At 42.0% G+C, this 72,089-nt stretch overlaps 2 protein-coding genes and 2 long non-coding RNA genes across 4 annotated transcripts; 2 read left to right on the plus strand and 2 right to left on the minus strand.

Annotated features, from left to right (window-relative positions):
* Positions 1 to 16,617: 16,617 nt before the first annotated feature.
* Positions 16,618 to 19,321, plus strand: LOC120441929 (eotaxin-like). The gene is made up of 4 exons (XM_039617487.1): positions 16,618 to 16,806; positions 18,610 to 18,742; positions 18,813 to 18,874; positions 18,968 to 19,321. Exons 1-4 carry the CDS (start codon positions 16,737 to 16,739, stop codon positions 18,991 to 18,993), a joined length of 291 nt encoding a protein of 96 aa, XP_039473421.1. The 5' UTR covers positions 16,618 to 16,736; the 3' UTR covers positions 18,994 to 19,321.
* Positions 19,322 to 22,734: 3,413 nt separating this feature from the next.
* Positions 22,735 to 26,273, minus strand: LOC120441834. Its single transcript, XM_039617284.1, has 5 exons — positions 25,869 to 26,273; positions 25,395 to 25,574; positions 24,565 to 24,619; positions 24,250 to 24,403; positions 22,735 to 23,163 (listed from the first exon to the last, which is right to left on the minus strand). The coding sequence occupies exons 1-5, from the start codon at positions 26,271 to 26,273 to the stop codon at positions 23,016 to 23,018; spliced, it is 942 nt and encodes a 313-aa protein (XP_039473218.1). The 3' UTR covers positions 22,735 to 23,015.
* Positions 26,274 to 26,343: 70 nt separating this feature from the next.
* LOC120442077 lies at positions 26,344 to 27,373 on the minus strand. The gene is made up of 3 exons (XR_005614497.1): positions 27,232 to 27,373; positions 26,699 to 26,765; positions 26,344 to 26,453 (listed from the first exon to the last, which is right to left on the minus strand). It is a non-coding gene; the product is annotated as an uncharacterized LOC120442077 (long non-coding RNA).
* Positions 27,374 to 50,512: 23,139 nt separating this feature from the next.
* LOC120441701 lies at positions 50,513 to 53,403 on the plus strand. Its single transcript, XR_005614211.1, has 3 exons — positions 50,513 to 50,803; positions 51,563 to 51,724; positions 53,369 to 53,403. It is a non-coding gene; the product is annotated as an uncharacterized LOC120441701 (long non-coding RNA).
* Positions 53,404 to 72,089: the final 18,686 nt, after the last annotated feature.

A 72,089-nucleotide genomic window follows, 5' to 3' on the forward strand; every position in this document is an offset into this window, starting at 1 on the left:
CGCCGCGACCGATGCTAGGGCAATGCTTGATGGGCTGCCTCCGTCGGCCGACACACCGGGCCCCCGACAGCGAGCAGTGACGCCTGCAACGCCAGCTAAGGTACCGAAATATAACGGGCTAACCCGCTAGAGCCCTACCTCTCACAAAGCGGCGGCTAGCTGCGAGACATAATGGCTGGAGGACGGCGAGGCTGCTACACACCTAGCGCTAGCATTGGAAGGAGACGCACTACAGGTACTCCTTGACCTAGCCGCGTCAGAGCAGCGTGAGCTCCAGGCCCTCACCATAGCACTCGAGAGGCGATTCGGGCAGCGGCACTCCACTGATCAGAGCAGGGAGCAGCTGACCAACCGGAGCCAGAGGGCGGGGAGAGCCTGGGCACTTTTGCAGCGGATGTGTTGCTGTATGCTCGTCGTGGCTACCCAGAGTTCCCAGCAGCAGCCCGTGAGGAGCTTAGCCTGCATGCTTTCCTGCGAGGACTTTTCCCAGAGCGACTACGCCAACACGTCCGCCTAGCCATGCCTCAAACTCTCCGTGAGGCGCTCCTTGAGGCTGAGAGGGCCGAGCTGGTGCTCACCTCGCCACCTAACCAGCATGTGCGCCCCCCAAACTACCCTCAAATCAGAGTCGCAGACTACGACAGGGAGGGAGAGGTCCCGGAGGTATGCCAGCTGCAGCCCTCGGTGCCCTGGAGGCGTCCCCGTCAACCGACCGACCGCTGCTACCGGTGCGATGAGCCTGGCCACGTGGCGCGCGACTGCCTGGCGCCCGCCCCAAAGGCCAGAACTATATGGCCTCAGGGGGATATGAGAGAGAGCGGTACAACGAAGGGACCACCGCTCCAGCTTCCTGCCCCCCTCCAAGAACGATGCACGGTGGCGGGCCTAGTCGGGCACCTCAAGGGACTCTACCTAAGCTGCTGTGTTGAGGACCAGCCCTGCCAAGCCCTGGTGGACACGGGGTCCACCATTTCCCTAATACGGCCTGGTGTGTTTCCTGGAACATCCGGGCCGCTTGTGATGGGTTGGTCACCCACCGACACCCAGCTGATGACAGTGACGGGGGAGAGAACTGACATGCGGGGGAAGAAACCGTTGCGGATCCGAGTGAAGGATCTGGAGCTGGTGCACGACTTCTGGCTTGCTGACATCCAAGAACAGTGCATCATCGGCCTTGATCTGCTGACCCGCTGGGGGGCCTGCGTTGACACCGCGAAGCTGGCTATCACTCTTGGTACAGAGACTCTGGCCCTCCAGTGCGGTCAGAAGCAGGGAACCGGAGACTGCAGGCAGACTCGGCTGGTTCAGCACACCACTGACACCGGCTCTGCTCAACCCATCTGTCTGCGCCCACGCCAGCTGCCCCTCTCGAAATGGCAGGGAGAGCGGGCCCAGGAGGCACGGGGCGTGGCTACTGCTCGGGCCACAGCCGGCGGAAGGGGGTGGCTCTCGTTGACCATGCAGCAGCTGAAGCAGGAGCAGGAGGCTGATGCGACGTTGGTTCAGGTGGGGGCCTGGCTGGAGGCAGCACGACGCCCAGGCTGGACAGGGGTGTCAGGACAGGGGCCCGAAGTGAAGGCCTACTACTCCCAGTACAACACCCTGGAGACCCACGACGGCCTCCTGTACCGGAGATGGCGGGCCACCGGGCAGGGCAGAGATCTCTTGCAGCTGTTGGTGCCTCGGGGCGCTGCGGTCGCAGGTGCTCGAGCTCGTCCACGGCTCGGTGGGGGCCAGCCACTATGGAAATGCTAAAACTCTCCGCCGTCTCAGGGGACGGTTCTACTGGCCTGGCTGTCGACGGGATGTGGAACTTCATGTGCACTGCTGTGACACCTGTACGGCGCGGAAGGGCTCCACTCAATGCTTCACTGCCCCCGACAGCAGCATCGGGTGGGGCCCCGATGGAGAGGCGGGAGGAGGCGTCCTAGGCCCTTTCCCCGTCCCCGAGGCAGAGAACAGGCGCGTGTTGGTGGCCAGAGGACTGCTACAGGAGGCTGAGGGAGCAGCGCCTGGCCCAGGTCAGTGCCGAGTACGACAGAAAAGAGCCTGCGACACCAGGTGCGGAGGGGAGCTTTCGTGCCTGGCGACAAGGTTTGGGTGTACTGCCCGGCTCGCAAGAGAGGGTGTCCCCAGGCTGTGCGGTCACTGGCAAGGGCGGCGAAAGTCGTGGGGCGGCTAACAGAAGCGGTGTACCAGATCCACATGCCGGGCCCAGGGCGTGTGGCGGTGTGGCACCAGGACAGGCTCTCGCCGTACCGCCCGCCCACTCCAGCAGCCGCGGGTCAGGGGATGCTGGTGGCACCCCAGGTTCTCATCCAAGTGACTCTTCCCTGCTGGTCGAAATCAGCCTGCGCGCTACCGAAGGAAGACACATGGACAGTTGCAGGACTTTGTGTGGGGTAACGGGGTTGTCGGGGACGACTGACCCCTTAGGTGGGGGCTATGTAGCGGCCCAGGGCTGTTCGGGGGATGTTATGGACATTTATGTTCTGTTACAGTTCTGTTTGTTGTTATGTTGTCATGGTAACAGGTGACGCTCCCTCTGTGTGTGTTTTCCGGTGAGAGGGCGCCATTTTGTGTGTGTTGTTGTGTCGTTGCCGCGCTGAGCAGAGGGCTCGCGCCAGTGTTCCTCCACAAAAGCTAAATAAACGGCTGTGCTCCCGGGCTAACACGGCGGGTAGCAAGTCCAAACGAAACCTCTGTCTCCTCCGTTTCCTGAGCTCGCCACAATATTAATCAGGCTGAACTTTAATCATACTTTAGATCAGCCTGTTTTACTTATTGTTTTGTTTGTGCTTTGGTTTGGGGAAGTTGTTTCTTTACTGATCTTTTCCTGTCTTCTGTTATTAGACTTGAGATATGACTGCACTGTGCTGTTGCTGGTGACTCCAGTTAATTCTACAAGACATGCTGTGTAAGTAAACAAACAACAACAGTTTGGTCTGCATTTCTTGAAAGATCACATCCCCCAAACTTAGTTTAGAGGGTCTACACTGTATATAGTGAAGTCTGCAAGTTTTCTAACAGCAAAATCTGTTTTGTGCCCAAAATCATTTTGCACATCATTAGAATGAAAGTTATTGGCCATGTTTGCATAGCCCTTTTTAAAATGATGCTTTCATGACATTATTGTATGTTGGGTGGTGGTCAGGGCTATGCAGACTGACAATTTGGGATATTGAATGTCACCTCTCCGGTGGGGAGGGAGCCTGAGATTGTCTAAATTGGAGTCTGTTCTATACCAAATGCAGAAAAAAATGTTTTAAGAAAGCAATTAAGTTCATGTTCCAAAAAATATGATTGTTTGCTTGCAGGACAACAGGAGAGATGAGTCCTCCGTCATAGATGGTGTGGTCAGTGAAGATGGTCGCCTGCAGGTTCAAGCTCATTGCATCTCCAACCCACATCCACTGCCACTGTACTTAAGGGAAGTTAAAGACTTTCTTCTGCACTTACATTTGGATCACCTCGATCCATGACAGTCATTCAGGCAGTAATGCCTGGACTGGAAACAAGCCATCCTTAAAATAATACAACATTCCAGCTCATGTGTTGGAATGGAAAACAAATGTGTTGTTTAAATTAGAGACTGCACTTGTGACAGAACAATAAATATTTTATTTTGATTATACAAGTAATGTAAGTACAAAACAAACTGTGGTAGGCCTAAACTTATTTTCAGAATAATTACATCTGAGACTTTGTTTCATTGTAAAATTATAACAGTGATGGCAATATAATTGTTTGTTGTTCAGCAGAACAGTGTCCAGTATGTTGGCTGTTATACTTTGTTGTGTTTGAAAATAAAAGTTGGGCTCATTTTAACATCATTACAAAAATTGTTGTTAATTATTTTTAATCATATTCAGGTTACCACAAATTGTTTTTTCATTTAGTTGAACTTAACATGTTTGTCAGTAGGTAAACAATTAGTATTGTACAGTCAGAAATATCAAGTTATTCTTAATACTGCAGACTTGCAATGTATAAGTTGTCCTAACAGTCATCTTAAGTAAGCTTTACTTAGTTTTTTTGAGGCAACGAGTTTCCATAATTTTTTTGAGTTCTGGGAACTAACAAGGCTGTACAGTGTACTCAAAATGAGTAAGTTGCCCTAACTTGGTCGTCTTACGTAAACTTGATCCAATTTTTTTGAGTTCTGGGAACAAATGAGCTTATACAGAGTACTCAAAGTAAATAAGTTGTCCTAACTTAGTCATTTTTAGCTAAGCTTTACTCAATTTTTTTGAGGCAACGAGTTTCCATAATTTTTTTGAGTTCTGGGAACTAATTAGACTTTACAGTGTTTCTTATTCTCATTTAAAATGTCTAGCTTTTAATAAATAATTATCTGAATCTTACACCCAAAGTTTTAATCTGATGTAAAATGTATAGAAGTCCATTACTGTATATAGTAACTATTACGTCTAATATACCCTAGTAAGCTATACTACTTTTTCCTTTGGGAAGATACCATTTGTGAATTCTGCAATTCTGTTGAAGAAAGATGTTGAATCTATTTAATTATTCTTGAAAAATAATTGATTTCTGTGCTTTTTTTTCACACTGCATCAAATTAAAGTTGATTACGTCAATTAAGCATCACGAGGTGGAGGGTGGGGGGTGGTTCCCTTTTTTTTTTTTTTTTGCTGGGAGTTTTAGAACCCTATTAGTTAGGTTGCTTAATATTTCTGCTAAGTACTCTTTAAAATACCAGAATAGGGAGGATGGAGTAGGTTTAAGTTTATTAGATTGATCAGTATTGCTGAACTATGAAATATTTTGGGTGCAGTGTATGTTTTGCATACAGGTATAACAGAATAGCTTTAGTGTTTTGTTTTTTTTAACTTGAGTATGAACTTATACAAAAAGCAGCAAGATATTAACAAAACAGTTTTACTGATTAAAAAACACACTATATCGGATTCATATCGGTATCGGCAGATATCCAAATTTATGATATCAGTATCGGTATCGGACATAAAAAAGTGGTATCGTGCCATCTCTAGTTCTTAGTGGACTTTCTTAATCTTCAAGAATATTTTAGAAGCACACATGAAGTTCCTTCTGACATATTCCTGATTCTGTGGTGGAAAATTTTGGAGAAATGTTTGATAGAAATCTGACTGTAACTGATAACTGTGTGCTGCATCGTGCCATTCAGGGTTTAAAGATATTGGAAAAAGTGGATCCTCTTTATATTAGACAAGACAGCACTGTTAAATCTCCTCCTTTGATCAATGAATCCATCCACAGTTTTTAGCAGCCTGCCTAGCAGTACTGTGTGTCTCGTGTTTGAGATGTTCAGTTTGTTTCCACTCGTCTCATTCTGTTTAGCTGTGTGTTCCTGCCCTCATCTCTTCTCATGTATTTGAACCCTTTTCTCTGTTGTATTGTCAGTAGTATTATACCTGTAGCTTTTTTTGCCACCCCCACCCACCCCCACACCCCCACCCACCCCCACACCCCCACCCGCATCCCCCCTCCCCTATCCCCCTCCGCGTTCATGTGTGCGCGTGAACGGACTTTCCACGTGCATGTGCGTGTGAACGGACTTGTGAGTTCAGAGGTCATATGTGTTTACATGTGTTTAAAAGCGTTTTATTTAATGAAACCATTATGTGTTTTAATTAAACTCTTTTTTAAAGGATTGTATAGGTCTCAGAGTTCTGTTATTTAGACATAGATGATTTAATTTAACTAGTTTAGGGGTATTTTGCTTTTTTCTTTAGTGCTCTGAAACACACAGAGGCTAATAGTTTTAAACAGAAAGTTTTTCACCTTCTAAAAACACATATTCACACATAGATGATTTAACTGTTTTAGGAGCATTTTGCTTTTTCTTTAGTGCTCTGAAACACCCAGAGGCTAATAGTTTCAAACAGAATACCACAAACAGCAGGTATTCCTTTAGAAATAAACTCTGATACTTCAGATTCTTAACTCTGCAACAGTTAGACAGAGGGGGGTTACAGTTAGACCCCCTACAGTCAGCAGAAGAGGTCATCCTTATCAAGAGCATCTCAACTGTACATCCATAGTTTTCAATACAAACAGTCTCCTTTATCTTATGTCAGAGGTCCAGCGGAGCCACCAAAGGTTTTTCACCTTTCTACTGACCATCCTCCAAACAGGTTTCACCTTTTGTTTACACCTTTATCTCTGCATCTCAGAGGTCACCTGAAACCAAGCCCAACCCCAAGGGGCGGTAACGACACCTCCTAGAGGACTGGTCCAATACATATAAAAACGGTCTCTTTCACCATTTGGAACATCAACAGCGCAACCTAAAGAACACCTCTAACTAACTAACTAAGGAGTGCAGGATGACATCTGTATCAACCATGACGAGCAGCCTGGACATCGCCCAAGCAACAGAAGCTCTAGGTACGTCTACAGGCGTATGCCGGGGCCCTCACCGCAAAAAAGCAACGCTGTGGCGTCGTAGATGGGACTGAATTTAAGTTAGAATATCGAGGCAGTAACGGGTATGTGTATACCGTTAAATATACCAATGGAGCAGTTATACTTCGTGTAGATTGTGGTGAGGGAGTCTTTTGGGGGGAGTCACAACACATGTCTACTAGAAACTGGAAACTCTTTCGCACTGTTGTTTGTGCGGACTTGGACAATGTGGGCTTCCCAGAGATGCTGTATGTTTCCCAGTGGAACAGTCCAACAGGCCCAGAGCTTTACAGGGTCGAGGCTGATCGTTTTAACCGTAGCCCCGATGACTTTATTTTTCTCAGTGTATGTGATGACAGGGAAAGTTTTATAGCTGCCAGAGGGGTTGAAAACTGGAGGTTAAATCCTTACCCTCTGAGCATAGAAGAGGGCACTACTTGGTTTAAGGATATGTTTTTTATACAGTGGTGCGACTGGAGAGCTATGCTGCATATGTTTAGCAAGGTTGACGATGCCATCAAGAGAGATAGACTCAACACTGCGTACGAGGGTATTAGAAAACGCATTGTTTTTGATGATTTTGCGACTTGCTCGAAGACTGGCCTGCCTTCTACCCTGTGCAAACCTAAAATCATAAGGCCGTCCGACAACTAAATAAACCAAATGGTAGGTTAAATATGTGTGCGTGTGTGTGTGTGTGTGTGTGTCTATGCAACAAAATATAACATTTTTATTGTTCCCATTTTCAGAGCGAGACACGCAACCGTGGGACCTCACAGACACACCAGACTCCCCACCCCCATCGCTGTTAATCCAGACCCCACCACCTCCTCCCCCCTCTCCACAGCTGCTGCAGGATCCTACAGGATCGGGGCTGTTTGAGGAAACCATTATCGACATCAAGCTTGCAACCCACCATCTGCTGATGTTGGCGCTAAACGAGTTTCTACAGGATACATGCTACGGATGTCAAACAGCTCATCCCAGTTAGGTGCAACACAGCTGCTTGCTCGAATTGCCCGAATATTTCTTTGACACCTACTATGACGATGTGATGATAAGGCTCCAGACAGACCGTTTCATCCCCGCCATACGCCTGTTTGTGCGCTCGTACACAGTCGATGGGACGGGAACACAATTCCGCAGGATTGCAGAACATACCATGACCGAACTGAGATCATCAGAACATATAGTATGCACAATTAATGACAACATTGTGCAGTTGCTAGAAGCAAGTCGTTATGACCGACGTGCTAAACCAGCCATGCTTCATATGATTGGTAACTACTGGGCTGGGAGACACCTGGTTTAATGTATGCTGTTCAGTATTCATTGTCTGTGTGAATGAAATAAAAACACGTGTTAACACCAACAGCTTTATCATTTGTGTCTTGCATGCATCATGGAAAACACCTTGTATAAAATTTATCATGATCCGGCCCATCCGGCTGGCTTGGCCAGTTTAAATAAGCTCCGTATAGCTACCGCTGAGGCAATAGGTGTAAAACCCTCATTATCACAGGTTAAACATTATTTAGAACGAGACGACACTTACACACTCCATAAACCAGCTAGGATCCACTTTCCCAGAAATAGAGTATTGGTTAATGGAATCGACAAACAGTTTCAAGCCGATCTGGTTGATATGTCTGAATACATGACAGATAACGATAATGTTAGATACCTGCTAACATGTATAGATGTATTCTCAAAATATGCGTGTGTTAGATGTCTCACAACCAAGACGGGCCCAGCCGTAGCAGCCGCATTTGAGGATATACTTGCTGAGGGAAGGATCCCTATGAAACTACAAACAGATGAAGGCAAAGAGTTTTATAATACAACCTTTAAACAGCTAATGAAGCGATATAATATCAAACATTTCTCAACAGCTAGTGAGGTTAAATCTAGTATTGTTGAAAGATTCAACCGCAGCTTCAAGGGTAGAATGTGGAAGTACTTAACATCTGTCAACTCAAGGAGATATGTACACGTCATCCCCGAGCTCACACAGGCATATAACAATGCTTATCACAGATCTATCCAAATGGCTCCGGCTGAGGTAAATAAGGATAATGAGAAGCAGGTCTTTAACACCCTGTACAAAACCAAGCCTCAGAGGAAAGTGTGTTTTAAATTTAATGTTGGCGACACAGTACGAATATCAAAACTGAGAGGAGTGTTTCGAAAAGGATACGAACAAACCTACACCGATGAGATTTTCACAGTCAAAGAACGTATAGGGAGACAGCCCCCAGTGTACAGACTAGCCGATCTAGCAGGAGAGGTGTTGAAAGGCACATTTTATGAGCCTGAAATACAACGTGTGATTGTTGATAAAAACAAAACATTTAAAATTGAAAGCATATTGGCTAGAAAAAAGGTGGGCCGAAAAAAGATGGCTCTAGTAAAATGGTTAGGATGGCCAACAAGTTTTAATTCATGGATTCCAGAAAAAGACATCATCGAGGTGTGATTAACCCTGATGACACAGCTCTGCAGTCATTCATTCACCACCGTGCAGAGACAGAGTAAAGAAGGATGGATAAAAAGAACAACAAGGCCGGCTTTTATGTGACCCTCTTCTTGAATGCGTCAGCTCATGTTTACCCAGGCAATAAGATATCTAATTTTAGAACAAAGTTAGCAAAACCTATTGTTTTGAATCATCAGTATGAGGTAGCTGTTATAGAGATACAGTACCCGCGCACTTGGCTGTCTTTTCCACAAGCAGATTCGCTAGTAGAAATTTATAACCCTGTCAAAGATGACGCCCTATCCGTAACGATGATTGAGCTGTCTGTGGGTCATTATACCATTGTGGAGCAGATAATGGGGCGATCGTGGCTCAAGAGTTGGGAGTTCGCCTTGTAATCGGAAGGTTGCCGGTTCGAGCCCCAGCTTGGACAGTCTCGGTCGTTGTGTCCTTGGGCAAGACACTTCACCCGTTACCTACTGGTGGTGGTCAGAGGGCCCGGTGGCACCAGTGTTCGGCAGCCTCGCCTCTGTCAGTGCGCCCCAGGGTGGCTGTGGCTACTATGTAGCTTGCCATCACCAGTGTGTGAATGTGTGTGTGAATGGGTGGATGTCTGGATATGTAAAATCTTTGGGGTCCTTAGGGACTAGTAAAGCGCTATATAAATACAGACCATTTACCATAATAAAAGAATTTAATTTGAAATGCCAACAGCAGCCAGGCACGGCGGACATTAAAACACAATACAACACCGTTAGTAACTATGTCAGCGTTATGGGGCCTAGAGGCAGCGTTCTCACATTTAGAGGGAGACTGGCAGAAATCCTAGGATTCAAAACAGAAGAACCATTTGTACTTCATTATAAAAACACATACGCACCGCATCCTGCTGACATATACGGGGGAAAATACAACATGTTTATTTATGCAGATATTGCCGATTATCAACTTGTGGGTGACGCCCACGCGTGGCTATTAAGGGCTATAAATATCACAGACGATGTCCGGCGCGTAGCCATTTTGCAATTTGACAGTCCACACTACACACCTGTGTCAAAGACGTTAATCGACGACATAGAAATTGATTTGAAAGATGATCAGAATCAACATATACCCTTTTTATACAGTAAGGTGTTTGTCAAGCTACACTTCCGTCTGATAAGACAGCAATTTTAAAAAAGAAAGGATGGCTGTCTACAACACAGACGAGACAAAATATCTAAAATATTACATCGGGCAAGCTGGGGGTGATTTGGGAGGGTATATAGGGACCAGCACGCAATATGGCGCAGGTCTGGGCGGATTGTTCCGCAGCTTATTTAGATTTGCAGTACCGTTGTTTAAAAAAGGAGTCAGTATACTCAAACCCCACCTTAAAACCGCAAAAAAAAAGCTACAGGTATAATACTACTATTGTCCCCATTAGCTGTATCTCTCCTTGTTGTGAACACCATCCCTGGACTTGTTGCTTCCTTTGTGATTATTTTGTAAAATATGGTCAGATTCATACAATAAATGATTTAACTCTCATTGAACTGCCTTCCACCGTGTAAATTGTTTCTCCCCTTTCCCTACAGCAGGAATGTCAAACTCATTTTACATTGTGGGCCACATACAGTGCGCTTCAATCTCATGTGGGTCAGACCTAGTGATGGTAAATTCGATTCTTTTTACTGAATCGAGTTTTAATGAGTCACTCACCAAAGTGAATTGGGTTTCTTGAGTCATTTGAGTCACTGAGTCAGTTGACCAGAGTGCGCAAAAATGTATATTTTCACTCAAACTTAATTTGTTTCTCTTTTAATGTAAATCCTACTGCTAAGATGAATGATTGTAAAAGAAAACAACTATTTTATAGAGCAAAAAAGAGCAAAAAAATTCTAAAGGGAACATTTATTCATTTTTATTTTATTTTATTAGTAATTTCCTCAAATGTGTCAAATATATATTTTCTCATCTAAATGTCCACTGAGCTGTGAGCCAGGGGGTAATGCGCCTTAACATTGGTTGCCAACCAAGAAGAAGAAGAAGCTGTGAGCCAGAAGGGAGGGGGTGAGTGAGTGAGTGATAGTGATGCGCGAATCATGAACGAATCGTTCAATACTCGAGAATCACTTTACTGACTCGTGAATCATGATTCACAAGCGCAACTGACTCACTGACTCATCCCTGTTGCTGTTAGCAAACTAATTTCATTAGTAGAAATATATCTAGCTTATAATTCAAATTGTGAAGAAAAACACAACATCCAGTATCTTAACAAAAACATTTCTGCTCTGAACTGGAAAAAAAAACCCTGAGTAGACGCTCACATCAAGACAATAGCTCCTCGGTTCACAGTAGCATCGCTCTGCTAACATGCTAACAGCACATTTGAGCTACTCAACCCCTCCTTTCCTGCGCTGAATCGTAGGGGAAACAAATCACTCATGACTCACTAACCCCCTCCCTCCTGTGCTGAATCGTAGAGCTAGCGAATCACTCATGACTCGCTAACCCCCTCCCTCCTGTGCTGAATCATAGAGCTAGCGAATCACTCATGACTCGCTAACCCCCTCCCTCCTGTGCTGAATCATAGAGCGAGCGAATCACTCACTCCCTCACCCCCTCCCTCCTGGCTCGCAGCTACTTCTTCTTCTTCTTGGTTGGCAACCAATGTTAAGGCGCACTACCGCCCCCTGGCTCACAGCTCAGTGGACATTTAGATGAGAAAATATATATTTGACACATGTAAGGAAAATACTAATAAAATAAAAATAAACAAAAGAAATGTTCCCTTTAGAAATTCTTTTGCTCTTTTTTGCTATATAAAATAGTTGTTTTCTTTAAGAATCACTCATCTTAGCAGTAGGATTTACATTAAAAGAGAAACAAATTAAGTTTGAGTGAAAATGTACATTTTTTGCACTCTCTGGTCAACTGACTCAGTGACTCAAATGACTCAAAAAACCCGATTCACTTTGGTGAGTGACTCATTAAAACTCGATTCAGTAAAAAGAATCAAATTTACCATCACTAGTGAGTGATTCGTACATGCTATGATTCAGCACAGCAAGGGAGGGGGTGAGTGAGTGAGTGATTCGTACATGCTATGATTCAGCACAGCAAGGGAGGGAGTGAGTGAGTCAGTGATTCGTTCAACTCGTTTGAGCTGTGAGCCAGGAGGGAGGGGGTTAGTGAGTCCTGAGTGATTCGCTTATGCTACGATTCAGCACAGGAGGGAGGGGGTTAGTGAGTCCTGAGTGATTCGCTTATGCTATGATTCAGCACAGGAAGGAGGGGTTAGTGAGTCCTGAGTGATTCGCCACGCTATGATTCAGCACAGGAAGGGAGGGGTTAGTGAGTCCTGAGTGATTCGCCACGCTACGATTCAGCACAGGAGGAGGGGTTAGTGAGTCCTGAGTGATTCGCTTATGCTACGATTCAGCACAGGAGGGAGGGGGTTAGTGAGTCCTGAGTGATTCGCTTATGCTACGATTCAGCACAGGAGGGAGGGGGTTAGTGAGTCCTGAGTGATTCGCTTACGCCAGAGGTTCCCAAAGTGTGGGGCCCGCCCCCTAGGGGGGGCGCAGAGCCATTGCAGGGGGGGCGCGGTATGAAAAGAAAAAAAAAAGAAGAGCGCTTGGACACTGTGGACAGGTTTTTGACGGGGCTCCCACATAAACGCAAAGCAGGAGATGAAGCATCGCCAAATATGTTTCCAAACCAACTTCCTTCCAAGCCAAAGACTAGAAAATCTGGTGAAGCATATCTTCCCTTTGGCTTCACCTGCACAAGTGCCAAGGTAGGTCTCCCCTGCAAATAGTTTTCCCTGCGTCGGAAGCACGCGCTGGGCTGTTCAAATCACGGACAAACAGTATCCCACATTCTTGATTTTTAGTTCACAAACACTTCGTGTAATGACTAACTACTGCTGACATTTTGGACATGTTAGCTCTTTATGCAGTAAAGTTACAGTGGGATACAAATAATATCAGGCTGATCCTGCCGTAATTTGTTCCCCCCGGTTCAAATCACGGACAAACAGTATCCCACAGCTGTTTTTGTTTTTGAAACCATTTTGTACAGAGAGGCATTTTTTGAAAAATGTATTGACAGCAATGTTGAATATTATTACACAGGAAAAAAAACAACTACACGTAAAATAATTACACCGTGACGCCTCTGCCTTTCTAAATGGAGGGACAGTAACTGCGTGTGTATATGTAAGTGTGTAAAACCTGAAGATAGTAAGATTAACAGCATAGCTGGACTGGCCATCGGGCATACCGGGCATTTGCCCGGTGGGCCGATGGTGATTTTTCGTTTTTATGGGCCAATGATTTTTTTTGTGCCGGCATGAACAATGAGAGGCGGTGGATTGGCCAGATGCTGGCCGATGTGTAAAAATAACTCGCCAGCAGGTGGATGAGAGAAGGGGAGGCAGGAGGAGGAGAGACCTGAGGAGGCTGCCAGTCCGAGTGTCAGGTGAACTGAACTTCAGGTAAGAAGTTATGACCTGCAGTCTATCCGGGTCAGATAAAAACCAAGTTTAGGTGGAGTTTATTTTCATTGTGCTGAGTTTTTACAGTCAGTTATAATAACTCGTACTGCGTACTAGCTAGCATGACGGAGTTTCTATACAGCTGGGTGGGTGCTGTGATGTTACTGATAGTGAACTTTATTTTATTCATAAGGTTAATTAGTAGAGTTTCCAACTGCTCCTTAAAAAATGGAACGGTCCCTCATTCAGAGAAAATATTACGCGTTTCGTGTTGAGCTGAGAAGAGACGCAGTTTGTCCTGTACTTCAGCTAGAATGGAAAAGACACAAAGCTGGAGTTATTCAGTGTCTTTAGGCTGCAGCTGCCTCTTTTTCTCTCATTCTCTCCCCCTCCCTCTCTTGTTTTTGCTTCAATCATAGAACTGATCAATAAGAAGCTGATCGGCTTTTCTCTCTTGTTTGTTTATCGCCCACTTTGCGCCAGAAAGAGGAAACCAGCGGATGTTGCGCTAAACAACGGCAGCTCGTTTAAGCTTGATCAGCTGTTGTTAGAATTTATTTAATATTAATTTCTAGTATCAGCTGATGTTTGCTGGAGCCACAGCTGTAAAAGCTGCTGGTCATGATATCGGTTTGGATATGTGGTGAGAGGGAAACATGAAGATGAAACCAGGAGATGTCCTTACTGAATTATCAGAGCTGAACAGGTGATGGAGAAACAGGTTTACCTTTTAGGTGACATGAATGAGTTGAAGGGAAGTTATGAACTGTTTCTGAGAGACAAATAACACCAGGATCCTTTTCTATGTAGCTGACAGCTGGTAACTGTGCAGGGGCGGGTCTAGCAAAGTGTTGCCATGGGCCCAGGTAGGGCATTAACAGGGAAAGGGGGGCACAAAGAAATACTTTTCTTACTTATTCTCATTTAAAATGCTTTTATTAAATAATTATCTGACTCTTACTACCAAAGTTTTTATCTGATGTAAAATGTATAGAAATCATACATATACCAACAAGACAGTGTACATCACTGTCACAACAGCGTTTATTTTCATTCAAAGGCTTTATGGCTTTAATACCTGGTGGGGCGGTCTTTAGTCAAAATGCCCGGGCCGATTTTTCGTCCCAGTCCAGCCCTGATTAACAGTAACAGTATTTTGTCTCTATCTGCCATTCTGCAATTCATCTCATGTAAACAATAACGTGGTGCACAGCGTGACGTGAAAAGAGGCACATACCTTTGACGTTGCGTGACGAACTCTGTAATCCTCGTCCAGGCGTAAACGCAAAAAAGGAGTTTTAAATAATCTCCGTTTTCGGTGAATCGCAACGCCGTTTACGTGTTGACGAAAAGCCCAAACGCATAGAAACAGCTGCGTTTTCAAAAATACCCGTGTAGGTGTGGACGTAGCGTAAAAGAGTTAGTAGTATATTTTATTACTGCCTGTAATTTATTGCAGTTTACTTGTATTTGCTTAATTGTTTACTAAATGTTTGAGGTGTGAAATAAACTGCAATGGGGTTTGTAAACAAAATATGGGTGTGTGTGTTTGGAGGATGTGTTTGTGCGGGGGGGGTTAGGTGGTGGGGGGGGGCGCGAACATTTTTCTTGTAAAAAAGGGGGGCCTGGCAAAAAAAGTTTGGGAACCACTGGCTTACGCTATGATTCAGCACAGGAAGGGAGGGGGTGAGTAACTCAAATGTGCTGTTAGCATGTTAGCTGAGCCATGCTACTGTGAACCAAGGAGCTATTGTCTTGATGTGAGCTTCTACTCAGGGTTTTTTCTTCCAGTTCAGAGCAGAAATGTTTTTGTTAAGAAACTGGCTGTTGTTTTTTTCCCCACAATTTTAATTATAAGCTAGATATATTTCTACTAATGGAATTAGTTTGCTAACAGCAAAAGGGATGAGTCAGTGAGTCAGTTGCGCTTGTGAATCATGATTCACGAGTCAGTAAAGTGATTCTCGAGTATTGAACGATTCGTTCACGAATCGAACATCACTAGTCAGACCAGTGAAACGCCCCTTTCTGCCAGCATAAACAAACTTCTTTGTTAATTCACAGTAGGGAAGCAACAGCAGCAACCAACAAAAGCACAAGTAACAGTAATGATAAATAATGAATGTTACTGATATAGGACTGATAATGCATGATATGTTTAGAGGTAGCGGCTAACCAAGATAATGTGTGTTTGTGAGATGAGCGTTCGGTCAAGTCATTTGAAAAAAGTAATTAGTTACTAATTACTGACTACTCCTCCAAGAAGTTAATCCTGTTACTTTACTGATGACTTATTATCAAAAATAATTAGTTACTTTATTACTTAGTTACTATTTAAAAACATGATACACAACCTGAATATGTAGTAAAGCAATAGACCTTTGCTCCCACTGACATGCAGAGGTTTGATGGGGGGACTTTTTTTTATTTTAACCTTTATTTAACCAGAAGATCGCATTTAGATTAAAAACCTCTTTTTCAAGGGAGACGATGTTTAGCTATAATGCACAGCATCACATTTATTGAAACTAAACACAGCATATGAGAACAAATAGAGCACAGCAACCACAGCAACAGTATAGAGTCAAATGTGAGGCCATCTATTGGAAAGTTTATGCTTGCCCTGTTGGGTCATGGAAGAGGGAAATGAACCCAAGTACCCCAAACAGTCATGCCCTCATATTTAAGTCTGAATAAAAGAAATGGGATAGCTAATGCAGCTATGAGGAGGGAAATTAGCAATGCATGCCCAAAACATATTTCATGTGGGGTATTTAGTCTGTGTTAGAAAACGTTGTTCATTGCATGTGTGTGTTGGAAGATAAAGACAGTCGACATGATCACATTTCTGTCACACATTTCCTCCAGAGCAGAGTGTGAAACTTATCTGATCATCTGTCAGAAGCACACCTAAATTAAATAAACAGTAAGAGTGAGTTCTTTTGAATTTCCAGGGGTAAAACAGCTTGATGCAAACAAGAAACCTTAAACAATTTAATTGAAGTTACAAAAGTTTAAGTTGTGGGAATTTATAAGAAAAAATAAGCAGCATAAAAGACAGCCAGTCATGCAAATGTTAATAGATGTACATCTAGGCTGTTAAGGGGCATCATGAGTCACTGAAAAACAGAAGTCAGTGAAGCTGTTTCTGAGAAAGCTCTCAGTGAGATGTTGATAGGTTGAAATACTGAAGTCTCCCTGATAAGAGGCGGAGGTGTGATATGCCACTCCACACACACAAATACACAGACCTATAAAAACACCTCATCAGTTGTGCCTGCATGTGTTCCTGCACTTACCAATAAATAACCAAACACGAATCAACTCGTAGATTTTAACTCTGATCAGTGAGCCAGACCACCGGTGAAAATGTCTGTGAAGATCCTCTCCATCACTCTCCTCCTGCTCTCAACATGTGTGTGCTGCCACTCCTCTGAAGGTAACTGTGCTCTTACTTTTATAAAGAAAAATTTAAAAAGAGATAAAATAGATTATTTGATCGCAGCAATGACTATTTCCAACAATGGCTTCTGTAAAGACCACAAACCTTTACATCAGTCATATTCTGGTATCTGCTCAGTCTATAACTGTAACATTTTTTTCCAGCATTTCCTCGACTTCTACCCACCAAGCATCCCTGGAAGCTGTTTTCTGTTTCTAAGTTTTGTTAGTCAGTGATGGCATTTTAAAAGGCGTCTCTTACGTCTACATTTAGAAGAAGTCTTGGAGATTGTTTTAAGTACAACATTCACCTGATTTTTCCATTGCTGGACTGATTGACAGCCACACCATATCCATTCACGCTATACTGCTTACCATTAACAATGTTTTTACCTTTTATGTTTATCTACATGCAAACTTTTGTTTTCTGTCACTTATGGGCTTATGTCTCACGCTGCGTTGCATGCCAGGCATATGTTGTAAGACACTTAAACTATCATAACTGCCAACGTATTAGTGTGGCACAGTGGGTGCAGTGGGTTCTTTCAAACAAATTCACTCTGTAACTAAATCTCACTGCTTTAATTTAGTTTTCTAGCAAAGTCATCATTTCAGTGGGTTTTTGGAGGGGTGCATACATTGTGACTCATTGCATAAGGCATGAAAGCAGGAAATGAGAGAGATGCAGAGAGAGTATAAGATGATATCTTGCAGCTACGGGACAATATTTTTCACCTTTCAGTTATCAGCACATCTAAACTTTAAAGTCTATGATTAAACAGTTGATACATTAATCATTGCTAATAAATGGAGCTTAATGTTGGTTCCTATTCTCATCCTCTGGAAAGTAAACCAACATGCTTTCTTTGCAAATAATAACAAAAAAAGCAACTTAAGACAGCAGATATCTTCTTCAGACCATGAAGACGATGTTTCCCAACCGTTCATATTTCTATTTGATTCAATTTGGTTAAAAAAATAAATAAATATAATTAAAAATTCATCCTTGCAAAATTCCGGGAACCAGATGATATCTCCAACTGTTGGATCAAGTCTCGCCTCTGTTAAAATATATTTATGGAAACGTTCTGAGTCATCCTGATAACAGCACAAAGCAAACAGTGACGTACCGTCTATTATAAACATAAGAATATTGAGAATATGTTCTCTATCATACCAAGACTATGTCTCCACTCAGTTACATATTCCATATATACGGGGTATGACTCCCCTTTGGTTACAGCACGTGGATATTTCAAAGTAACCCACCTTTCTCTATCATATCGAGACTATCTGTCCAGCTTCAGGCTGCTTGGAGACAAGTTCTGATCAAACCATCACTGATTTCACGTCTGCGCAGATATTGTATAGGTATGCTGCGGAGCATGGCCAGGCTAGCTGGAGTTTCTTTAAGAAATATCCACGTGCTGCACAAATGGGAGCATGTCATATGCTTTTTTAATCAGAGACATTTGAAGATAGAAACATTCTTTAAAATCTGTGGCAGAGCTCTGCAACAGCTAAACTTAATTCTGGGCCAAAGTTGGATTGGTTTTCATTCATTTTTTCTTTGAATCCCAACAACTATGAAAATCAAAGTTAACTAACATAATGCCAAAACTGCCCAAGAAGTATTTGAGGGCCCCCAAGTGGTGAGAACATTGATTTGTTAAACTTACTTGTTGATTGATTTGCACAAAAAAATGCCTGTTCACTGTAACATAATTTCAGGTCACATATTAAAAGTCATCCTCTGTTTAGTGATGGAAGACAAATCAGTTTTTAACCTTTTATCTCTCAGATACTCATGGTCGTGGACCTGGAAGTACACCACCGTGCTGTGTTGACATCACCAAAGACAATAAGAGAGGTGACGTGGTGGGGGAAACGTATCGTGAGCAGGCTGCAAGACCACCCTGTGTGAAGGCTATAATGTAAGTCAGCACATGTTGTCCTACATACAAACACATACAATCTCTATAATTTTCTGTCTTTTATTTCCAGTTTTAACACAAAAGATGGAAAACAACTTTGTGCTGATCCAGATGCTCAGTGGGTCAAAGATCGTAAGTCATGCTAAAAGAAACACACACAGAAATAAATGCAAAGTATTTACAGAGAAAAACTGAAGCTCCTGCTTGTCTGTTTTTCCTCTCTAGTCACTGCCAAAATGAAGAAGGTGTGAAGTCTGTCTGCTGCATCAGTATTTCCAGTATTTCCATCACCATTAAAGGCTTATTCAAACCAGAGCGCTTTCTCAGCCTATCTTGAAACTTTTTTTGCATTTGTAGATTAATTTTTACTCTTACCTGTGGAGTAACCCTGTATTTTATTCATGCTGTTGACTTCATTGTTTTTTAATTCATCATTGGGGTTCTGGTTTTATTTGTCTTTTTTTGTGTGTGTTTTTTGCTTATTTGTGAATCTCTTTCTGTGCATTATGTGTTTATGTGAAGCACAATGTGGCTGTGAAAAACAATATAAAAATAAACTTTTGTATTATTGAGCAAATATTTCTTGCTGTTGTTTGAATCCCCTATTGCATTCCACTAGTGTTTTAACTGAGGATGCTCGCTGAGTAAACTGTCCAGGTTTTTTATAAAACTTTATCTTTTACCCAAGTTCATGCAGCCCACGATGAACATAAGTGGGTCGGACCAGTGAAACTCCCTTTTCTGTCAGTCTAAAGATGTTTAATGACAAATTAATCCCCAAGAAATCTTATTATATGAAAAAAGCACAATGTAAAACTTCATCTCAGTTTGCCAGTATGTTAAAGAAATGCTCCTTTAGTTAATCAATAAAATGTATCAGCACAACTCTCCAGACAGAAAATTTTGTTAATTCGCAGAAAATATCTTATTTTTTTCTCTTTTTTTATTCCTGTGGACCCATTGTGAAAAAGAAATGTCTATAGTAGTCTTTTCTTTAAATGTTTGTCTGTTTCTTAATTACTTTGATGTAGCATGAACAGCCATGGGCAGGTCTGTGACAGAAGACCTGGAGTCTTTGTTTTGCAGATTTGGCCTCTGGGCCTCATGTTGAAGATCAGGGGGTCAAACATTTAAACTGAGGGCTGTTACAGCCAAAAGCTGCTGGGCCCCTTCCTTTGGTTAACTGTTTTTGTTAATTAGCTTGTGCAGCCCCCTGCTGGAGATGGCTGGACCTTCTCAGGCTGCCTTCCTAACCCAACTGTTCCCACCACAGCAGAGGTACTTATAAACTCACCTTTCTATCAGTGTAATTTTGTTTAACTGCATATTCTATCCCTGAGATATCTCCATATAAGAAAAAGAAGTCGAATTTTAGAATTTTAGCAGACAGTAAGATATATACCAGGCAGCCAAGCTCTCCTCATCACAGAAACTTGCTCACACAGCACACTATAAGACACAGAGCTAAATGCCCAACTTGTTTGGAAGCTGGAAGTAGGCGGGGCCGCTGGTCTGGACGGGTCCCAATTTATAGCTTCATTCAGTCTTCCACCGACAGTCAGCCTCCACCTGGAGCTTAACCAAGCTCAAACAACACAGAGAAAGAACAGCACCACCCTCAGGTGTGAGGAGCACAAGCAACACATGACCTGGTTCATAACAGACAACACAAAACTTTTTTGCCAGTAACATATCTGAAGCCATTCTACTCTGCAAGGCTATCAAAGAACTAACATGCAGTTGTTAGTTGCTTGAAGTTTGGGATGGTGAACATCTTAAGAGGCATGATCAGGTAAACTACAGCACAGATTCCTTTCCACACAGGGGAGAGTTTAGCTCTTAGCTTCAGTCACTGCAAAGCCACCACACGTCAGCCCTTCCAGTGGTATGGTTAACAAACCAGTCCTGTGGTAAGGGCTACTGCCTTGTGTCACATCATAGATGTTGTACCAGCTTAAGCCATGCAGTCCCGACATTACCCATTCCTATAAAAACAGGTGCAATTCCTTGGATAGTATTTAGCATTTGGAGGGGTTTGTGGTTATTTAGTGCAGGAACATCCGCAGGCAGAGCTAATGATATTTTTTATAGGTCTGTGTAGTTCAGTGTGCATCCACCCCTTATCAGTGAGACTTTAATATTTCAAACCACCAACATCAGACTGAGAGTTTTTTTTTTTTTTCAAGTAAGATATTTGTATATTATTCATATTGCCATATAGCCCAATTCACCTGTGCAGGGGCTCAGCTGGATTGGTGGACGGAAGGATCGGCCTGGTGAAACCGGCTCCCAATGTGGACGTAACCAATAAAGGACGATGGAAGAGCCGCAGCATTTGTGGGGTGTGGAAAACGTTCTGTGCACTTGCCCCAGACGGAGCAGCCGCAGCCATAGCGGGCATGTTATCCGGGCATGTGTGTGAAGCGCCGAGTGAGTAGGGGTCAGCTGCCAATTATTTTTGGGAAGCTTTGTTTTCTTCAGTGTTGTTAGACCAGGGAGGTCAGACTCTGTCATTTCTTTTGTTGTTTATTTGAAGAGGTCAGAGGGGGACCGAAGTTTAGGTTGGGTTTTGTTTGTTGTGTTGGCCTTGGCTCATCCTGAAGCTGTACACTCCCACTATCGTTGTTCTAAGTACCATTTATGTAAATAAATCATTGTTAGAAGCCCGATGCTGTGGCTGTGTCTGTTTGGGAGTGGGAGGTCGTGGGACGCCCCGCTCTTGTTACGGTCGTTCCGGGCCAGGTCGCAACAATATGATAAATATATGAATAATAAATCATATTTATTTGATTACATTTGGGATTCCAGTGTTTATGTTTAAATATGCGTGCGTAATAAATAGAAGCGTAAGTTGTAAAATAATACAGATGGTAGTAATATGACTGGGTTTGCAGTGTTAACATTAACAGATACGATTATTGCCCAGAAGCTGCCTCATCATTTCTCTGTGCAGGTGGCTGATTTATACGTATTTACCGAAGTTACACTGTTAAAAAAAATTCCGTTATAAAACGGAAAAAGTGCTGGTAATTAATTACCAGCACTTTTTCCGTTATTGTACGAGCACTTCCATAAACCTTAAAACGGATATTTCTGTAGATTTACCCGAGTTTTTCTGTACCATTGACGGACATTTCCGTCAAACCTAAAATGGAAAATTCCGTATTTTCCATAAATTTCGGCGTTATTGCACAGACAATTCCGTAAACCCTATAACAGATATTTCTGTAGATTTACCTGACTTTTTCTTTACCATTTACGGACAGTTCCATCAAACCTAAAATGGAATATTCCGTATTATTTAAGTACTCAATCCATACCATTTACGGACACTTCAGTCATCCTAAAATGTTTAATTCTGTACCATTCTCTATACCGTTTACCATCAATAAAGCACAAATGTAGAATCACAGCAATTATTTATTTCCTTTAACAGCTGCCAGTGCTTTAAAGTGATTTCACTTTTTGTGGTGAATGATTTGCAATATTTACATTACAACCATTAAAACATTCAGAACATCACCTTCACATTCAGAGAAATTTTACATACATAAACCAGCTGTTCTCTCAAAGAAGTACAGCCATGTCCTTTAACAGGAGATGCCAAATCTAGCAACTTTTTAGCATCCACAGGCTGACAGGCATTAATAACAAATTGATTTGTTAAAGACAATGACAAAATAAGACAATAAAACTGCCAGCATTGCTGTTGCTGTCTCACCTGTCAGTGCAAAATGAGGAGCCCCTCCAGGAGGATGCAGAAACCTACACCTCCAACTCCACATATCACACCGACAGGCAGAGCTCTGCAACCAGTGGCTGACCTTTCTACAAAAACAAATAGAACATTAGAAGTATTACATTATACAACTTTTCTATAAAACATCAGTGCAGCAATAACAACCATGACCTTAGAAGGATGACTGTGCAACATGCCATAAAGAGATTTTAAAACTCTTAAAACAACTTAAAACTAAAAAAATTAAAACTTACACCTCCAACTCCACAATGACAGGAAAAGCTTAACGGAATGACAAATATCGCCCACCTTCCCTCCCCCTTAACATGGGGGATTTGAAACTGCAGCATGTGTGTTGTGGGCATCTAGTTAAAACATCTGAACTCACCTAATACTGTAAAAATCTGTATTTCTACTCCCAAGCCCCATGTTTTTGGATTTGCCTTTTTGTGTGTGTGTGTGTGTGTGTGTGTGTGTGTGTGTGTGTGTGTGTACATTCAGTCCAAAAGGTATTTTCTGAGCTCTGAGAACAGCTCAAATGGCCCATTCAGATTCCTTCTGCTTGCATTCAAATTCCTTCAGCTGAGAAACCAGCTTGCACACCTGTGGAGGAATGAAGTGCCGTTTCTTCCCCTTCTTCTCTGCCTTGGAGCCTCGCTCAGGATTGACCCCAAAGAAAACTCTGAGAAAAAAAAAAAAAAAAACAATAGTGATATGCAGACAAAGTTTGCACGTGTAGTGTGGCTTGACAGGAGTGGAGCAGTTCAATAAAATCCTACATTTGTTTTCTTCAATATGCCCCTATGTGTGAACCTCTCTATCATTCTAATTGACCATCTGTCTAGAACCCAATGTTGTTGTGGTGCTGGTGCCAGTGGCTAAGCTTATCTCTTCCTTTGTCTTTTCAAGACACATGCATTCACACTGCGCATATACAGAAATGTTTGCAAGGGCGAGAAGTCTGCTTATCACCAACACATGACAGCATGCATCCTCAATGTGTATGCAGGGATATTATAAATGCACAGAACACAGAAGGGGATAGAAAACACAGTTGACATTGTCCTATCAAAAGGTGTAACAGCACATTTGAACACGGACTGTCCTGGGGTTATTCAAACATGGAGTGGAGAAACTGTGACATTCAGTGCATGTTACACATCAGTACAAGTATTAACATTTGGGCATGAATCCACTATGTAGTATTTTTAAATTAATATGTTTAGTCTTTCCTTCGGGGAGGTCCCTGGAACAACATATTTTGAGTTTGGGGTCTGCAGCCAAATAAATTTCAGTTTGTGTGTCTTTGACATGAAAAGGTTTGACCACCACTGACATAACCTGGTCTCAGGTGCTAATGGTTTTAAAGAGATAGCTCAAACGAATTTTGTGTCAACAAACCATTCTGAAAAAAAAATATGTTTTTGCTCCATTTCCCAACTAGAATCATGTTATGTTTGTTTTGTTATTGATTGACTTAGGACACTATTTAAAGCAAAAGCATGTTACCTGCCCTTTAAAAGATATGACACATTTATTCCAACAATAGTCTTCAACAGGGAGCTACAAAATCTCCGAACAAATCCATATTCAGGGGTATCATAAGCCAATAACAGCTGATCTAAAAGCTCACAGCATGTGGCGACACATTTTGAGCTTGTACATCTCAGACAAACGGGTTTAGTGTAGATTGACAAAAAGCAGGTCAGGTGCAGAAAGGCACGGCAAAGTCACATTTACAAAGTATTTCCAAACAATGAGTGCTTACCTTTGCATGAATTCGAGAGTAAAAGCCATCTCCGGTGGGTATTGGACGTTGCAGACATAAAACATGGAGAAGACGTAGCTCAAGGCCACAATGGGAGAGGTGATGTGGTCATTGACAAGTAACCCATCAACAGCAATCTTGAATTGCTGGTCACCTTAAACACAGATAAAAACCATGTACGATTTACAAAAAAAAAAAATAATCCTATATTTTAAGGCAAGCAAAACATTTCTTTAATAAATATGACACAACAACAGCTTATAACAACAGCTAACAACAGCTTGCTGGGATACAAAAAAAGATTTAACTACAAACCTCTGATTAGGATGCATGGGGTCACTGGGAGTTCGACTTCAGGATCTGCAGAGATCTGTTTTGGTGACAGACATGATACATGAATTAATGTTTCCAGTGCACACAAACCTGCTGGTAAATTGACTATCTGCTAGTGTCTTCATCAGACAGAGGTAGCCATTATGCACAAACATTAATGTAAATAGTTTATAGATAGAGAGTTTATAGAGAATATCAGCAGCACAATTAGGGGAATCTATACTTCCTACTGTGGTTGGTTACTTGGTTCACCACTGGATGCAAATAATTATCTTGCACACAGTTTAAAATCTACAACATCTACCTCTTTTTTGTGGAAGAGTTTATAAGAGTCTTCCTTGAAGTATTTTGAAATGCCACAGATGAGCTGTATTGGACCTTCGCCCGTCTTCATCCCTTTGGAGTCAAGGAAGTCATTGATCCCTTTTCTTTTTGGAAAGTTCCTGTTCAAGGTTCAAGGTGTTAATTTTGTACAAGTACATAAGACTAACACTCATTTTCGTTTGGAGCTATGGAGAGAATTTTGAAAAAAATGAAAATAAAAATGAATTATTTCATTTTCATTTGCAACCTGTTCTGTTTTGATCTCAAATGTCCTGCTTTTTTTGGTTGTCACTTCCTGATTTTTGGTCTCAAATCTATTCCATTTGATTGTTCATCCAAGTTATTCTATTTGATTGGTTGCCAGTTTATCTTTTTTGGTCTCAACTCTCTTTTTGGTTGCAAATCTTTTTTTGATTGATTAATAAAGACAAAATTCTCTCCATATGGAGCAGCACAGCACAATCATAATAATAACAATAACAACACACCTGTGACAGCTTGTTTTGTACAGAGAAGCCAAGGAGTTTAGATGCATGATCAAACAGGTGAGGAACTTCAAACAGGAACGGCCACTCGTCCTTTACAACGGCAATAGTGGTATCATCATCGTTGAGGATTTCACGCTGAATGGGATATGTTTCAGTCATCAATTTTCGAACAGATGACTCCTAAAGATATGAGGCAGTTAGACAAACAGTCGAACAGTTAGTCAAACTAACCAATTAAAATAATAAAACAGGGTATCAATTTCAATTGACTATGGGCATAGTGATCTACAGATGATCTACAATTTCACAGTGTGTCCTAAATTGTACTTGGACCCAGACCTTATCGCATTACTCCTGCTATATACTATTGCTGTGTGAATGGTTGTATGTCTAGATGGTGGACTGTAGGAACCGAATTGCCCTTCGAGGATTAATAAAGCTTTCTGTATCTGTAATGGATGATTGCAGACCCACCTGAAGATCCTGGGTTTGAAAGGCACGTTTCAACTCATCTCGTTTAGACAGCAGGTCTTCTACACACGGCCCCTCAATGATTGGATCCCACGCCACACATCCATACAGATCTGAATTCCTGGGCCTTTTCTTTGTTGAATTTTCACCCCCTGCTTGCCTCTTCAGTGAGCTTTGTGGCTTCTTCATATTTTCAATTCTGTGTTCCAGCTGACGAAAGAGAGTTTCAGAACCATCTTTTGCAAAAGGTTTGTTTCCAAACGGCTCTGTCAGCTTGAAGGAGGCAGGATATTGTCCTACAATCATACTGGCGAGTTCCCTCAGCTTTTGTCTACCAGGTCTTCCTGGGTGTTTATGGAGGTAATCTTCAGCGACGATCCGAACCATCTCTCGTCTGTCTTTCCCCATTATGTACTTTTTTTCACGCAACTCATCCATGACTTTTGAGGAAATTTGTGCCATGGTACAGAATATGTGTCTTGGGATGGGAGTCGGCTGTCTCAGGTGGTGTTGAGGGCAGCTGAAACCTCTGTGGTTCAGGTGTTGATGAGGGGCCAGGCCGGGTGAACTGCGGTGGAGTTTGTGAATCTATGGATGACATGACAAACATCTCCATAAATTAAACACATCACAATTGTTGCAAATCAATTAATACATTGGTCCTCAATGTCCAGTTTGGGTCAACCAGGAATACAAATGGACCTAATTATGAAAACCAATTATAGAGTAATTATTGCCATGTACAGCTGATGGCAACTTTTTTTTTTGCATTTTTGGAATAAACCTTTGTAGTTTCAGAAAACTTGCATTAAAACAGAGGGGCAAAAACTCACCTGCTTCCAATGCTTTGACAGCTCTGATGAATCTGCATGGGCCACTCTCTTTGGGCTGCAATGTTTTCTGCAATGAAATCTGATTCTACTTAACTATCACCCCTTTTAATTATTACCATGTTCAGTTGCATGCTAACGTAACACAGCGAGCTATAACAATACACACATGTGGCTAATTTACTTACACACACACACACACACACACACAAGCGCGCGCATCCAACTTATGGGCTAACGTTAACTTTAGTTGGGCAAACCACGCTTCAAAATAACGCAAAACCCACACATTCAAATGTTACCATGAAACACACACGGCTACCAACTGACTATCGAGACCAAATTTCATGTAAGAGGGAGGGAAAAAATGGTTTTTGACGTACTTACGAAGCGCAGGCGGCTGGCTAATGCTAACGCAGCTAGCAGCAAACATCCACTCACATACACACCACTACCAACTGCCTATCGAGACCAATTTAATGTACGAGGGGGAACAAGGTGGCACTACATTCTCATTCTCATTCCACACAACCAACCTGTTTCCAACTTTCCTTGTGACTTGCAGAAATTTAGGTAGGCACTGACCGCACTGAAAGTAATGGCGTCGGAATATTCTGGATGGGGGAGAAAATTCTGCCTTGCGCAACAGCAAACTTTCCGTATTTCGCAAAACGGAGCGAATCCGTAGCAAATCCACGGTAAAGGACCCCTAAATTTACGGATTTTTTTAACAGTGTACTTAATAGGTGGGAAAAAAAGGTAAACATCTACAACAGGGATGTCAAATTTATTTCACATCTCAGGCTAATTACAGCCCATTTGGATCTTATGTGGGCCAAACGTGAAACTAAAGACATTTTACTTTCAACATTATGTTTCAGTTTTTCTACATGAAACGCTGCTGTAGTAAGTGAAAGAAATCTCTAAGAATGACTCTGGGTTTAAATTCAAAGAAATGCCGTCTGCTAGGGCGAGACGGACGTCGCTTGTGGAGTCTTTTGGTGCTGCAGCCAGGAACTATCCAGATACAGAGGGAGGAAATGTGAAGCTGTTATGTAATGTGGAGCTCATATGTAGTGTTGCTGCATGTTGTTCTAAAGTGCATTTACAACACGGGAGGGTATGGTGCTTCCTGCCAGAGAGCAGCAGGTGTCGGCACGGCCCCTCCCGAGAACCCTCAATGTCTACATGCATTTAAAATTTAGAGGTGGGCACCGGCGCCAGAGGTGAGGTTGAATACACAGACCATCCTCTGGACGCCGTATAACATGCCCACCCCCAAGGCCCTATTGTCATGGGCTGGGTCTCTGACCCAGCATCTTGAGTTTATTATGTGTTGTGTTTTTTTCTTATATTGTATTGAAGAAGAGTTCTTGTTATTGCAATTATTAGTTAGGACTTGAGAGTCTTTGTATTTTGTTATTCATTATTTATGTTAATCAGAATCAGAATCAAAGAAACTTTATTTATCCCCAAGGGGCAATTAAGATATGACAGAGCTGCATGACATTAAAAATAAGGACAGGGCATAAACAGGCAATAAGAATGAGATAAAAAATACTTAAAGTATACAGTATATACACAGTTTTAAAATTAAAGTGACTGAATAAGTGAATAAATAACTGTAGTGACTAAAAGTGAATATATAAAAAGAGTGTAGAGTACTTTGTGTTTCTGGTGTGGGAAATTGACTATGTGCACGTTAGCATATGCTACTTCCGGTGCAAAAACTCCTGTGTGGAGCTTTGTTTCCGGTGTCCTATTCGCGCCTTGTTTACGGTCCAAAACAAGTTAAGTAAATGAATGAATCAAGCGGCGATTTACATTTCTATAGATGTCTTGGGCATTTACGAAATATATCTGTAAATGATGTTCATGGACTTGTCGATATTTTTCCCCCACGCCTCAGAGCAAAAGAGAAAAGGGATTCAAATGTTATATTTCTCAGCGGTCCCTCGTTTATTGCGGGTGTTATGTTCTAAAAATAACCAGCGATAGGTGAAATCAAGTAGCCAGTTTTATTTTTTGATGCGTGGACATCGTGGACATCCAGTACTGCACTTCAGAGTCACACTGCTAGCAATCGATGCAGCGATTCTGTACTGTACAGGAGAGACGTCATGGAGGAGATCGTCTGCAGCGATCAGGACGCAGCACACAATGTGACGTAAAAATAAGCATGAAAACTTGCACTAAAAAATCCGCAAAACAGCGAGGTGAAAGGTGAACCACGATATAACGAGGGACCACTGTAATTTTGAAGGTAAGTCACAACATACCCTTCATACATACTAATGTATAGAAACCCTCACCAGCAATCGTTCATTTTTTGTGTGGCTTTTTTCACGGTTTGTTAACATGCTGTGTAGGTGTGGACATAACGGGAAACATCTGTGACTGTTGTTCATCTGTAGTTTGAATGCTGAACATTTGCCTGTTTAAAGAAGTCACTATACAGAGATGTGCTTCTGAATGTGGACGATGTGTCTTATGCTGCAGTGATGCAGTTCTGCTTGTGTTGAGTGATGCAAACAACCGATAGATCTAAACTCTTTAAACGTCAATCACGTGGTTACCGGCTACCGGCGAAAATAACGGAGGAAATCGGGACTTCTGTCTTAGCGCATTTGCGCCGCTGTGTGTTTTTGTGGTCTTCTTTTGCGGCTAATTCAGTGAATTTTGGTCTGATCGTGGTTAAACTTGGTGTGTGGAGTCAGTGATAGCTCTGGGAGCTAACCAGCCTATTTTTAACCGGTTACTTACATGAAGTCTGAAGAATTTCTGGTTCGGTTTTATTTGTTTAGCGGACTTCTGCGCATTTACGTAACTGCTCGTTTAATCGCGGCTTATTTTAGGTGTGTTTGGTGGTTGTAGAAATGGTTTATATGACATTTTAGCTGAGATTATGAGGTTTCTGTGGATACCACACATGTCTTCACTTATATTTCTCAACCCGCGTTATAACCGATTAAACGTGATCTCCTCCTTTTTGCCCCCGGTATCAGGGGCGTGGAGCTTAAGTGGTTAAACGTCAAAATCTATCATTAGATTTTTTTGTGACACAACAGTGGTGAGTGTTCCCAACTTCTGCTCTTTGGAACTTAACGCAATCTTTCCGTTTTCGAGTTTTGGACATGATTTTGGAGTATATCTTCGCAGTAGCAATTTACAGCAAAGTAAAGCTACCGGAAATGTACAACCCCACATCCGGCCTCAAACCAGGAAGTTAGCATTTTCTCGTGCACATAGTCTATGGTCTTACTGGCTGGACATAAAAAGCAGAGCGGCTTTGGGGACAAAGGTGGCTCTCCTCCTCCTCTGAGTCCTGCAGGAAATGCAGCGGAGGGCCCCAGAGGGTGTGAAGAATGTGAGAGGGGTCGTTGATGATTTTGGCTGCCTGTCTGAGGGCCTGTTGGCTGAAAACCTGTGCCAGAGTTCTGACAGGCAGGCCAATGATTTTAGAGCACACTGATGCAGTGTGCTGCAGTCTGTTCCTGTTCTGAAGGCTGAGGGAGTAGAACCAGCAGGTGATGGAGAAGGTCATGATGCTTTCCAGGAAGGCATAGTAAAAAGTCATCATGATGGGTGTGCTGACTCCAAAGGAGTTGAGTTTCCTAAGGAGGTGTAGCCGTTGGTGGCACCTCCTGAGAATCTCCTCTGTGTTGGCAGAGAATTTCAGCAGGTTGTCAAAGATGGTTCCCAGGTATTTGTACTCCTCAACTACCTCCACTGGCTTCCCGTGGATGGTGGTAATGACTGAAGCAGCCAGATCCCCCTGTCTACTGGAGAAGGTCACCACCATCTCGTTGGTTTTGCTGTCACACCACTTTATAAACTCCTGAAGAGCAGCCCCGTGGTGTTGTGAGGGGCCTGACAGCAGTGACAGGAGAACTGTGTCGTGAGCATATTTCACCAGGTGACAGTTGAGCTGTGTGGATCTGCAGTCATCGGTGTAGAGGATGAAGAGCAGGGGGGAGAGCACACAGCCCTGGGGGGAGCCTGTGGAGGTGGAATGGAGAGCGGAAAGAGAGTTGTTGACCCGACCTTTCTCAGTCCCGTTGGTCAAAAAGTCCAATATCCACAGGATCAGCTGATCATCCAGGTGAAATTGGGAGGACAGTTTAGTGGCCAGGATATGAGGCTGCTGAGTGTTGAACTAATCTGTCACAATCTGGTTGTAGGAACTCAGGCGCAGAGCGGTTAGACATCTCCAAAAACAGTTTATTTACAGCACCAGTGCACAATATATACAGTGAAGGGAATCCAAAACTCCAGGGAATCACAGGGTAGCTCTCTCACACTCGCTCACGTCTTCTTGCCCACACTCACAAACGTTCACACGGCAGGGAGGTCACAAGTCCGGGGAGGAAGGTCTGAAGTAGAAGAGAAGGGAAGTCACAAACTAATCACGAATCCCAAATTATTAAGCACAGGTTCACAGGAGCTGTGAGAAACACTAACGTCTGTAGTACAATCATCCAGCGACGAGAGGATCTGTGTTCCTGCCTCAAATAGTGCTCCCGGTGATGACAGGTGATTGTTGTCAGGTGTGTGGGCCAAGGGCGGGAGCCCACAGTGAGCTCCGCCCAGGCAGAGAGGGAGAGAGAGAGAGAGAGAGAACCAAAACAGCACATGTAGCCTTGTGGGGCCGGCCGGGCAGGCACGGAGACCATGACATAATCATAATAACTAATAATCATGGTTAGTTTTCTCAAACTGCTAAGTTGCTCAGCCTTTAGTTCTCTGTTGATCCCTTTGTGTTTCAATCCCTGAGTTAAGTCTCCCTTGCACCCTGGTGACACACCTGCACCCCAAGGCCCTACATGTGTGCGTGGTTGTGGTAGAACGGGTAGAGGGAGGCAGTTGGGGATGGGGTGGGAAGGAAGGGAGGGGCTACTTGTTCTAGCTGTTGCTTGAATATACACCAGACTCACACAAAATCTCCTTATGCATTCCCAGAATCTGATTTCCTTGGTGTTTTCAGTTGAGCTAAATAATCCAGTATTATGCACATTTATTTGAGTTAAGTGTGCTCCAGAGAGGTCCTGAGATGGAGTGACATGGACTGGCGGCTCCAGCTACTTTCCTGCACCTCATGGATAGGGTTGTGCGTTCGCATGCTGCATATACCACCACATATCTGGATTTTCCCATCATCCACAGTAACACCTGGGCATGTACAACAGACCACAGTGCTGGAGTCCCTGAGGTAGGTGGGGCTCATGGTCAACACAAGAAAATGTGCAGTTGGGCGGAGACAAGTACAGTATCCGAGGTACAGGGATGGGAATCGAGAACCAGTTCTTGTAGAGAACCAGTAAGTAGTCCAGTTCCTTTGTGTTCATACCCAAATGCTAAGAGAAACATCATATGTGTGTCTTTAATAAGATAGCAATTTGTGTTGGTATGTGGGACTGTAGCTTTAGGTTTATAAAGTTAAATGTTAATTATATGATGTGCATTTCAGGACATTTTACAGAGTAAAAGTAATGTAACAAGTAGTGTAACAGATTACTTTCTCTTGGGAGTAATCAAGTAAATGTTTTTATTAATATGACAATCATAAATATACTTAGAAATATTTACAATTATTCTGTCATTTAGCAGTCGTACTGGGGAGTTAGACACTCAGACCATCAAATTAAGAAACATGTCTCTTACAAACCCATTTCCTACTAAATAAACAGGAAATAAATTTTTGTGGTTGTCTTATCTTTGGTTTGACTATTTCTTGAAGTGTAGTTTAAACAGGAAGTAACATAAACTCAAATATGTCACTCATCAGATAAAGAATGCAACTTAGCGAAAACTGAATAAAAGTTTGTGGGAACAAGTAAAATAACAAGAAAGGGGAATGGCACAAAGCAAGTTTCACAATCATTTAGACTGATTATGTTGAAAGACTTTCACTGACTTTTTAAGGCAGGTATGTGCTCTAAACCTTCCTCTTGCTGCGAGAAAAATAAGAAAATGGGAAAGAAAGCAACACCACTACCAGGGAAACTGCACCCCAGGAAATGTGACTTTAAACAACCTCTAATTATTCCAGTGAATAAAAAGCCACAAAGATTTATATGAAGTAGTAATAGATGAGGTAATAACACAAAGTTTCACTTAATTACCAGTTAACAATATAAAACCTAACTTAGCCTACAGTTCCACACACCAGCACCAATCCCTACCCTGATGAGGACTCACATAGTATTGTTTGGTTTTTAAGGCAGGTACGCGCACTAAACCTTCATCTTGCTGCAAGGAACAAACATGGGAAAGAAAGCAATAGCACTACCAGGGAAACTGCACCCCAGGAAATGTGGCTTTAAACCAGTGGTTCTGAAAGTGTGTAGCCAGAGTTCTAACAGGTGCGCAAGTTACCTGGCAGAAAACTCATGCAGAACTAATGTTTAACATCAGAACCACTTTTTTCCAGCAGTTACATTAACAATAGATGGGGCGTGAAAATATTTCTTCCTGCCATGTGGGGGATTATGTAAAGTTTGAGAACCACTGCTTTAAACAATTTCTAATTATCCCAATTAATTAAAAGCCACAAAGATTTATATGAAGCAGTAATATATAAGGTAATAAAACCAAGTTTCACTTAATTACCAGTTAACAATATAAACCTAACTAGTTCCACACACCAGCACCAATCCCTACCCTGATGAGGACTCACATAGTATTGTTTGTTTATTTACTTATGAACACAAAGCTGACAACAACAACAAAAAAAAGTTAAGTTTCTTCTAGGAGTATGAACAGGCAGAACCCAAGGCTGCACGACTGACTGTTCATCACTGCCTTTGTTACCTGTTGAAGCTCAGTGGCTAGCATGCTCTCAACTTCTTAGCTAGCTTTGTGTTAGCATGCTGTCTGTGCAGATGCTTGCAAAGAGCTTAAGTTATGTTAGCAATTTAATTGAGTTTTTCTCTTTTTTCCATCATAATCATGTGCTTTGTGCGATAAAAATAAAAGTAATCACCATGTCTGTATAAAAGATGTATGGCTATACTGCACCACCATGTTCTTCCTCCCACACACAAACTGAAATCAGATAATTATAGTGCAAGTAAACAGGAAGAAAAAAGCATTTTGTGTGCTGACAGCGCATTATAAATCAATATAATTCTAATTGTTCTAACATTAATGAGTTACATTACAGCATTATTGAAAAAATGCAAAACAGTAATGAGGTGTAACATGTTATTTTACAGGCAACTAAAAAAACATCTGGAAGAATGTCATATGGACAGATGAGACCAAAGTGGATGTTTGGTGATAATACACAACAGCACACTTGGAGAAAACCAATTACAGCATATGAGCACAAACACCTCAACTGAGAAATTAGCAGTGCATATCCAAACCACTTTTAGTCTGCATTAGAAATGTTGATCTTTGCATGTGTGTACTGGAAGATTAAACAGTCAACACAATTACATTTGTATAAAACAGTTCCTCCAGAGCAGAGTGTGAAAGTTACCATCTGCCAAAAATGCACCTAAATGAAATAAAAGTGGGAGCGTCTCACTGCTTTAGTTTTCAGTGGGAGTTTAATGGCTTAAATTACAAGCAAAGGTTTAAGTTGTGGGAATTTATGGATGAAAAATAAGCAGCCAAGCATCAACAAATGATGCAAATGTGAATAGATGTGCACCAGGATTGTTAAGAGGCATCATGAGTTACTATTGTTCTTCACTTGAGGCCTGATGCACAACTGCAAGAGATAAACAGTCACAGTGGAAAAACAATAATCGACGTGTGATTTAAATCCATCATTTGTGACAATACACAAACTGTTTTATACACTATATTTAAGGCTACGTCCACACTAATGCGTGTTCGTTTGAAAACGCATCGTTTTCTCTCAGTTTTGGCCCCCTCGTCCACATTGAGACGGCGTTTTCCTCAAGGAAAAACGCAGCGTTTTGAAAACGCTCTCGAGCGTGAAATGGGCAGGGACTTCTACCCTCTCCTTTTTTCATCCTGGCAGTCTTACTGTAAAACAGTAGCAGTTCATGAGCTGAAACAATTGCTTTTCTAAACCTTTACTGTACATGCTATTGATATGGATTGCATGTGTCCATTTGTGTTTTTTGAATTTATGAAGTTGTGAAGCTTAGTTAAAATGCATGGTTAAGATTGCAGCTATCATTAACAGTAATGACAGTATGTACTGACCACACCCAGACTACAGTCTCTGAAGAGAGGTCTAGCCCAAACTGTGTTTTAGTTGTTGTATTTACAGTGCTGATTCCCTGTATTTCAATTTTAAAGATCCAACAGCTTCATGATATTCCACAGTTTAAATACTTTTGTAAAATTTGTAAGTTGTGTTTTGGTGTAGGGTATCACTGCTATGGAAAAGATTTGAAAGTGTTTGTCTGCTGTTAGCAGTTTGCTTTATGTCATAGTCACACCAGGGATAAATATGATTGTGGCACAAACAAAATTACTGTGACTGTGTGCAATCAATATGGAGTCTTGTTTGCAACGAAGACGCTTTGAAGACTGGAAGCAGATCTGCGACCGCTCACAGCCAGTTGCCCTCTTCAAAGTTACTTGGTGCATCAAGACAGTGAAAAAGAGCAGAGTCATTCTGCTCTAAGTCTGCTTTCACTTTACAATTGGGGAGGCTGATGCACTGAGCCAGAAGCAGCAGGATGCCAACTTCGCCTATTGCCAGTATAACTGTTGGCACAGCGGGTCGGCCCTATGCCACCTCATGCCAGGAGAGAAGATTAGAGCCACTTCACCTCACCCTGCTGGTACACCAGCTTTACTTCACCTCAGTTCCCTGCCTGCCGGTGAAGAGGTGCCAATCCAGCTGTGCCTGGCCCCCTTAAACACTTGCCTGTGTGTGTGTGTGTGTGTGTGTGTGTGTGTGTGTGTGTGTGTGTGTGTGTGTGTGTTAACAGATGAGTGGACAAGCTTAGTGGATAAAGAGGTCACAAAGACGAGGAATAAGACAGTCCATTCTTAAGCTGTAAAGATGTGAAAGTTCCTAATGTTTATATTTAATGTGATAGTTAATGAGATTTGATTTATGACATACTTATACAATAATTAAATTCCTGAATGGCATCTATGGGCTGTCATTTATCATGCAAAAAAAAAAAAAAACGCTCTCGAAAACGCATACATTTCAAAACGCAGCTGTCCCCTCACAGTGTGGACACACGAAAACGCAGACTTTCTAAAACGATGAAGTATTTCAGTCATGTGCAGTCATGTAACCAATTAAACAAAGATAGAAGAGTACAGCAGATACAGAGGTTGTTTTGATTGCTCTCAATTTTGACAGCCCTGAAAAGATAAATATCAGGTTGTACATGCTCCAGATAGCTTTTCTTCAAATTCTTTAATTCTCACTTGCTTTTGCGCATGCGCAGGACTGGAACGTAAGCATTTTCATCCGTTTCAGTGTGGACGCACGACTCTGTGAAAATGACTGAAAACGCTAGTGTGGACGCGGAGCGTTTTCAGATTAAGATGCCATTTTCAAATCTATCCGGGGTAGTGTGGACGTAGCCTAAGTCTCTGTAAAGTTTGTGTATGTGTTTCTCAGGAAGTTATCAGTGAGGTGTTGATATGTTGAAATACTGAAGTCTCCCTGATAAGGGGCGGAATTGTGATATGCCACACCATGCACATCACGTTTCCTCCAGAGTGGGCCTCTAAATGTCTATATTAATAGTAAAAGTGAGTTCTTTTTAGTTTTCAGTGGCAAAACAGTTTGATGTAGACAGGAAACCTTTATTTAAATATTTGAATTAGAAGTAAAAATTTAAGCTGTGAGTATTTATAGATTAAATGTCAGTCAGTCTTTCTTATTTGGATTGATTGTTGGGATCATTAAGGGGAACTTTTACTTTTATTTGGGCCCGAGCACTAAATGTGTGAAGACTATATTGTACTGGCTCTGTTTACTTTTATTATTCAGGCAAATGAGTTGGTTGATTTTCAGAGTTTTATAAATCATAATGGAGGAAAAACCGCAAAACTCAAATAAATCAGAAGAAAAATAAAAAGTGTGATTTCGATTTGGATTCATCATTCATGACTATTAAATTCCAAGACTTGGTGAAGCTTAAAACAGCACAAATAATGTATAAAGTAAGAAATAAATTGCTTCCAAAAGAAATCTGTAAATTGTTCATAGAAAGAGAAGGTGGGTATAACTTAAGAGGGAAATGGAATTTAAAAATACAAAGTGCTAGAACAACTTTAAGAACTATGTCTATCTCAATTGCAGGAGTTAAATTATGGAACAGTCTAACAGAAGAAATAAAAGAAAGTAAAAACATAAACCAGTTTAAAGTAAAATATAAAAACCAAACTTTAAATAAGTATAAGAATGAAGAAAACGGGGTTAACCCAGGACGGTAATGTTGTTGGTAATGGTGTTGTGGGTCTTTTTTGGTTTGTTTGTTTTTCCATAACTTGTGAATCTGCAAATATACACATTCTGTATTTTTCATATGAAAGAAACTATACTGTGGTGGGGCTTGCTAATTTCTTGTTTTTGATTTATATTTTGATAACTTTAAAAAAAAAATAGCAGCTCTGCCAGCGGATGTTCCTTCACTTACCAATGAATAACCAAACCTGAATCATATATAGTTTCAACCTGATCAGCGAGCCAGACCATCAGTGAAAATGTCTCTGAAGATCCTCTCGATCACTCTCCTCCTGCTGCCACTCCTCTGCAGGTAAACATGCTCTCACTTTTCTTAAGCAAAAAAAAGAACAAAATACATAAAATTAATCAAAGCATTACTTTTTCAAACAATGGCTTCAAGCTATTTCTGATTGGGCGGGGGGGCTACACCTCTGACTTTTGGGGGTTTTATTGGGTATGACTGCTTGCATGCTCAGCATCATTTGCATCACCCTTTTGACTGTCATGATAGCACAGGGGTGCATTGGTTTCTTTCAAGCTAATTCACTCTGTAGCCAGATCTTGATGCTGTTTAGTTTCATGGGTTTTTTCTGTGAGGGGTGCATACATTGTGACTCACTGGTTAAGTGTGACAATATCATCTACAAGAAGGAAATGAGAGTGATACAGAGACACAAAGAGTATAACATGATATGTTGCAGCTATGGGGTAATTCTGTTCAACATTCAGCTGCACATCTTTAGACTAACTTTTGCCAGGGTTGCACTGGTGCGCCTAACTTTTTTTCTTAGGTGCACCAGCACAAAAGTTCGTGCACCCAAAGTTTTCAACTGCATCGCTTAACACCGCAGCTTTTTTTTAAATTGCTGCCTATACAGACAATATTGATTTGTAAATGATTAACTAAAAATCTTGTCAACACAAAGTTCTTTATTTGGAGCACATTTCTACAAGAAAGATAAGTTTGTGGAGGTAAGCATTAACGGCACAGAGCTCTCAGTTCTCACTCCTTCTTTATTCCTCTCCAACATCAACTACACACATCGCGCCACACAACACAGGAACACACTTCCTTAACACTGGGTGTGAGTGGAGCCCTCTAGTGGTCCACCACATGCCCCCCGAACACCCAGCAGAACTAGTCCAGGACCCGGGGCTTAAGCAAACAGCCGGAACGGCTGAACTGGGGGGGTGGGAAACTGACAGAAGGCAACCCAGCCCGGGAGCGAGGCTGGCACTGGCGGTCAGAAAAAGCTGCAGACGACTCGGACTCCGTTGATTGTGGGTCGCTCCTGGGGGAAAAAACAGAATCCATCAGCCCGGTGGCAGGTGGGCGGCCGCGGCGAGGGGCCTGGGCCGGGACCACCTGATCCTCTTGCATAACATGTGCAGGCTTAAGTCTGTCAACAGAGACAACCTCCTGCTGACCGCCAAAGTCCAAAATGAAATGTTTGTTGCCTGGTTTAAGAACCCTGTATGGCCCCGTCATATGGTGGACGAGCGGAGTCCTATGGGCATCGTGCCTGATGAAAAGCGAAGCGAGCAGAGTCCAACGAACTGGGAACAAAAGTGTCAGGCAGGCAGTGGTGCACAGGACCAGGAACAGGAAATGAGTCTCTTGGGGGCGAAACGGCAACAAAGAGGTATCGAAACATGGGGAGGGCTCTCAGGTAAGAATTCCCGGGGACCCGGAGGGGCTGGCCGAGGACCAGTTCAGCCGGGGAAACCCGAGGTCTTCTTTAACAGCGCCACGCAATCCCAGCAAAACCCACGGAAGGCGGTCGACCCAGTCACCACCTGTTAAGGAAGCCCGGGAGCGCCGCCTTAAGTGACCGGTGAAACCGTTCGCACATCCCGTTAGCTTGCGGGTGGTACGCCGTGGTGCGGTGGACCTTGACCCCAGGCCGTCAGCCATAGCAGACCAAAGCTCAGAAACAAACTGGGGCCCCTGTCCGAGGTAATGTCAGCAGGGGACCAAAGCGTGAAACCCACGTTGACAAAATGCTCTGGCCACCGTCACCGCTGTCGTGGACGCCAGGGGAAGTACCGCCTCCGGCCACCTGGTGGTGCGGTCCACCACAGTCAAAAGGTGCGTGAAACCCTGTGACTGCGGCAAGGGACCAACCAGGTCCACATGAATGTGATCGAAACGCCTACCGGGGACACGGAAAGGTTCGAGGGTGCCTGCGTGTGCCGGTGGATTTTGAGCGTTGGCATGGGATACAAGCCGCCGCCCATTCCTTCACCGTTTTGCGAAGGCCGGCCAAACAAACCTGGCGCTGACCAGCTTAACCGAGGCCCGGACGCCGGGATGAGAGAGGGCATGCACCGAGTCAAAAAACACGCCGACGCCACGAAAGGGGAACCACTGGGCGGGGCGGCGGTGGAAACGTCGCAAAGAGGGTGCGGACCGCCGTCCCCACACCGGGTGTCCTCCAGCACGAGGCCCGTTTGCGTTGACTGAAGGGCAGGGCGTCCGGATCAGCATGTTGTTCAGGGGCCATGGCAGCATAGTCGACGCCGACATACACCGGAGAAACCAACACACACGTGAGAGACAGTCAGCGGCGTGATTGGACTTACCAGCCACATGCTGAATGTCTGTGGTAAACTCTGAAATGGCCGCCAACTGGCGCTGCTGGCGTGCGCTCCATGGGTCAGAGACCTTGGACGCCATAAGCGTCAAAGGTTTGTGGTCAACGTATGCAGTAAATTTGCGACCCCGAGGAAAAAGCGAAAATGTCGTGTTGCGAGGTGCAGGGCCAGCAACTCCCTGTCAAAAACACTGTACTTTGCGTTCAGCATCCCTGAGCATACGACTGAAAAAGGCGGCGGTTGCCAGAGACCTGAAACCTGCTGTTCCAACACCCCACCCACTGCCACGCCGGACGCGTCGGTGGTCAGCGCGATCTCCGCCGACGGAAGCGGGTGGGCCAGCAGGCGGCGTCAGCCAGCGCAGACTTGGCTGCAGAAAACGCCTGGATGCGTTCCGCAGCCAGTCAACAGGATCTTTGGCTGTTTTACCTTTTAAGGCAGCATAGAGTGGCTGTAGCAGGTGGGCAGCTCTGGGGAGAAAGCGGTTGTAAAAATTTATCATCCCCAAGAACTCCTGCAACACTTTAACCGATGTGGGGACGCGGAAAAGCTGAAACGGCCCGGACTCTGTCGAACAACGGAGCCACACCTTCAGCGGAAATGCGGTGCCCGAGGAAATCCAGAACAGGCAACCCAAACTGGCACTTGGAAGGGTTGATGATCAGGCTGTGCGCTGCCAAACGCTAGAAAACCTGGCGCAGATGGGACTCGTGCTGGCTCGCTGAGCAGCTGGCCACCAATATATCGTCCAGATAAACAAAAAGCGAACGGCAGCCCACGCAAAAGCGGAGTCCATCAGCCGCTGAAAGGTCTGGGCGGCACCTTTCAGGCCAAATGGCATGCGCAAAAACTCGAACAAGCCGAAGGGGGTAATGACAGCGGTTTTAGGGCGTCTTCGCGCGCGGGGAACTTGGTGATACCCGCACCAAGTCAATTTTAGAAAAATCGACGTTCAAGCGAGATTGGCAGAAAAATCCTGAATGTGGGGATGGGGTAACGGTCATTCTCCGTGGCATTATTCAAGCGGCGGAAATCTCCGCATGGCCGCCACCGACCGTCCGATTTGGGCACCATGTGAGCGGAGAGGGCCCATCGCGGGGTCGTCGGCTTAGTGCCGCAAACACCGGGGCCCAACCGTGGGAATATAATGCTCAACCCCATGCTTCGTTACCATGCTAGAGAAATTAGGGACAGACAGCGATGGAAACTCTAAAAGCAAACGCTGAAAAGCATCCCCGGAGGTCACTACATTAGCCCAAATCAGGGGCTCGGCAGCCCGAGTAAAACAGGGTAGCAAAGAAAACGAGAGAGCATCAATTAAACGTCTGTTAGCAACATCGACAAGCAGTCCATCAGCACACAGAAAATCAGCACCTAAAATAGGTACAGAGCTAGCGGCAACAACAAAGTTCCACTGGAAATCCCGGCCATGAAAACAAACAGTCACCAACCTTTCCCCAAACGTTTTGATGGGAGAGCCATTAGCTGCCATGAGCTGCGGTCCACAGTTCGCTGCTAGTCCGTCGGCAGCGGTAGGGGGAAGGAGGCTCTTCTGGGAGCGAGTCCACGAGAAAACGTCTCCGGGCGCGAGTCCTCTATGAAGAGCAGCCTTTCTGTATTGCCAGCGGTCGCGGCTGCTACGGCGCACTGGCGGGTTCGTTTCCCTGGGCCGTTAAAGCGCAAGGCGGCAGGAAGTGACGCGCTCTGTCGCCAAAACGCTGATGGTAGAAACAGATGCTCTTTCGGCGGTGCCGGTGTGTAGCAATCCCTGCCGTCAGCAAGGGGGCGGATGCTCCGGGGGAGGCAGGTGGAGGCAGGTGGAGGCGTGGAAGGCGCCGCCGGCGAGTCTGTAGCCAGGGCGTGAACGTCGAAAGTGCGGCTAGCCAGGAGAATGCGATCCGCTTCTTCAGCCAGGGGCGATAATCGCCGTGAGGCAGAAGCGGGAGTTTGCGAGGACAGCTCTCACGGCGGCCGGTAGTTGGTGGAGGAAGAAGTGGACGAAGAGGAATCCCCCGTCATCCGGCCCGAGCAACGATAGCATGTTCTCCATGAGCTCGAGCGCGGTACCGCCACCCAAGCCTGACAGGTTGAGGAGCTGTTCGGCTCGTTCAGCGTCGGAGAGGGCATAACGCCGAAGAAGCAGCTCTTTAAGGGCGGAGTATTGACTATGGGTATAATGTGTTATTGTTATTGACTTTTTTTTTTTTTTACTTGAATGGCTGGTCTCACTGGTGCAACCTAGGAATTTATTTAGTCGCACCATTGAGAAATAAGGTCGCATTTGGGACCAAACTGGTCGCACTCTAGAGCCCTGTCTTGTATGATTAAATATTGTTAACTTTCAATATAATCTAGTTTTATTTATATAATATCAAATCACAGCAGAAGTGACCTAAAGATGTTTTGACTTGTGAATTAAAGATACAATAATACAGATAAAATCATATGACTACCCATGAGTAAGCAACAATGGGAAGGGAGAAACCTCCTACACAACCAGAAAATATGTTTAAATGTTAAACAAATTTCTTCAAGTCAAAGACTTCGTGTCTCTTTCCTCTCCAGTCATTGGCAACATGAGCAGGGAGTTTCCCACAAAGGCTGAAACATTGCAGCTCTTCTGCCACATCAGGATCTGCTCATAGTCACTTATACTTGTCGTAGAACTTCCTTATGATTTTTTTCATATTTGCAGTTTAAATTTGTAAGGTTACTTCACTCTGTTCTTACTGACTGTGTTGTATTTTATTCTTGACGTCAGATTTAAGTCACGCATGACTTGATTTGAAAGTGATGCTTAACGCTGAAAGTTAGATGGACCAATTGAGTTCTTATGTTATTTTAAGCTAGGAATTGTCTTTTATTCTTTTTTTCTGCTTATATGATTCCTGTTACGTCCATGAGATGGAAGTGTAGGGGAGCGTGTGAGGAAGAACAATGAATAAAGCAGAAATGGTTAAATTGTAAACTTTATTCTTAACACAAAGAGAGAACAACATCGCTAGATCAATATCAAAAGAAAAAGAAAAGACAACACAAATTCACCCATCTAAAGAGAGGGAAAACACAAGCAACGACTAAAACGTACTTTAGTGGCCCACAGGCTCACACTGCTCACTAGTACCTGGCAAAACAAATCCACACTAAAAAACAGAAACTTTTCTGTCATTTAATTGACTTACAACAAATACTGTCTGGTTTGGTTTAGTGGTTTTTTTTAACTTGAAAAAAGTAATTAGTTACTAATTACTGATTACTTCTCCAAGAAAGTAATTAGTTACTTTATAACTTAGTGACTTTTTAAAAACATGACACACAACCTGAATATGTAATAAATACTTACAGCAACAGACCTTTCAGCCCAATTCTATTTTTTCTGCATAATCCATCATATAAAATTGAATCAAATGAAAAAGTCTCTTTTTAAAACTTATTTTATTACTTTTAACTTTATGCAAATTGCATCAAGCAAAAATTAAATTATATGCAACAGTCTTTGACTTGAAGAAATTTGTTTAACATTTAAACATATTTTCTGCATATTCCAGCATACAAAATAAAATAATTTTTTGTGTTTATTCTTTCATTCTTTCAAATAAATGCAAGTAAAACACAGCAGAAAATAAATAAAATCAAAGATTCAGCAGCAATAAATCCTTTTGTTCTTAAATCTATTGTCACCTGTTTAGCAGGAGTGGGGCCAGTAGAGGTTTGCCTGGTGCTGCAGTGGTCATGTTAGTGGGGGGATCTGTGGGTTTCTCTGTGAATTTCACATTCCTGTGGAAGCGTGCTAGGTGCTTGCTCAGATTAGAAGTTTAATTTTTTGTTGTAGAAAGAGTGTACAGGGGACGCTATTCTTTTTGTCACTTTGTACGGAATCAAGCTCAAAATAATGTCAGTACTTCTGCACTTTAAACGCTGCATAGTCGTACTCGCTTCTGCACTCCATATTATCCATTGTTGATCTACACACGTCTGTTGCTGCCACTGACGTCACACGCACTTATGTCATTGTCATGAGACACTCTCACAAACAAAATCACTGTTTAGTAATGCAGTAACGCAGCCTGCTTACAGGAAAGTAATATTAATCTAATTACTTTTTTGGCAATAGTAATCCCTTACTTTACTTGCTACTTGAAAAAGTAATCAGATTTCAGAGATAGGCAGTAACACGTTACAAGTAACGTGTTACTGCCTATCTCTGGTGCACACCTGTGTGCGTGCGGGTGCTTGTATGCACAAAGTTTCTCCACGTAACTGTCTAACAGTAGGTAGGTGTGGGGAGCCATAGCCCCGCCCCCCAGGAAATGAAGCAGGCATGGAGGAGATCCAGATCTCAGACATCTAGAGATCTCCCAGAATGCAACACCCCAGAGCGTCCATTTGAACTCAGATCTGTACAATCCAAGAAATCAATAGATTTGGTATTCTTACCCATTAAATGTCACAGTGTCACCCTCAACCAACAAAAGTACTGACTTTAAAAAAATATCAGCACATTTGTCAGGGATTTACATTCAAAATGCTGTAAAAAGGCGCCAATAGCACAAGCATGGTGAGAGGTGAAGTTCTCTTGACTCCAGTTAGTGCAGATGAGGCCTATCAGGCATCTGCTGAGAGGATATCTCTCAATCAAAGCAGCCAATAAATAACAGCATCATAATGGGACAGCTAATACAGCTATGAAGGGGAAATGATCTATACATGCACAAACCTGTGGGTATTTAGTCTGTATTTTACTATTACTGAATGTAGTACAATAACATGTTACATTACTGAAAAATGAAATAGAGTAATGTGATTTAACGTGTTATTTTGTATCCTTAACTTTGTGTCCCAGTGCTCCCACTGACATGCAGAGGTTTGGTGAGGGGACTTTTTTTAAATTTTATTTTAACCTGTATTTAACCATTTAGATTAAAAACCTCTTTTCAAAGGAGACCTTCTACCTTGACTTTCTGCAGTAAACTCTTCTGGAACTATGTCCTTCGAACCAATGAGACCAGAGAAGACAGTTTTTAGCTATAATTCACAGCATCACATCTATTGAAACTAAACACAGCAGGTGAGCACAAATAGAGCACAGCAACCACAGGAACATTATTTTAGAGTCAAATATGAGGCCATCTGTCGGGAAGTTTATGCTTTATGTATATTTAAGTCTGAATAAAAGAAATGGGATAGCTAATGCAGCTATGACGGGGGAAATTAGCAATGCATACACAAACCATTTTTCATGTGATGTATTTAGTCTGTGTTAGAAACTGTTGTTCTTTGCATGTGTGTGTTGGAAGATAAAGACAGTCGACATGATCACATTTCTGTCACACATTTCCTCCAGAGCAGAGTGTGAAACTTATCTGATCATCTGTCAGGAGCACACCTAAATTAAATAAACAGTAAGAGTGAGTTGTTTTGAGTTTCCAGTGGTAAAACAGCTTGATGCAAACAAGAAACCTTTTAATTTATTTGAAATTACAAGCAAAAGTTTAAGTCTTGGGAATTTATAAGAAAAAATAAGCATCCGTGTGCATCAAGACTGTTAAGGGGCATCATGAGTCACTGACAAACAAAAGTCAGTGGGTGATTTAGATTCATTACTCATGACTGTTGATATCAATCATCAGGCTCTACACCATATCTGAGTGTCTGTGAACTTCGTGTATGTGAGGCTGTTTGTCAGAAAACTCTCAGTGAGGTGTTGATAGGTTGAAATACTGAGATCTCCCTGATAAGAGGCGGAGGTGTGATATGCCACACCACACACACAAATACACAGACTTATAAAAACACCTCATCAGTTGTGCCTGCATGTGTTCCTGCACTTACCAATAAATAACCAAACACGAATCAACTCGTAGATTTTAACTCTGATCAGTGAGCCAGACCACCGGTGGAAATGTCTGTGAAGATCCTCTCCATCACTCTCCTCCTGGTCTCAATATGTGTGTGCTGCTACTCTGAAGGTAACTGTGCTCTTACTTTTCTAAATAAAAGAGAAAAAACAGACATAGAATACAGAAATTTGATCACAGCAATGACTATCTCCTATAATGGCTTCTACCTGTTTGTGAATAAGGTGCACTTTTGACATTTTGGTGTTTTATTGGGCAGGATCACTGTGTAAAGACCACAAACCTTTACATCAGTCATATTCTGGTATCTGCTCAGTCTATAATTGTAACATATTTTTCCAGCATTTCCTCGACTTCAACCCACCAAGCATCCCTGGAAGCTGTTTTCTGGGCTAAGTTTCATTAGTCAGTCATGGCATTTTAAAGGCGTCCTTTACGTCTACATTTAGAAGAAGTCTTGGAGATTTTTTTATTCAAGTACAACATTCACCTGATTTTTTTGTGTTCGATTGCTGGACCGATTGACAGCCACACCATATCCATTCATCATTTATCCGCTTACCATTAACAATGTTTATACCTTTTATGTTTATCTACATGCAAACTTTTGTTTTTTGTCACTTATGGGCTTATGTCTCACGCTGCGTTGCATGCCAGGCATATGTTGTAAATGTCGTGGTTCTGGGTCATTTGACCCAGCATTTTGTGTCCAGTATTTGTATCAACATATGTTTTGGATTGTTCTTAGGATTTTAGTTACTGTGTTTAGTGTTCTATTATTCCGACCTGTGTCCTTCCCCCTGTGCTCTATCCATGTCCTTGATTTGTGTTGTAAAACAGTTTGTGAGTTTCCTGTTTTTCTTTGAAGGTCTATGTCTCGTCGTGTATAATTAGGTTCAGCTGTGTTCCCCTCCGGTGTGTCATTCCGTTGTTACCTTGTGTGTATTTATAGTTTGTGCCTGCCTGTGTTCGTTGTCGCTCGGTCTGTGCAATTTGGTATCCCCCGCTGCTCTCTGCTCTCCTTTCTCCATGTCCTTCCTGCGAATCATGGTGTTCTCTTCATTCGTCCTGTGTCTCTCTCCTCTTCGTCCTGCTTTGTTATTATTTCAGGTCTCGTTATTAGTGTTCCCAGTTTAGGTTTTTAGTAGTTTCTCGTGCCTCATTTTCCGTTTTCCACTTTGTAAATAAACGCTCACCTGCATCTAGCCGTTTCCTGCATATTGGGTCCTTTTTCTGCAAACACCACACGGCTTCTCCTGGCGACCGTGACAGTAAGGCATTTGAACTATCACAACAGCCAACTTATTAGTGTGGCAGAGTGGGTTCAGTGGGTTCTTTCAAACAAATTCACTCTGTAACTAAATCTCACTGCTTTAATTTAATTTTCTAGTAAAGTCATCATTTCAGTGGGTTTTTAGAGGGGTCCATACATTGTGACTCATTGCATAAGGCATGAAAGCAGGAAATGAGAGAGATGCAAAGAGAGTATAAGATAGTGATGGGTAGATGAGGCCTCGTGAAGCGTTTCAGCACATTCCCCAAACTGTATTGATACTGTGTCGACACAGTGTTGCTGTTTTGCTCCATACTGACACCTGCTGGACCTTAAATATCATTGCAGGCAACTTACTTGAGACTCACAACAGACACTGATTCAATGACCTAGTCATACTTGTACACTGTAAGGTATTGTACTTTCCATGGAATCATTTTATATCTTTTACATTTCAAATATGGTAGACATCTATAAAATATATTGTGAATGACATTAAGTGAAAATTAAAATGAAAGTATTGTGAATGTAATATTACCCATTTGACTCAGAGTTTATTATAAAATTCTATTTAGAAAAATAAGTTTATCCAATGTCTTTGCATTCAGTCTATTGCGTTTTTCTGACACCATTTCCCCAGCTTTGGAAAACTCACAGGCACAGATGAAGCTGGGGTACACAAAAATGTAAAGCCAGGTGGAAAAAGTTCTGATAAGATGTCTTCCTATTCCCCCAGTACGTTAAAGGATCCTCTGATCTTGGAATGTTTCTCTCCGACACTCTCCACAATACTAAGGGGTTGGCAGTCCTTTATAATAAAATTCAGGACTGCCTGGTCCAGAGCAGTCTTCCTAGATGCTTGATTTCAAAATAATAAAACACATATTAATTTAAAAAAAAATGATGATAAAGCTGTTCAGTGTCTATATAGGCCTACCAGTGTTCATTCTCGGTGAGTTTGTCTCCTCATTTTCATGTTTGGCTCTGTAATGCCTAAACATTGAGGAGGTGCTTTTGTTTGTGTAAGATATGCAGAACAGATGCGACATTTAACCTGCATAAAATGAAATAAATAATTTACACTTCAAGTCACATTGCTGTTTTTCTTATTCTGATAGATTACACTGAAACAAAGACAGACAAACTATTACCTTATTTGCAGTTAAAAGATCAAAATGATCCCACACAGCAGAAACATTTCTTTTTCTTTCGGGGTCCATTTTGTTATGGAGAGATGTGTAATTTTTTTTTTAATCTTTGCGAGAGTAATTTCGTGTTTTTTTTGTGGTGACTCATTCCGTTGGCAGATGCAGATGCGGTACCTTTTAAACACAGTTTGGCACGTTGGCAATGAGCGATACAGCAGCTGTATCGATCACGTGACTTTTTCTTAAAGCGACGCGCGCACCGATACAGGCTTCGCTAGGTGAACTTGATACAAGCGTCGGTGCGTCAGTGTTGCTGGACCCATCACTACTTGCTCTTAATGCTGTGCTAACAATAACAGTTAGCTATGTTAGATACGTTAGCCGTTGACGTTAACGCAATTTAGTATCGGTATAAAGAACTGTTTTCCTAACAAAACCACTGTTATAATTAAGTGAAGGTGCTCCCAACTAATTGGCTTCTAAAATATGTGGTTCTATTGCGTGCTGCGTACATAACGTAATGTTAGCTAGACTGATTAAAATTTATAATATTGTTAATGTCACTAAAATGGCGCCTGAAGCCTGTTGTGATGTGAGCTCTGTGTCTGCTCTAGAAACTCTGAAATTCAGTAGATCTGAGCCGTACATTAAATACTCACATCAGCCTGTACTTTGAATTCTGTAAGAGCTGTATAAAACACAGCAATGCATAAGTGTTTTCAATGAATAGAAATGTGACACATTAGAAGATGTGTCTGTGACTGTTCCTGTGTAACTAATTTTCGGACTAGCTGACAAGTTATGCTCCGGCCATTTGATGTTACCAAGATAGATGTCCATTTGTAATATAGTTAAATTTTCTTTGTACGTTTCATTTATCCACCATCGTACATTAAGCCAAGAAGAGGTCGTTATACTAACAAGAGGTATCAACGCTGGGCCGAAATTCAGCACGTTGTAACGTTGGGTTGTGTTGCGGTTGAGAGGAGGCGGCAAAACACCTAGCTGGCTAGTCAGAAGAACACACACCCACGCTGGTATCAGTAATCCACGGTGGTTCTTTAATACGCCATCTTCAACAACCATATAAAAGCCCGGCTGAACGGCTGTGGCTCAACAACATAACGCCCAGTGTTCATACAACCCAAGCGTTGCAAACAAAAAGAAAAACAAAAGAAAGGTCTCTCCTCATGCACTAGCGTGCAAGCACATGTCCAGAGAATCACAGAGAGAGAGGGAGAGCAGTGGCACAAACTGATGACACCATCAACCCTCGACCTGAGTGTCTTAAAGGGACACCACACCATTGTGACTGTTACATATTCCCCCCGGGTTAATCAAAGGCTGTCCTCAGCCGAACACCGGTGACTCTCCTCCCGCTACCCCCTTTCACCACACATGGCTACTTTAGGTAGTAAGCAGGATGTGGAGGAGTCGCTAGACGCCCTTACCAGCATTGGTACAGTCAAGACTTAACCAGCCTCCATACATGGTCAGCAGGATAAGAAGTTAAAACCAAAACAGGGAAATGTACAGTGCAATATCGAGAAACTGGCATACATGACAGTGTCCCACATGGTGAATGTCCAATTAAACAAATGTTATAGAAAGAAAATAAACTTAAAATAGCCAGGACAATTACAGAATGAAATTCCCTCTTTTTCGTAGCTTTTTCTTCTTTTCAAAAACTGTAACAGTCAGCATAATATGTGAAAACAGCATGAGAAAGCACTGCAGAAAACTTAAACAACAATCATGTTACAACAGTAACCAACACGAAATACATTAAAAAAATGCAAATCCAGGAACTATGGCCAAGCTGCATCGAACCCACGCCCAGGAAACGCAGGTCCACGCACATCCAATGGAGCCACGACGAAGAGGCCAAACAGAGAACGGCACCACAGTCCACAAACAGCGCTGGAGCGGCTCCAGTCGTTGCCATGGAAATGCACCGCCGCGACACTTTGATCCTCCCGACGTCCGCGTCCAGGCCAGCCTGGTCCGTTCCCACGAAACCCGGCGGACATCCACTTCGCCGCGTCGTACCTCTTTACGTACCAATAATCAGCTGCTCGAAGATACTGCACACTGAGGTCCAAGAGAAGATGTTCGGGCGCCATTTTGTAACGTTGGGTTGTGTTGCGGTTGAGAGGAGGCGGCAAAACACCTAGCTGGCTAGTCAGAAGAACACACACCCACGCTGGTATCGGTATCCACACGGTGGTTCTTTAATCACGCCATCTTCAACAACCATATAAAAGCCCGGCTGAACGGCTGTGGCTCAACAACATAACGCCCAGTGTTCATACAACCCAAGCGTTGCAAACAAAAAGAAAAACAAAAGAAAGGTCTCTCCTCATGCACTAGCGTGCAAGCACATGTCCAGAGAATCACAGAGAGAGAGGGAGAGCAGTGGCACAAACTGATGACACCATCAACCCTCGACCTGAGTGTCTTAAAGGGACACCACACCATTGTGACTGTTACAACGTGGTTAAAGTTTGTAATCCAGCCAGGGTGTAAAGATCTCTCAGCAGCCAGTCGTAGAGCTGAAGCAGGTAGCATCAACACATAAATCTACTCTACCTGGCTTAAATCACAAGACTACCTCTGACCGAAAAGCTGTAGATTTTTCTTGTTTGCACAAAATAATTCAGATTCACACTAATTCTTTTCACAGCTCCAACAAAATGAGGAAGAGGAGCGGGAGAAAAACAATTAGATTGAATTACAATTGGATGGATGTCGAGGACAAGGAGGAGGAAGCTTAGGATGAGGAGGAAGAAAAGCAGCAGGAGCATCTTTGGGGATCTCTATGATGTCATTGAGGTTTGTTTCATTAATATTGTCCTCTCACAAAGAAAGATGACTTGTTTTAGTTCACCTACTTCCTGTGTTAAATAGTTATTTGCAAAACGTTGTGGAAAACCACGGAGCAGGCACGTATAGGGCATCTGCAGGTAAATGAACATCAAATCTCTCAGACTAAAATCTGTATTATACTTTTAGTCTTAAGAACATATGTTGTATATTTATCGCCCTTATGATAAAACCCATGTCAGCCATTGGTTTATGGACTTTGTATTTAGAAGCCTCAATATTTGCTTTATTGCTATTCCAATGTTTTTTGTGAGCCTTTTGGGACCATATTAGGATGAGGGATCAGAATCTGGAGTCGTGCACACTACTGTTTCATTTAGCGTGTATCTATAAGATTTGTACAGCAGATCCAAGTTGTGCCTTGAAAACAGGAACGTTGTCTGCATAGAGGAGAACTTTAATAGCAGGCTTGTACAAAGTGAGGCTTTGTGCTCACATTTGCTGCAAACTCTCCTTTTAATTCTGTTTTCCCTGTTTTGATGCAGAATTCACTTGAAATCAGGGAAGAACTGGACTTGTTTTTTATCATTTGTTCTTGTGAATTAATTGTATCGCATACATTTGATTTGACTTTCTGCGAGACAACAGTCGTCCGCTGGCCAAAAAAGTTTTCCAAATACCTCCATGTGATCAAGCCTGGATTTAGGAAAGAATAGCAAAAAAATCTGCACCTCCTGGTTCACATGCAATTTCTGTTTTTGTGTTCAGAGGCGGCGGCGAGAGGGGAGACCTCAGCTCATCCAGCTGGACAGCCTGACCAGGAGGAGTCTACATTAACTCGGCTCTTCCAGGGCACCCTGCAGACTCGGCTGCTGGCAACACTGGGATGACGTGAACGCCAAACAGGAGTCCATCACAGGTCGACTGCAGGTATGCGAGTCAGACCTTCTGAGGAGGGTTTCACTTTTCTCTCTTCTTTACAGGGAGTGCAGAATTATTAGGCAAGTTGTATTTTTGAGGAATAATTTTATTATTGAACAACAACCATGTTCTCAATGAACCCAAAAAACTCATTAATATCAAAGCTGAATGTTTTTGGAAGTAGATTTAGTTTGTTTGTAGTTTTAGCTATTTTAGGGGGATATCTGTGTGTGCAGGTGACTATTACTGTGCATAATTATTAGGCAACTTACCAAAAACAAATATATACCCATTTCAATTATTTATTTTACCAGTGAAACCAATATAACATCTCCACATTCACAAATATACATTTCTGACATTCAAAACAAAACAAAAACAAATCAGCGACCAATATAGCCACCTTTCTTTGCAAGGACACTCAAAAGCCTGCCATCCATGGATTCTGTCAGTGTTTTGATCTGTTCACCATCAACATTGCGTGCAGCAGCAACCACAGCCTCCCAGACACTGTTCAGAGAGGTGTACTGTTTTCCCTCCTTGTAAATCTCACATTTGATGATGGACCACAGGTTCTCAATGGGGTTCAGATCAGGTGAACAAGGAGGCCATGTCATTAGTTTTTCTTCTTTTATACCCTTTCTTGCCAGCCACGCTGTGGAGTACTTGGACGCGTGTGATGGAGCATTGTCCTGCATGAAAATCATGTTTTTCTTGAAGGATGCAGACTTCTTCCTGTACCACTGCTTGAAGAAGGTGTTTTCCAGAAACTGGCAGTAGGACTGGGAGTTGAGCTTGACTCCATCCTCAACCCGAAAAGGCCCCACAAGCTCATCTTTGATGATACCAGCCCAAACCAGTACTCCACCTCCACCTTGCTGGCATCTGAGTCGGACTGGAGCTCTCTGCCCTTTACCAATCCAGCCACGGGCCCATCCATCTGGCCCATCAAGACTCACTCTCATTTCATCAGTCCATAAAACCTTAGAAAAATCAGTCTTGAGATATTTCTTGGCCCAGTCTTGACGTTTCAGCTTGTGTGTCTTGTTCAGTGGTGGTCGAATCTTTCTTTCAGCCTTTCTTACCTTGGCCATGTCTCTGAGTATTGCACACCTTGTGCTTTTGGGCACTCAGTGATGTTGCAGCTCTGAAATATGGCCAAACTGGTGGCAAGTGGCATCTTGGCAGCTGCACGCTTGACTTTTCTCAGTTCATGGGCAGTTATTATGCGCCTTGGTTTTTCCACACGCTTCTTGCGACCCTGTTGACTATTTTGAATGAAACGCTTGATTGTTCGATGATCACGCTTCAGAAGCTTTGCAATTTTAAGACTGCTGCATCCCTCTGCAAGATATCTCACTATTTTTGACTTTTCTGAGCCTGTCAAGTCCTTCTTTTGACCCATTTTGCCAAAGGAAAGGAAGTTGCCTAATAATTATGCACACCTGATATAGGGTGTTGATGTCATTAGACCACACCCCTTCTCATTACAGAGATGCACATCACCTAATATGCTTAATTGGTAGTAGGCTTTCGAGCCTATACAGCTTGGAGTAAGACAACATGCATGAAGAGGATGATGTGGACAAAATACTCATTTGCCTAATAATTCTGCACTCCCTGTATAATTGACCCTTGTTTTCTCTCTCTCAGCTCCTTGTCTCAGAGTGGGAGGGATTTGAAGCACAGAGGGAGGAGCTTGTCGTTTGGTTGGCTGACATGGATGTCCACCTGAGTGAGGTTGACCAGCTGACAGGAAACACCTGTGAAAAACTGAAACAACTGCAGGTGTGGGGTTGTTTTGATATGACATATATTTGATATGACACATACGTCAGAGACATTGTCCTAAACTGGACTAACAAAGAACCATGAGTCCAACTAGGGCTGCTCAATTAATCGAATTTTAATCTCGATTACGATCTGGGTTTTCAACTATCATTAAAAATGACTGAGCCGATTATTAGCACCTCCCTCGTGCTTTACCTCGCGCTGCTCCGTGTGGCAAATCGAGCGCACCTCTCTGCGATTCGAACACACGTTATAACAATTAAGAGGACCCGAGGGAAGCTAAGCAGAAGTTATTTGGAGAGGAGAGGATAATGGCTGCTGAAGAGAGAATGCCGCTGGTTGAAAAGAGAGGTAAAACGACTTCAGTGGTGTGGAAACATTATGGGTTCGCGGAGTCAGACGTGGATTAAGTAGATATAGTGTGTAAACTTTGCTACGGTGTCGTAGCTGCACCACAGAGCAACACTACAAATTTATTCAAACATTTGAAGACCGCTCACAAAGTGACATACGATCAAACAATGAAGGAGCAGCAACTTTAGTTGACATACCTCAATGTCAGTTTGATGCAATTGTGCATTGTGTGGCTACACAGCTTGCCTTGATGTTTGGTTATTTGTATGCATAAATATTATGCAGTATTTTGAAGTTCACTAAACATTAATGTTTACATTTTTCATTTATTTTTTTATATTGCAAACATTTGCACTGTTATCGGTATTTGCACACTATTTTATATTATTTTTTCGACAATCTTTAAAGCCATTATTCAATACATTGTTATTGTTAAATAAATATCGTCAAATAATCGAGATCTCAATTTCAGTGAAAGTAATCGTGATTATCATTTTTGCCATAATCGAGCAGCCCTAAGTCTAACATTAAACTTACCTTACATAATGTAAGGCTGAAGTTCATTGATAATTTTATTCAAAAACTTGTTGTTGAAATATTTTTACTGAACATGCAAACATCTGCTGATGAAAATGTCTTGATTTATTGGTCTGTTATGAAGCTATTGCTATTTCTAATGTGTTTTTATCACTTTTTGATGTTTTATAAATTAAACAATCCGTGTATTAATTGTTGTGTTATCTTTAGATATAGTATTTATTTATTTATTTATAGTATAGTAAAAATGTTATTACTGTTTAAATGACTAATATGTGACATGTATTAGTAGTGATGTGGTGCCTTTTTGTCTTTTGGTATACTGGTAAATGGCAATAAACCATTAATATATGTCTATGCTGTGCTCGTATTTATTTTACCCTACTTAAATTCAATTTATGATACATTTTATTTTGAAAGATTTAAAATGGTTCTTTAAAGAACCATTTTAAATAAGGTTCTTTAAAATGGTTTTATAAAGAACCATTTGAAGGAACTTTTTAAAAATGGTTCTTTAAAGAACCATTTTTAAAAAGGTTCTTTGAAAAACCATTAAAGGTGCCCCAAAGAACCATTTCTTGATGGTTCTTTGGGGCACCTTTAAAGGTTCTTCAATGAACCACTGAAAGAAATGGTTCTCCAAAGAACCATTGTTTGAAAGGTTCTTTGTGGCACCAAAAAAGGTTCTTCTATGGCATCAGTCTAAAGAACCACTTTTGGTTCCAGTTGGCACCTTTATTTTTCTGAGTGCAGGAGAATCTGATTCATCATGATTGAGCATTTCATTAAAGTAATGTTTAAAAGACATTTCTCGTTTGTTCTTCCAGCTGCAGCCTCGCTGGTGTTTAACTGTCTGACAGTAAAGAAGATAAAAGATACGTGCAAACACAAACACATGAAAAGTATTTGCAGAAAAGCTTAAAGCTCTTGTTTGTCTGTTTTTTCGTTCCAGTCATCGCCAACATGGCGAAGATGTGAAGCTGCCTTTCTGCTACAGTATCTCCTTACATACATTTGCTCATATCTTGGGACTTCTTATAGAGAGTCTTTCTTTGACCATGTCTCACTGTGTTTTATTCTTGACGTTGCATTTGAGTCTTGCATGACTTTATTTTAATAATGTTAAAATGGATGGATGGCTAGACGGACCCCCTGAATTAATCATCTGAAATCTTTTTATTCCTTTATTCCACTGCTTTCAGGCATTTCTGTGCATCCAAATTTATATTTAGATATCAAAACACTCATGTCTGTACAGTTTGTTAATATCTTCATAATGTCCAATAATGTTACACCCCAGTGCTTTCATTTGAACCCCAAGTGTCATTGTCTTTGAAAAAGCACAGAGTATAATGCATCTATTTTGCAAAAATAAATAATACAATAAATGTTAAAAGACTTTCAAAAGGGTGCCCTGTTTTTCCCTTCGTCGTATCGTACAAATAGAGATAATATAATTATCTGAGGAACAATTGTCAATAAGCAGAGAAGTTATTAAAATATTAATGCAAGACATGGAAGCAGCTGGTGTTGTTCCTAAATTAGGAACAATATTTTAAAATTACTTCACAATTCTTCTTGCACTTCAGATTGTTACAAACTATCAGAATATAAAAGTCAGAAAATGGACAACCTCAGCTTATAAAACTGCTATTTTTTAACCACAAACCACTGGATCAATTTCAAGGGTTTTGCAATTGACTTTTATGTATCATAAAACACTGCAGAGATGCAAAGAAATAATCATTATAACAGTGTGCAAATACTATGTGTCCAAGCTATAGACGTCTCTGAAGCAACACTTTAAGAAACTCCTGCATAGCTGCGGGGTGCACAGTCCACATTTCACAGTGACAGCACAAAGACCCACACAGCTGGATTTGGATATTTAACATTCTTTCAGTAAAAATTAAACCCTGCATGAGTCCATGAATATCTGGCATTAATCAGATGAAAGCCTCTGCTGTAGCACCCTGTCATCCATTCATCCAAGAGATGTAACCAAGATACTGCCTCTATTAGATAATTATTAGATAATCATTTTTGAAAAATAATCTTTAACATCTGAGTAATGTCAGATTTTACACGCTCAGGTGTAGCAGAGTTTAACTCAGAAAATTAAACTTTAACTCAAAACGTATTTTAAATAAATTTCAAACGAGCCATCATGATAAAGGGAATGTGTGCAGTTTTGGTGCTCCGTAAGTTCTGTGCTGAACAGCGTGGCTGACTCTTTGTATCTACTATTGCCTCCACAGTCTGAGTCCACACAGGTAATGAGCCATTATGACCAATTATGGAGTCCACTGCCAGCTCGCGCTTTTTTGAGGTTATGTCAAAAGATTTCTTGGAAATAAACACGGACTATTTGTTTAGGCAGTCTGTGTCAGTGGGCTCAGTCAGTGGTCACATTGTCTTATTACAATGAACACATGCAGTGTAGTTTATTTTTGAGTTAATCCAGCCTTCTACCTGCAAGAAATCTTTAGTGCAGTATGTAATCTGCTTCTGAAAATAGCTCCCAGCAAGAAGAATTTCTTCTTTCAGCTCTAATCCGTGAAAAAAAGACAAAAAAAACTTGGTTGGTCTGTTCATTGTCACCGCTCTGATGTCAGGTGTACATGATTGGAGGATTTGGGGTTGGGTTCTCTGCTCATTCATCACTGCACATTTTAGTTAGATTTGTTTGTCCGTGGGAACTGTGGGAACCTTAAATTACATTTTGGATGTAAACATAAAGAAGAGCGTGAAGGGTGTGAAGAAAAACAGATTTTAAACTTTGTTTTTTACCTGGACTCTGGTGCCATCCTGTGGTGCTGCTATGAAACAAAAGTGAAGTAATGAAAATAAAAATGTTCTCAGTTTTCCTTGTTTGCCAAACTTCTCTCTAAAAACCAAGTCTGGTCCCTGTGTTTTATTACAGTCTCTACAGTGTGAGATAATAAAAGGAGGATGTTTTTTTGTTTGTTTGTTTGGGGGTTTTTTTGGGGGGTTCATTCCACCTATGCTTCTATTTTCTATATTAAAAAAACAACAGGAGTTATGCAGGTTTACTGTGATGGAAACTTCAGACTCACAGTGAAACATCATGCTGTGTAACACTATACACCAGTGTAAAGTTCAGGAAAGTTTCTTCATGGTTCAGAGGCTGCTCGGCAGAGGATGATTTAAAGATGTGTGTGAAATGGGCTGTTATGATTGGTCAGAAAATGTGATGACGGTTGCCTTTTTATAAAGAGTAGCCTTTCCTATCGCTGAAAGAAATGGTAGATACATCATTGTTGCTGGTACCCTCATGCAGAAAAAGGTTTTGTTGGTAAATGTATATGCCCCGAATTTTGATGATGCTGAATTCGCTAATAGATTGCTGAGTAACATCCCTTTCTGAATACACATTTGCTTATCCTTGGTGGTGATCTGAATTGTGTTTTGATCCAATCTTAGATCGATCTAGTCCTGGTAATTTGACTCCATCATCTATGTCTAAAACATTCTGAGATTTTATGAAACAGAAGGATCTTGTCGCACGGGAGAGAACTGAACAAACGCCGTTCCTTCGCATGACCCCAGTTGCTCTCGTCCGCTCTCCCGTAACACTGCTCTTTTATTGTGGTTACATGAATATGCATAGGTTCATTAACATATGACATCTTATATAGGTATACATGTGAACAAAGAATACCTTGTGTGTGTGTGTGTGTGTGTGTGTGTGTATGTGTGTATGTGTGTGTGTATCTGTGTGTGGGGGTCAAACTGTGACCCCAGGAAGACTCCCCAGAGCCGTCCATCTAAACAAAAGGCACTTAGCCTAAAACAGATATAGATACGTTTTTCCTACCATAAAACAATAAGACAAGGTACGACCTCTCCCATGCTCCTAAAATGTGGGTGTGAAAGTCAGAGAGCTCTGGAATGCACACAAAGCTTACAGACTATTAAGGATCAAACCTCTACCAATCTACACCTAATTATAAAACTCTAAGCATATATGAGTAAATATTTCTAAGCATAAATGACAATAAACAATACAAATCTAACATTTCCCCCTTTTGACAATTATGCTAGAAAAGTACCCAGTTATGATCACCTCATGTCTGACAGTGTCAGCATAAACATTTTATACTCAGCATATGTAAACGTATACAGTCTGGCAAATGTATTAGCAGTTATCCAATTTCTCATTGATCTCATTCACTGGTAAACTGCATCCTACAAGTGAACAAATGAATTGCTAATGGTCAAAATAAGAAATTAACATTTTCAAGATCACTCCAGCTTGGTGGTGTTCCTCTGCAAGACATGTAAATCACGTCTCTCTGCAGAGTGGTTTAAGTTCTGCAGGGCATCATAAATGTCTCTTCCAGTTGTTTCCATCACTGTTCATAGGACCAGAGTCCAAATGTATGTAGAATAGACATTCAAACATACCAGTTGAGTTTGTCGTTTGTCAACATGGGTCTCAGCTATCGTGAAAGCTGCAGACCTCTTCAGCACTCTAGTTTTATGGCCTCTGCCAACCCCCCATCACCTCACTTCAGGCCTCCGTCCTGTGAGGGGATACATATGACTCCTCCATTGTCCATCCTGTGCAGGAAAAATCCTCTGTGTAAAGGGTGTTGGATCCAGTTATCTTTACTGCTGTTATGGTCCCAGCAGTCTTCAGAATGTCATCATATGCACAGTACAGTGACACAGCATTAGGTGATGTTCATAGGAAACTGCTGTCATCACCACCATAGCTTCTGGCTCCTGTGCTTTTCACAGAATCATGATGTCATCCTTGAACTCCCCCTGCGTTGTCGATGGAGCTTGGCACGCTCCCTTCATCCTTCAGGTGCCCATCTGTCATCCACAATCTCCTCTGTTGGCCTCTGGAAAGCCCCTTGGCACAGCTCTCATCCTTCGCAGCTTCGTGGTCCTTGCTGTGGCTCCGAAATCTGATCTCATGATGGGCCCCAAACAGCTCGACCTCTGACCTCAGCCACTGCCTGGACTGTCAGCTATGCCTGGAATGGTTCTTGCTTCTCACTGGGCCTCAGAAGATTTCTCAGGAGATTCCTTTCAGCAATACTCTGACTGCTGCACCTGTATTTCCTTGCTAGGAGGAAAAAAACTCCTACTTGGAAAGCATGTCAATCATCATCAAACCACATTCTTTAGTTCAGTGAGCTTCATCTATGGACCATCAAAGCCTCATCTGAACATGGATGAACCACTTTGCATAGGTTTAATACCCGTAAATGAACTGTTAATCACACAAAGTACTGCAAAAATCATAGAAAATATTGTTTAATGTTAGTTCTGGACCCCTCCTCTTGACGCATGGACACTCCCATGAGTCAACTCATCAAAACCAGATTCCTGTCTTAAAGAAAAAGGTTAGCTAGATCATGTCCCAGGCAACATCAGGGCATCTCCTCTGGAGTAGCTCCGTAACCCTGCAATAAAAGATGTTAGTGTGTTTTGCACAGTAAGTGTGCTCAACATCTGGCTCCGCCTGGAGCCATCATACACACCATCATGGCCTGGAAAACAAGATCTGGAAGTGAAATCAAACTCCACACTTATAAACAATTGCATCATAAGAGTAATAAAGCATTCAGCATCAACAGGACAAGTATCATGTGCAGGTTTTCTCAAATCAGTAAACTACAGTAAACTACAATTATTGGCATAATTTGCCTCAGACATGGATCATCCCATGTACTCAGTTAAGTACTCAGGAATTCACATGACAAGGTGGGGCCAGGTTTCACAATGAGCTCACCCGAAACCCTGGCTGATTAGGTCCCACACCCGCTTTCACACCTTGGCGCATGTGATTAGAGGATCACCAGGGGGTCCTTTGTCCCTCTTTGGGGGGGATACTCCCACTGGGTTTAAATCTGGGACTCTCGGCCATTTGACCTTAGAACTGAAGAAGCTTCTCGGATGAGAGGTGAAACGTCTTCAAGCAACTTAAAGAAGTCCAGACGCTTTTCTTTGCAAACTCCTTTGACTACGATGACCTGGATGACTGAGAACCTTCACAGACATAACCTTAATGTAATCGGTGACTTCCCTTAAGCAAAGTCACTCCATGTATTTAACACTAGGAGCTCAGTAGTGGCCAGCTAATGAGCCCCATATTAGACTATTCCACAAACACTGCATCTCTTATTTGCTTTCTCATGTTACTTGTCCGTCTCTGCTGAATCTTCTACATGCACTCTTAGAAAAACAAATATTAGCAACACACATGGACAATCCTGGAGGTCAGGCACAAATTGACAGGTTCCAGAGGTGCTGTAAAAAGACCATAAAGTTAGCCATCCATAGCTGTGGAAAGAAGTGACACTAGTTTCAACACAGGGAATGTCTCGCATGTTATTCACATCGTCAAAGTAACCTTTAACATTTTCCCAACAACACAGTGTAACAGCATCACCAACTCATAACCTGTAAACACAGTTTTCTTCACACATGAACCCAGAAATCCTGTAGTAGAAAAACATCAACCAGCTATCCTGGTATAAATCACATGAAGAACTCACATGAAGAACTGTAATGCTGTAGAAAAGTTAGCGCTGCGCAGGTGCATACACACTTTCTCACAGTTACCTCTGTGAACAACACAAGGTAGTGAATAACACCCCTGATAGATGCACAGACACAGAAAGTGGCATTTAAAAGGTTAAATCAGTACAGCCAAAGCTCACGCAACCTAAGATGTTGCTGTCATCTTTCTGCTCCTGTAAAAAGAAACACACATAGATTCATCTGCACCTTTGTCAGGTGGGGGTTAACTTCGCACAGTGATGTCAGTCAGTCTGTCAGCTTCTGTCCGCTTTTACCAGTCAGTCAATTTTATTTTCTCTCACTCATTCATTCATGCATTCATTCATTCTTTCTTTGCTGACAGTGGAACCTATTGTCGCCTTTAGCATCCACTCACAGCAAAATGACGTCATTTCAAAAAGAAAAGAATTTAGACTGGATTTTCTCGTTGAATCCTTTTGGACAGGAACTTATTTTCTAATTGTCCCAGATAAGTGACTTTCTCCTGAGTCCATTTTAATGTGGAGAAACTCACTTGCAACAATTTTCTCGACGACGTGTCTTATAGCGCTTCTGTTCTAATCGTGCAGATCTGCTCCAAACGAGATCATCAAACAAAACTTTCAGTGCACTGTGAAAGTATCAAAATAAAAAGGCCTCGTTAAGTCATGACACATGCTCCTCATCTCAGGAGGGTAAATCTTACCATTAGCATGATTTATCATACCATCATACTAATTGGCAGGCTCAACTTCACAACAAAAGAAAAATCATCAGCTAGATAAACTCCAACCCAACCATCAGCCACACAACACACAACATAACCCTAATATGTTATTAGATATGAGTTTAATCCCCAGGACTGTACTTTTTACTCATTTAGGCCACAAATTTTATTTAGTTTTCCTTTTTCCCCGTCATCTTAAAACATGTGACATGTCGTCATGCATTTCGCAAAAGAAGTTTGTTCTTATGTATTCAGAGTTGTGTATCTGGATGCAGAATTCACTCAAGACATCACAACAGGAAACTCAGTGTTTTAGAGTCTCCACTCCAACACATCCCATTCACTCGTGCTAGAATTCAGTCACCTTTCATTAATCTAAGAACGATCAACTAATTTGCATATCAGCTATTAACCCACTAAGTTGACAGGACAACAGAAATGCTTGTTCAAAATATTATCACAAAAATAGAATTTCCCTCATACAGTAAATTACTTGTGCTGCATCAATCAGGCAGAAAGCATCTCCCAATTTACTATATTAACAATTAAATTTATTGTCTGATCACTGGTTGGTCAAACCAGAATCTTTTTTCCCACAAAAAATAAACTGTTGTCCTGCAACCTAGAGAGTTAACTGTCAGCATTGGATAAATTCAGCATTTGATAACAAGCGTCTGTTAAATTTACACTATTTTAACACTGATGAGAGATAACAAGCTGATTTTCATTGCATGTATGTTTGTGTCAGTAGGCAGGTTTAATCAGTGTCTGTGGAGCTGCATCTCCAGCAGGGCATGTTCTTAAAGCTGCCTTTCCTACACACTTCTCTGCTATTATTTGATCATCAATTTCAACTAATGTGCTATGAGTCCACTGATCTTTGCATCACACCAGGTGATAAACAGACTCACATGCTCAAGATGGTGTCTAATCTTCATGAGCTCTCTTGTGTTTGTGTTAGTAGGGTTAATGCATGTTCTGCTTGTGTGTGTGATTTTGTATATGTTTCTTTTTGCAGTATTTCAGATTCCTTCACAATTTTCCACTTAAGCAGTCAGTATTCTTTTCCCCATGTTTGCTAACCCAAATTTTGATTTCCCACATTAAACAACAGCATTCCTCTGTGTTCTCACCTACTGCTCTCACTCTGTTGTCCTCTCCCACTTCAACAGTCCAATAGCCGGCAGTTCTTCTTCAGCTTTGTCCTGTGTTCCACTGTCTCTTCTTGCCATTTTCTCCAAAGGTGGCAAATGTCAAACTCCAACAGTCTCCTCAGTTCTCCTCAAACGTTCTTTTCACAAGCACAGTGACTTTGCAGCTTGTTGGAAACACAGTGTCATTCATCCAGTCAGGATGATGGTTTGCTCTTCTTCTCCGATGCTGTTTGTCCACACTGCTGCTGCTTGCTGGGTCTCTTTGCTCAGGACTTTGCTGCTGTCTCTTTATCTGCCATGTTATTGCTCTTTGGAACTGCATTCCTTGTCTTCAAGGAGGAGTGAGAGCTCGCTTGTGAGGATGAGGAACACATGGAGCTGTACATAAGTTAGCCAAAAATTGGCCTGAACATTTCCAGTGATATTAAACTATAACTTTCTTCCGACTGCTGCATGTGGAAAATCGATTCAGGTCTGCTTTTCATCTGAAAGTGACAAAACTAAGACATTTTCATTATTATCATCACTGTGTAACCAACACACATCTCTCTCTCTCTCTCTTTTTTTTTTGAACTCTCCTGTCTTGTTCTTGGCTGATAAACACAAAACCTTTTTCCTATAATTATTTTTCATCTACAATATAAATTTTGTCTCTTTTTTTTACTCTCTTTTTTTCTCTTTACACTAGCTGGTGACCTGCAGAATCACCGCTCTCACAATTAGAGACAATTACTTTTACACAGCGCACACACACTGCGACGTCAGGCACATTCACACTCACTTTTTTCATCTGCATAAATAAATCATATGGCTGATGACATGTGCCATGGTGATCCATAAGTATGATCACAAGTTTATTTAATTATTTTTCAACCCAACAAAGCAAATAAACAAAAACATGATGCTGATGCTATGAACACTCTACACACATGAATCAAGATGCAGGAAAATTGCTGCGCATCTGAAAGAAGAAGCTGAACTCACGGATACGCTACATACTCGAGTTATCATAGTTCTGTTTCTCTCTCTTTGATGAGTTCTCAGCCAGCTCCTGATCTGATAATGTGTAGCTTGCTCATCAGCTCAGAAGAGACAGCAACACAACCTCACACAGTGGTTGCGTGCTTTGCCCACAGTGGCAAAGACTTACATTTTCATATTCAACTCAGCTTCTCCATCATGTAGTTTTCAGCTGCTTCATACAGGGTTCAGCATATTAGTTGTTTTCACAGGTGTGCTCTATATCTCAACAATGGCTCATAATAAGACGACAGTCTTTCAAACAGGTCAAGTGCCTCTATGCACTTCATTAGTTAAAATATTTACCTATTTTACTTCATCTCACATGTGATTGTACTGAAGTTGAGCAACCTTAAGCTTAATGCAGATTACTGTTAACAACTGGTTAAAGTAATGGTCCGGAGCACAGGCTGCCGTTGATCAGGGAAATCTAAAGAATCATCTAAACATTTTGTGTCAGCACGGGGTGGGGGAAAGCCATTCACCAGAGCATATCTTAACTGCTGCTGATGTGGGCTGGCCTTCTCCACACGCTCTTCAAGGCTGCTGTGTTTTCTGAAAACTTAATCTCTTCCATTTATAAGCATGCGATTAACCGCACGGCTCAGGTCCGCGTGAAACCGCGCGACCGTGCTCGCGTGAACCAGCGCAGCTAAGGAGCCGACACTCTTTTTTTTTTTAATACTGTGCGCTCCCAGGAGCGAAGTCCAGCATAAACATCTGTCACGCTCGGACGCACTCTTGGTTGCTTAGGAACCCATGATAACAACAACAGTCAGCGTCACAGACCACGTGTTCTACTCCGCACTCACTCACACAAACACACTCAACACAACAACAACAAATATCCTCGCTCACAAACAACAAAAATTAGGCCTATTTTCTCAACGCAGTCTCACACAGTGGCTGCGCGCTTTGCCGCACTCAGTGGCAAAGACTTACATAACAGTGATCACGCGCTTTAACGCACACAGTGATGAAGACTTTCAACTCAGTCTCACATAGTGAATGCGTAGCCGCCGCACACAGTGGCAAAGACTTTCAGCGCAACCTCACACAGAGGATGCGTGCTTTGCCGCACACAGTGGCAAAGACTTTCAACGCAACCGCACACAGTGGATGCGTGCTTTGCCGCACACAGTGGCAAAGACTTGAAACTTACTTGGCGTTGCTTAGGGTGTAATATCAGCCTCGGATCCCGCCGATCGTCATTCATCGAAGAGAGAAAACAGACAGCTAATCCACCGGCCCGATGACAAATTCTCACGTTTCGCCGACGTCAGGGTTCTCTCCTCGGTGAAGTCTTCCTGTGACCCCCAGGAAGACTCCCCAGAGCCGTCCATCTAAACAAAAGGCACTTAGCCTAAAACAGATATAGATACGTTTTTCCTACCATAAAACAATAAGACAAGGTACGACCTCTCCCATGCTCCTAAAATGTGGGTGTGAAAGTCAGAGAGCTCTGGAATGCACACAAAGCTTGCAGACTATTAAGGATCAAAGTCAAAGGATGACCTGGATGACTGAGAACCTTCACAGACATTAAGGATCAAACCTCTACCAATCTACACCTAATTATAAAACTCTAAGCATATATGAGTAAATATTTCTAAGCATAAATGGCAATAAACAATACAAATCTAACAACTTGCATTACCAAATTTTCTAGCTTACTACTGGGCCGCTCACATCCACAAGCTTTGCTTCAACACCATCGTTCCCTCGAAGCTGGACAGGAAACTGCAGGATCTAGGACTGAGGTTTCTGGACAGGCTATTTTGCTATTATGTCAACTGTTCTTGGGGTAACTCTTCGTCCTTGTCCTCTGATTGCTGTATTTGGGATTCCTGATTGTTCACTTACACTTGATTCCACACAAAAGGATATTATAGCCTTCACATCCCTATTAGCGAGATGTCTAATATTGTTGCATTGGAAGTCTGTTAAGTATCCTACTATTTCCCGGTGGCTTAAAGATGTCATGTTTTTTTTAAAACTTGAAAAAATTAAATATACGTTGAGAGGTTGCACAAATTTTTTTACAAGTGGCAACCCTTTATCTCTTATTTTACTAGTCTAGAGGTATTGCCTGTTTAAATGTACTTCTGTTACTGTTATATTCCTGTAATATGTTTGATGGTTGTGTTGATCTGTGTGGGATGGGGGGGGGGGGTGGGGGGTGTTCTTTGTTTTAGAATGCGTTTTTGTTTAGTTGTTTTTTTCTTTCTTTTTTTTCATATATATAAGTATATTTACTTAGGAAAATGAAGAAAGGTTAATTGTATTTCGGTAACTGCAAGTACTGTTGGTTTCTTTTTTCAATAAAAATATTTTCGAAAAGAAAAAAAGAGTAGCCTTTCCTTTTTGCCAGCGGTCGTGGCCGCTAAAGAGCGTTTCCCTGAGCCTTAAAACTGCAAAGACGGCACAGCGCTGTCACGCTGATGGCCCGGGAGACAACGTTGGTGAGTCGGAAACTATTGCCTGGATGGCGAAACTCCCAGTAGGCAGGAGAATGCCAGGAGGGGTTTGTTCATATGAAATAAAAAAAAAAAAATACAAAGCATTAAACCATGTTAAAAACACAACAGCCTTTATAAATGCAGTTTGGACCACTTTGCAGTTATTTATTTGTAAAAAATGTTTGGAATCATGTATGATTTTCGTTCCACTTCACACGTGTACACCACTTTGTATCAGTCTTTCACGTGGAATTCCAATAAAATTGATTCATGTTTGTGGCTGTAATGTGACAAAATGTGGGAAAGTTCAAGGAGGCCGAATACTTTTGCAAACCACTGTAAAATAGAAAAAAATTCAAAGCATTAAAAAATGTTAAAAACACAACAGCCTTTATAAATGTAGTTTGGACCCGGAAGCAAGTTTCATCAGGTCATCACTTAAAGACTGGATATCCCACCTGCTGTGGAGTTTTAATGCAGTACAGTTGTTATTATTAAACTCCTGTCACATTCTGACCGTTAAAATGAATAACATTCATATATGAAATGAAATTGTTTCAAGTAAACTGTATATGGTGTTAAATAGGCCTAAACTACTGTACTTTAATGTCGGCAATAAGGCGGTACTTCAAGAGCCATATATTTTATGAGCTGGTACTCATTGTGATATATAGAGGACAGCAGGAGCAGAACAGACACACAGCAACAACCAACAACAACCCTGCAAGTGGACCTATTTTGGGGGGACTTGAGTATCATGTAAAGCACTGTGCAATGCTCTATGTGACAAATATTAAAAAATTCATTTCAATAGTATAGATGGAATAATTTGTTCTCTACGAATGCCCAGCAGCCCTGAAACCCTCTGAACTCTAATGTTCACAATCCAATAAATCGATAGACTTTGAGGAGCATGAATTAGACTGGATAAGAATTTTTATGGAACTTCTTTTATCCTGGACCTGGAAGAACCCTTGACCCCAAGCAAGCTCATGCCATCCCCCTGTACCCAGCTCCACTTGTTTGTGAAACAAAGCCGTGTCCCATTGGTTCTCCTGTTTGGTCTATCTCAGTAATTTGGACACCCTCAACAAAACGAACAGTAAGTATGGAAAATTCAAGTCCATGTCAAGTTCTTGTCAACGGGAAGAGAAAAAGTGTCTCATCAGTTTGATACCTGCTACGTGAAGGTGTTAGAAAAGATTTGCATCAATAAGATTTCTTTTTCTGGTCTATTATGGTTACTTGTGAGTTTAGACTATTCAGACATCTATGAGGGCTGTGATAAGAGAAGGAGAAGGTTTTAGAGATGTTAAAAGTTTGCCTGTACTTTCACATTTTAAAACACTCTAAACACAGTTACTCCTGCTACAGAACCTGCTGCCTTCTGGTGGTGTCTAATAATCTTAGGCCCCTCCTCGATTCAGAGATGGTCTTTCCTTTTCACGTAAATGGCCTCCTTGACTCCGCCCTCAAACCAGCGTTCCTCCCTGTCCAGGATGTGTACATCCTCATCAGTGTGTGAATGTGGCGTGAATTAATAATGTCATTGTAAAGCGCTTTGGGTGCCTTGAAAAGCGCTATATAAATCCAATGCATTATTATTATTATTATTGAAAGAGTGTCCACTGGCCTGTAGGTGTGAATAGACTGCAGAGTCCTGGCCTGACGAGGTAGCTCTTCTGTGTTGTGCCATCCTCTTCGCCAGAGGTTGTTTGGTTTCCCCGATGTGTCTCCTTATCTTTCCTCATGTGGTACATTTTCCATTTTATACCTCTCTGACCTGTCTTCTTGTTTTTGTGTAATGTATGTATGGTTGGAGGGTAAGATGGCACCGCCCTTGCGTGCAGTAGGTCGGCAGCCTTAACATGAAATTTTTCCTTGTGGGACTAATAAAGGTATATTAATTAATCAATCAATCAACTAGGGAAGCAGATGCCATTTCGGTTGCCAAAGCAATATGTAAGAATATCATCCCGAACACGAATTCCAGAGACCATTTATAGTGATGATGGTCCACACTTTGTAAATGAAGTGATTGGATTAATGGCACAGCATCTAGGGATAACACTAAAACATCATTGTTCATATCACCCACAACGTGCAGGGTTGGTAGAGAGAACTAACGGCACAGTAAAGCTAAGACTTAGGAAGTCAATGGAAGAGACAGGCAGGACATGGTTAGACTGTATAGAACTAGTTAAGATGTACATGAGGATTACTCCAACAGAGAACGGTCTGACTCTTTGAGATTATATATGGTAGAGTATTTAGAGTTTTAGTCTTCTGTAGTGATGATAGAAAAGCAGAAGAGAGAGCACATTAGCAGATTGGATGCTCAAAATGTTTAAAAGTACAGAAGTCATGAGAACAAATGATCTGCCAGATGATTTTGTTTCTCCGCAGGAGCAGAGTCTGAAGTCTGGAGATTGGATGTTGATAAGGCCATGGAGAGGAAGTGCTCCGTTCTTACTGCAGGTTTTCATAGAAAGTATAGAGAATAACACCCTCCTCCTACTCTTACTCAGGGTCTCATAACACTTATTCCAAAGCCAAACAAAGACTTACTTCTTATTGATAATTGGAGACCCATCTGTCTGCTCAATAATGTCTATGAGATTATAGCTTTAGTACTTGATAAAAGAATTAAAGAGTTCTTGGACACAATTATCGATGAGACACAATCAGGCTTACAAGGAATCACCATAGCTGATAAGGAGCTCATCATCAGCTAGCTGATGACACCACTCTTCTTGAAGAATGCTAATCAAATCCGTCCAGCCCTTAGTGTTATTAGTGATTTTTCTGAGGCATCTGGTTTATGTCTAAATCTAAAAAATGTGAATTACTAGCAATTAAAGGCTGCACTGCAAATACTATGTGTAACATTTCTGTTACACAAGAAGTCACATACCCAGGACTGTTAATATCCAAAGACCAAAAGTCAAGATGCTCGTCAAACTTAAAAAAAAAAAAAAAAAAAAAAAAAAAAAGTACGTTCTAAATGAAGCTTCAGACGTCACTAATCACGTGACTCTGGCCAAACGAATCAAGCCTCGACACAGTGCTTCTGAAGCAGTTAATCTTTCTGACACACGCACTGACCGGAGCGTCAGCTTCAAGCGGACCATCACTACCTCTCACATCTAAAGGTAAGTGTCAAGGTAACTTTGAACTGAGTTCAGTCAATCTCGAGTTTTCGAAGTTTTCTGAATGAAGTTTTCTGTTGCTCTCTGTGAGAGAAGACCGTTAAAGGCGAGGCTCTCCAGAGTGTAGCAAAACAGGAAACCACAGCTGTGTGTGTGTAAGTGTGCAAACGAATAGATTAGAAGTGCAAGTGAGCCACGAGTATAGAAAGGTCAAGTTTCGTGAGTTGTTTTTCTCACCACTGATCACGCGCTCAACACTCTACACATACTTGCATCACACGCGCGCTCTCAAGCATCAGTATTGTACAATTCTGGGCGTCACGTGAGTTGCAGGTGTTACCATATAACGGAAATCTCCATTGCTCTGTAGCAGTGGTTCTCAAACGTTTCACAATGAGTTTCACCCTTACGAGCGACATCACAGCACAGTAGTATAGGCCTATTTAACGCCACATATATGGGCTCATATTTATGACCACATTTTGGGCCCATACACACACACACACACACACACACACACACACACACACACACACACATATGTGGACGTATGTGTGTGTGTGTGTGCGTAAGATACGATAAGATAAGATAAGATAACCTTTATTAGTCCCACACGTGGGAAATTTGTTTTGTCACAGCAGGAAGTGGACAGTGCAAATGTTATATAGCAAAATTAGAATACAATAAGAATAGAATAGAATAGAATAGAAATAAGAATACTTTACACTACTGTAAAGAATAAAATAAAATACTATATACAGTAGAATAAATAGAATAAAATATACAATAGGATAAAAATAGAATGCAAATGCTTTATACAACTGAGTAAAAATACAACTTTTTCAGAAAAGAGTATTGCACTTAGTGTTATTGCACATGTGTGTGTTAGATCAGTTGAAGTCTTTGTTGTGGAATATGACAGCAGTGGGGAGGAAAGACCTCCGAAGTCTCTCCGTCCCACACCGTGGGTGCCGCAGCCTGCCACTGAAGGAGCTGCTCAGGGCTGTCACAGTCTCCTGCATGGGGTGGGAGATGTTGTCCATCAGGGATGACAGCTTAGCCACCATTCTCCTGTCACTCACCACCTCCACTGGGTCCAGAGGGCTTCCTAGAACAGAGCTGGCCCTTCTGATCAGCCTGTTTGTGTGTGTGTGTGTGTGTGTGTGTGTGTGTGTGTGTGTGTGTATATTTATATATATATATATATATAGATATATAGATATAGATAGATATAGATATATAGATAGATAGAGATATAGATAGATATTGATTGATTGATTGATTGATTGATTGATCATACTTTATTCATCCCGAGGGAAATTGGATTAAGGCTGCCAGCCGTGCCAGCGCCGTCTTACCCTTCCGACCATACATACATTACACAAACATCACATGGGGAAGACAGGTCAGAGGGGTATAACATGAAAAAGCACAACATGAGGAAAGATATATAGATATAGATATATATATATATATATATATATATATATATATATATGTATATGTGTATATATATGTATGCAGTAGGGCTGTTCGATATAACGATATATATCGGATGACGATAGAAAAACGTCTATTGTTTCATTTTACGCTATCGTTTGTTTCGTGGTGTCGCAAAATAAACTGTTTACGGCAATATTTTTTCATTATTTTGATGGTCACTATAGTGGCTATATTAATTTCCTAAAGTTCTCTCTTTCTCTTATATTTAATATAACCACACTACAGATGGACAAGCGCTTGTTTTTATGCGTTGTCGTTAGCAACAACGACGGTAAAACCACCTCGTGTCCGCTTGTTTATTTTCCACATAAACCTTTCACAATAAAGCTCAAGAGCCTGTTGAGACTTTTCAAAATAAACTGAATCACGTGAAAGATGCAGAGTGTTTACGGATGAGAAACAAAAAAGAGCCGTCAGGTGCTAAAAAATAAACCTTAGACTCAAACGTTAGAACAGGCTTTTCCCCGCAGCACGCTGTGTAATAAATACTCACAAAGAAAACGGCGGCCGTTACAACTTATGTCTAAAAATGTATCGTTTCATGCATCAGTTAAAACACTCGACTCCAGGTACGCGACGCCCAGCTGGAAACACTTCACGCAAGTCGAGCTGCCCGACATTCACAGAATTTACAGAAAATGTTACATTTTTGTGATTTATATCGTTATTGGACGATAGATGTCTTAATATCGGGATATGAGATTTTGGTCATATCGCACAGCCCTAGTATGCAGTTTGCAGTTTGCCACAAGCCATGTGGGGGACACAGCAAACATGTGGAAGAAGGTGCTCTGGTCAGATGAGACCAAAATGGAACTTTTTGGCCAAAATGCAAAACGCTATGTGTGGCGGAAAACTAACACTGCACATCACTCTGAACACACCATCCCCACTGTCAAATATGGTGGTGGCAGCATCATGCTCTGGGGGTGCTTCTCTTCAGCACGGACAGGGAAGCTGGTCAGAGTTGATGGGAAGATGGATGGAGCCAAATACAGGGCAATCTTGGAAGAAAACCTCTTGGAGTCTGCAAAAGACTTGAGACTGGGGCGGAGGTTCACCTTCCAGCAGGACAACCACCCTAAACATAAAGCCAGGGCAACAATGGAATGGTTTAAAACAAAACATATCCATGTGTTAGAA

Source organism: Oreochromis aureus, linkage group 9 (assembly GCF_013358895.1).
Source record: "Oreochromis aureus strain Israel breed Guangdong linkage group 9, ZZ_aureus, whole genome shotgun sequence".
NCBI lineage: Eukaryota > Metazoa > Chordata > Actinopteri > Cichliformes > Cichlidae > Oreochromis > Oreochromis aureus.

Bases quoted from the DNA above. Each gene is read 5' to 3' on its own strand.
- LOC120441929 (XM_039617487.1), top strand. From the start codon at position 16,737: ATGTCTGTGAAGATCCTCTCCATCACTCTCCTCCTGCTCTCAACATGT. The intron at 16,807-18,609 runs GTAACTGTGCTC...TTTATCTCTCAG, and splicing joins GTGCTGCCACTCCTCTGAAG to ATACTCATGGTCGTGGACCT. The intron at 18,875-18,967 runs GTAAGTCATGCT...TTTCCTCTCTAG, and splicing joins TGCTCAGTGGGTCAAAGATC to TCACTGCCAAAATGAAGAAG.
- LOC120441834 (XM_039617284.1), bottom strand. From the start codon at position 26,273: ATGGGGAAAGACAGACGAGAGATGGTTCGGATCGTCGCTGAAGATTAC. The intron at 24,620-25,394 runs GTGTGTTGTTAT...TCACCAAAACAG, and splicing joins TACAAAACAAGCTGTCACAG to ATCTCTGCAGATCCTGAAGT. The intron at 24,404-24,564 runs GTTTGTAGTTAA...TCTGTGTTTAAG, and splicing joins CCCATGCATCCTAATCAGAG to GTGACCAGCAATTCAAGATT.